This window comes from Equus caballus, chromosome 12 (genome assembly GCF_041296265.1).
Source record: "Equus caballus isolate H_3958 breed thoroughbred chromosome 12, TB-T2T, whole genome shotgun sequence".
Taxonomy (NCBI): Eukaryota; Metazoa; Chordata; class Mammalia; order Perissodactyla; family Equidae; genus Equus; species Equus caballus.
The window spans coordinates 39,047,129-39,114,660 of record NC_091695.1 but is presented as its reverse complement, the minus strand read 5'-3'; the positions used below and the strand labels follow the sequence as shown (position 1 = coordinate 39,114,660).

Genomic DNA, 67,532 nt, shown 5'->3' with positions numbered 1-67,532 from the left:
GGAATATGGCTCCTTAATTTCGGGGCAGTGTCTGGTTTTGGTCATCTTTAATTAGCACAGGGCATGGCACAGGGAGGAACATAAGCAAATATTCCTTAAATAAATGAATGAATGCAAATTAACACACCACTAACTTGGTTAGAGTGCATTTTAGTGTAAAAGGATGCCTGGTATGCCATGTTTCTCTTTGGGTAGTTGTGGGAGGAAGGTCAGGAGCATGGTGACAATTATGGAAGAAATAAGTGGTTTTCAGGATCCTAAGAGAGGAAGAAGTTTGAAGAGACAGAATACCTCTCCAACTAGTAATTTCCTACTCTACTCTAATGTTTCAAAAATATCAGAGATTTCAAATCAAATCAAGATTTTAATTGATAAAAAGAAGCTCTTCTTTCAATTTACCTGCAAATTTGGATAATCCCACTTTCTGAGTCCTCAGGGTCCCAGCAGTAGAGAAGCCCACAGGCGCTTATCCTCTGCTTCTCCCAAACACGAGCAGAGTGCTCTCTGGAAAAGCCCAGAGAGGTGTGGGTCATTCTGACTAAAGCCATTGGGAAGTGAAGCTAGTTGTAGAGAGGAGCATATCTGAGTGGCACTCAAGAATGTATAGAATTTTGACATGGAGAAATGTATGGAGGAGGGATGCTGAGGAAACAGCATGAAGGAGGACAAGACAGCATAAACTACGTGTCTTGTTGAGGGAACACCAGGAATCCAGGTTACCTTGAAACATACAGTAGTACACGGTGGAATAGGAAAGGCTTTGTGACTGGAGAGATAGGACGGGCCAAATCAGGGAGATTTTCCATTTTAGTCTGTGGATAATGGTAGCAGAACGGATGGGTGAGGTGAGAAACATCTAGATTTTTTGCCCCTGTGCATTCTTGCTGTGTTTCAGATCTCAATTCAACATCACATTAGTTTTCCAAACCCATTATGATGGCTACTATCTAAAAAAAGGAAGAAGAAAAGAAAAGAACCAGTGTTGGCAAGGATGTGGAGAAACAGGAACACTTGTGCCTTTTTGTGGGAAAGTAAAAGAGTAAAGCTGCTAAGGAAAGAGTCCAGAGGTCCCTCAAAAAATGAAAAATAAGGGGCTGGCCTGGTGGAATAGTGATTAAGTTTGCCTGCCAGGCTTCTGCGGCCAAAGTTTCACAGGTTCGGAACTACTATATTTCCCATTTTAACAGCTGAGTCAACTAAAGTGCAGAAAGTAAGCAACTCGTACAAACTTGCACAGTTTGGAAGCACGTGACTGAGCTCAGTCATTGACGGTATGTGGATGGTAAAGTAAAGTTGGGATGCCTGGTAGCGGTGACCTGTCAGATAGAACGGAGGTGGATGACAGTTGTAGTCTATCTCAGCTGCTGCATCTCAGTTTCTGACTCAATTGAATTCTTCTAGTTGATGACTCCTCATGCTAGTTCCTTCATCTGTTTCTCATCAATTCTTCTTTTTCTTTTCTTTTTTAAAGAAGCTAATTTATGACAATTCTAAAAGCTGTGAGGACGTGGAGCAAGAGAGAGTCTCATTCATTCCCGGTTGGAATGCAAAACGGTACAGCCACTTTGGGAGACAGTTTGGCAGTTTCTTACAAAATGAAACATACTCTTATCATACAATCTAGCAATGGTACTCCTTGGTATTTGCACGAAGGCTTAGAAGACCTATGTCCACACAAAAACTTTCACATGGTGTTTACAGTAACTTTGTTCATGATTACCAAAATTTGGAAGAAATCAAGACGTTCTTCAGTAGACAAATGGAGAAAGACACTGGTACATTCAGACAATGGAATATAACTCTAAAATTCAGTGGAATTCAGCTCTGAAAATAATGAACTCTCAGCCATGAAAAGACATGGAGGAATCTTACAAGCATATTAATAAATGAAAAAGCCAACCTGAAAGGGTACATACTAATGTGTGCTCAGAGTGTTTGCTACAAGCTCTGAACTGTAAAGGGAGGTCCACAACATGGAAAAGTCCCCTGGGCATCAGAGATTGTTCCCTTCACCTTGTTCACCGACTCTTCCCATGAATTGGTGGTCCTGTGATGTCTACATCTCTTTTCTGTTTCACGACCTAGGAAGCAGAAGGTAGAAAAATATCAGAAATGCTTAGTTTGCCCCTGAATCTTCCACAACGGTTTCTTACCATGCGTACTGCCCTACTTGTGCATTTCATAATGCTGAGAATCCTGTCCAGATGCCTTTTCAGACACAACCTGGAGTTTGAGGACCCTTCATACAACTTCACATTGACTTCATACACATCTCCCATCAATGGGGACTCCCATGACCCACCTGTAGCATACACTCTCCCTGGATGGCCTGACCCTTCCTTCCCACGGAGCAGAAGTTTATTCATCACAATACATTTTGCAACACAATACATTTTGTAACACCGTTTTTAACTTTGTAGTTGAAAACAACTTCAAACTTACAGAAAAGTTGCACTGATATGTACATGAGAAGGGATACATGTACACCGTTACCCAGATACACCAATTATTGACTTATGACTCCATTTGCTCTAGTATAAAGTCTCTTTGAGGAAATTCTATTCAAAAAAAGACTAAGACGAAGGGTCTCAACTTATGAGACAAATTTTCCAATAGGTATGCAAAGTACTAAACAGCAAATTACAACAGTGTATCCCATCCCAATCCCAGGGCTCTGGCAAGGTCATACACAAATCTAGTGGCAAATCAGGGACTAAATAGATTACAAGGAACAAGCCTCAAGTGTCCTAAAGCCCTCTCAATGTCACAATAAACGTACAGGCTGCATTTGAATGACTGTGGAGCACAGCACATACGGAGTTGTCTTGGGTCCAAGAGATTTCCAAGGCACTCTCCAGTGATTTTCCTCCATAGTTAGAAGACACTTGAATGTCAAGGACTTTTCCTTCCTTCCTAACCTCATTCTCAACAGGACTCAAGGCTGCCAGGACTCACTGCCAGAACAGTGAGGCACTGTTCTAATACAACTGTTTGATCTGGGGAACTGATCTTACATAAAGTGATTCCCAAGGGAGAACTGCCCTGAAGCAAGGAAGGGCAGATGCTAACATCTCTTCTTGACCACCCCCACAGTCATAAAGTTGTGCTGGAGCATGCTTGGAGTTCATGTCTCATTGAAAGTTGGCCCCATGTGTGAACAAGACATTTGAGGATAGCAAGTCACAGCCTCATCAAAGGTACCTTCCACTCGGCAGGAATCTGAGTCCTCTGCAAACACGTAGGTAGGTGGCACTCAGTTGCTACTTAAGATGATGAAAATAAACAGATTTCTACAACTAAAGAGAGATTCGGAAGGAAAGCAGTTACCCTGTGGCATCAACGGTAGGTTTTTATGTATGAATTTTGGAAGAACTGTATGGAGGAGGAGGCCAAATAACCTCAGGATTTGTGAGATGGACCAGGAAGCTGATGAAATGATACCCACTGTACGATCCTCAGGACTGTTTACTTTGCTTAACCTTATACTTCACTAACCAGAAAGATCTTTCTTCTTGAGCAATCTTTGCAGTGATGCAGGCAATAAAGCCTCCTGTTCCTTGTGGTTATTGGCGCTCATTAATCCCCACTACCATCTCATATTCATGTACACGTAGCTTTAACTTCTTCCCCCAAATCTCTCTCATTGTAGAGCTGATGTTCTCTGGGAGTAATACATAAGATCTTATAGGACTTTTACTTATCCCGGCATTACCTACTACACAGGTATTGACCAAGAAAGCTTATGTATTGGTTAGTTGATCCATTTATAATGCTATTTAAGTCGTGTTTATCACATTGTAGGCAACAGACTTACCAGCTACTGACTTTTCTACAGGTCAGACAAATGTCCTCCGTCAGGGTGAAAACTAAAATCGAGACTCTGCGGATTAAATCACTGTGTGCTGGATAGGGTCCATATTTCCTTAGTTCCAGAGTTGCTTTGCCCTACTCATCCCTCAGTTGCTAGAACTGAAGGACTATGGGTTAGATATCCCAGACTCTCTTGTCAGCTGCCCACTTGTTGGGTTCTGCAATGGAAGGCACTGAGGAGAGATGGGAAGGTGGGAAGAGGACAGAGTTATGTTTTTTGCACTTTTGATGTCACTTCTTTTTTGTTGTTGTTGAGTTAATGATAGGTTACAATCTTGTGAAATTTCAATTGTACATTAATGTTTGTCACTCATGTTGTAGGTGCACCACTTCACCCTTTGTGCCCACTCCCCACCTCACCTTTCCCCTGGCTTATTTCACTTAACATAATTCCCTCAAGGTCCATCCATGCTGTTGTGAATGGAATGATTTTGTTCTGTTTTACAGCTGAGTAGTATTCCATTGTATATATATATACCACATCTTCTTTATCCATTCATCTGTTGATGGGCACTTAGGTTGCTTCCATGTCTTGGCTATTGTAAATAATGCTGCAATGAACATTGTGGTGCATAGGACTTTTGGAATTGCTGACTACTTTTGATGTCACTTCTTACAGTGGTTGTAGAAGCAGTGTCTATACTACCCACAGCAGCTCAGCAACAGTGTGCTTAATGAATTATGGGAGCATGTAAAATGGTCCCCTAACCAGGGAGCTATCAGGGAGGCTTCTTGAAGGGTATGACATGAAGATGAAGACAGTGTCTATTCTGGAGTAACAGTCAATCTTCAATGACTTTGCAAGGTTCAAAACAGAAGAAGACCTGATCTCATTGTCTGCTGGCAACTGAACAGCATGGACTCCTGAGAAAGGGGGCAAAACTGCAGCCAGGTGAACCCAGGCTGGCTGCAGCTGTTTGTGGGGCCTCTGGACCTGTTCATTCCACCAACTCCTGGGTTTCTTGAACCCATGTACAGGAATCCTCTCTGGAAGTGAGCTCAAATTGACTTTGGGGATTTCTTATTCCATTCCTCTTTTGTCTCCATTCCCTGGAAAGGAGGAGCATGGATCAGAGTCCCAGCTTTTATTGAATCTCTAGGAAAAGTGAGCAGTAAGTGAGAGAGATGAACCATCCCCAGTTAGAGAATGCAGCTGCCCAATGTCTCCCAGGATAAGTGATTCTGCAAACTGATTCTATTAATTCACTATTGATTGAGCATGGAATCTGTGCTTACTCAGAGCAACAAAGAAAGGGATGAAAATACCAAGACCTCCTCTCAAGATGTGTAGAGTAGGGATGAGTTACAGAAGTGAAAAGAGAGGAACTTGTTACAATTAGATCTACTTTAGTAACATAAATGAGATTTAAACCAACACTGAGCCATTTGTTTGAAAGGGAGAAATCACAAGGGTCTTTAATAAAATGGTCTCCCTCTCAGCCAGGCAAACCCACTGGGAATAGGGGAGGATGTTCAGCCCAAGCATTGCTGAGGTTCAAATGTGGCAATGATTTGGGGTGGTTTCTTTAGTCCATTCAAATTCTCTAAGCACAACCTTGGAGCATCTTCCATGAACTCTCAAGCCTTAGATTAAAGACTGTGAAAGCAATCAGAACTTTCAAGCCATTTAACTTCCTGCTGCTTCCTTTTTGAGTGTTTTCATACCAAAATTGAGTCTGCCTCCTTCTCTGCCTTCTTCACCTTAGTCATATGGCCTGGTAAATGCCAGAGACAACAAGGAGAGGGCCTTGGAGCAAGTGAAAGTGACTTTTCTAATATAAGTCAAGGAAGGTCAAACTTGGTCCTAAACAAGGTTTCAGTTGATTGAGGCTTGAAGGATGAACAGGAGATATCCAGGTAATCTTGTTGGGCATCTGTGGGACACATGGCATTCCTGGGATAGGACTGGATAATGTCTCCCTTCCAGCAGCAATGACCAAGGCTCCGTGTCCTTTTCCTCTAATACTCTGCATCCACCTTTCTACTTATTTCTTTATTATCTCAGTAGTTTAAAGAGTAATGGTTTATTATTATTACATCTCAGTCCAACGTGGTGAGCCAGAACAGGGGAGATGCTCCACGATATTATGGAGCTCTGAGGGTGGGGCAGTGGGCATGTTCCCACAAGCGTAGGCAATGAAGGAATGCACTAACTGTGGAGCATTTACAAATGATACTAACATGGAATAAACATCAATTGCTTTTAATTATCACCATGAGTTAGTTTTTCAAAACAATATCATTGATAACATACTCCTTTCTGCTCGACTTTCCCAGAAACTGTTACATTGACCTGGAGCAGATGGCTCCCAGTGCCCTGTCCATGATACATCCTGACCACATGTGGTCATTCAGGGACTCAGGCATCTTCTATTGAGTAGCTCCAGCATATCTAAGAACTTTAGGGTCCTACTAGATTTCTGAGGCATCGGCAGATATTCTCGAAAAGGCAACACAATGGAGACGTTAAGAAGATCAGTCGTTGCCAGGGGTTGGGGAGGGAAATGGATGAACAGGAGGAGCTGTGAGTATTTTGAGGCCAGTGAAACCCTTCTGGACTATTATGGTGGGTAGACATCATTATGCAGTCACAAAACGTATAGTAGGTACAACATCAAGAATGAACTCGAATGTAAACTATGGACTTTGAGTGACAATGATGTGTCAATACAGGTCATTGATTGTAACAAATGTACCACTCTGATGGGGGATGCTGATGTTGGGGGAGGCTGTGCACGTGGATGAGGAGGAAGTATATGGGAACTCTCTGTACTTTGTGTTCAATTTTGCTGCGAACCTAAAAATACTCTAAAAACTGAAGTCTATTACAGAAAAAAATGGACAACATGTTGTAAAAAGTATTCTCTTCAAACAAGGATAAATTCCGTGTAAAAATGAATCAATGCATTAGTCAGTATTTATAGAGAGTTGATCAACCATCATGAAAGTCTAAGAGAATTTATTGAAAGAAACTATTAGATCAGATAAGAATTCATAAAGTTAACTGAATATGCAGTAAGTATAGAAGACTCGATTCTTTTCCTAGGAACCAGCTATTACCATTACATGACATCATGGAAAAAAATGATAACATTAGAACAGGAATAATAGAAGCTACATAATATTGAAATATGCAAAATTTAAAGGACGAAATCATGAAACTTTAGTCACAGATATGAAAGGGAATCTAAATAAACAGAGGCACACATCTTGTTCCTGGAGGAAATGTTCAAGTATTTAAAGATGTCAACCTTTCACAAATAATTCTACAAATTCAATGCTACCCCATCAGAAACCTAATAGGATACTTTTGTGCTCTGTTTTGAATTCTAAAGTACTGTTTGAATGACTCAAAATTAAGATGTATTATTTATTGAGTAATAGAGAGGAGCCTGACTTTGGGCCAGACTACCTGGTTTCAAGCGCAGCTCTGGTCTTCAGCAAGGTGCTGACCCTCTCAGCCTCAGTTTCTTCATCTGTAAGATAAGAGTGGTGGTAATAGTGCCTAGCTGATAGAATTTTTGTTAAGATAAATGAACCAATACAGGAAAAATGCTCAGCACAATGTCTGGCAGGAAATGCCAGCTACTACACTCACATAACACAAAGGGGAAAAAATATAAGTAGTAAGTTAAGCAAAATAAGTTACCTCAATCCCAAAGTCAAATATCAAGGGGAGTCTAACTGACTCTGCCAATGAAAAATGTTTATTTATCCCAATTAAACTAACACAGTGTGCTTCAGTATTTGGCTCTGGTTCCACTGCAATTTCTCTCAGTTAAGAAGAGACCATTACTTTCATTCACTTAATTTATTGTTTTATGGTCTCATCTATGTGATTGTTATTATGATTTTAAAATTATTATTGCCAAAATACTTAATATTGGATCTCAGGTTTATAGGAGGGTGGTGGGTGGGGATAGATATTATTTATCCTCAACGCACTCAGGGTCTCTGGACTCATGTCCTCCACAGGATGCACTGATCACACATGTCCTTTTGGCTGAGGCTGAAATCCCAGGGATTCTCTAGGGCTTAAGTCTATCCTTGGTTAACACTTATATGCTGGGTAGAAACACTTAGAAGCATCACTTCTGGATGATAATGTCCACATACACCTTTGCAATATATGTACCATGTGGTACACTAGTTCTCATCCTCCTCATCCCATCTCATACATGTTCTTGTTACAGTTTACGAAGTCAGAAGGCATATTCGTCATCCATCAGACCTTACACAGCCTTGACTTTACATGTGCAAATCTCTAGACTCAAAAAAAATAAATGTAAAGTAATATTATATGGTACATAAAATTTCTTCTATAGACAATGGTTTCTAATCTTTTGCTTTGTAAAATAATATGAGGTCCTAATTTCACTAGAGCTGATGAATCATTAAAAACAATTTTGAGACATAAATTACAATGACATGTTTAGCCTATAGCTCAAAGGAATTCAGAGACCAGAGTGGTATCGATGCTGAAAATTCATTCTTTTCATGTCTGCACATTCATGTAAGCAGCATTTTCAGTATTTACATCTATAAAGATGAAAAACATGAATAAAATTGCCTCATTTTCACAAAAAATTTCATTATCCATGGATAAATAAAATCAAGAAGGACCTCTTTCTGCTCATTAAGAGGTCCATTTATCAATAACGTTTTACATCATGCATTTAAGAATATATGTATATATATATATATATATATATATATATATATACACACACATACACACTCACACATCAAGTCTTTATCCAAAGTTGTAACCATCTCTACAGGTCCAAAAACACTGAGGTACTTCATGTTATAAACTCCTCAAAGCCATTTATTACCTCTTCACTTGCCATTGCACAGAGTTGGGCCTATGAGATTTATGCCCTGAGCTTCATCAAGGAAATATATGAGCTGATGTACACCACTCAGCACTTACTACAGACCACCTGCCAGCAACCCTCATACACCTGATGCATGATCAGACTGTTTGCTACAAGCTCTGAGCTGCAGAGGGAGGCCCGTGACATGGAAAAGGCCATTGGGCATCAGAGATTGTTCTCTTCACTTTGTTCAACAAGTATTGCCATGAAGTGATGGTCCTGTGATGTCTAAATCTCTTTTCTGTGTTAACCTAGGAAAGATAAGGTATAAAAATATCAGAAATGCTAGGTTTACTCCTGAATTTTCCATAACAGTTCCTTGTTGTGTGCACTGTCCTATTTGAGTTGTTTGTAAATCTGGGAATCCAATCCAGATACCAGTTGAGACACAACCCAGAGTTTGAGGAGCCTTCATCTGCATGTAAATTGACTTCATACATCATCTCCTATCAATGGGTACTCTCATGACCCAGCTCTATCATGTACACTCTCTAGATGGCCTAAGGAGGTAGAAGCTTTGCTCATCACAGTACATTTTGCCTCAGGAATACAATTTTTAACTTTATATTTAGAAATAACTTCAAACTTACAGGAACATTGCAATGATGTATACACTAGAGGCAGACCTGTGTACCTTTACTCAGATCCTCTCATTGTTGATGTGTTACTGCATTTTCTTTAGTCTACAGTCTCTTTGGGGAAATTCTACTCAACAATGACTCAGGCCAAAAGTCTTAATTTATGGGACAAATTTTCCAATTTGTATGCAAAGTCTTAATGGGAAAATTACAACCATATATCCCATCCTAACTTCAGAGCTCTGGCAAGGTCTTACACAACTCCAGTTACAAAACAAAGACTAAGAATACTACAGTGAACAAACCTAGCATGACCAAAGCCCTCTCAGTGTCAGAATGAACATCAGGTCGCATTCAAATGTCTGTGGGGCTCTGTCCATACGAAATTTTCATGTGCCCATGAGATATCCCGGTTGCACCCTGGCAATTTTCTTCCACCAGTAGCAGACGCTTGACTATCAAGGACTCTCCTTCCATCTCAAGCTCCTTTTCTGCAGGAGTGAAGGCTGCCAGACAAAGGTGAGGCTCTCCTCAATATGTCTCTTATCCCTGGGGAGCTGATTTTACGTAAAGCAATTCCAGAGGGAGAACTGACTTGCAGAAATCGAGGGCAGGTGCTAACAACTCTTCTTGACCATCCCGCGGTCAGTCAGGGATGCTGGCGCATCCTTGGGGTACATGCTTCTCGTTGGATGTCGGCCCCAGGTGTGAGCAAGACACTTGAGAACAGAAAGCCACTACCTCATCAAAGATACCTTTCACTCAGGGGGGATTTGAATCCTCTGCAAATACTTGTGCAAGTGGCACTCAGGTGCTACTTTGGATGATGAAAATAAACAGATTTCTCCATCTGAAGATGGCCTAGGGAGGAAAGAAGTTACCCTGTGGCATCAAGAGAAGGTTCTTGTTTATGAATTCTGGAAGAACAGCGTGGATGAGAGGGAGGCCAAATAACCTCAGGACTTGTGAGATGGACCACGAAGCCGATGCGCTAATATTCACTGTTTGATTTTCAAGACTATTTATTTATTAAGTTATTTAAGTTTGCTTATCATGTTGTGGGCAAGAAACTACCAGCTATTAACTCTTCTAAGGATCAGACAAATGATCTCCAACTGACTGAAATACAAGACTGTAGGTTACAATCACTGTGCCAGAGAGAGTCTGGTTTTTCTTAGTTTCATGGTTCCTTTGTCCTACTCATCTCTTTATTGCTAGAACTGAAGGCCTGTGATTACATATCCCAGACTCTCTTGCCAGTTGCCTCTTGTTATGTTCTGCAACAGAGTTTGAAGGTGGGAAGAGGGCAGAAGTCATGAATCTCAGCTTTGACATCATCTCATGTAGTGGTTGTGGCATCAGTGTGTATAGTACTCACACCAGTCCAGCAACAGCAGTGTCTGCAGTGGCGACTGTCATCTATGGGCTCCTGGGCTCCTGCTCAGACGTTTGGTTTCAACAAGAGCCTCAGCTTCCCCTGAAGGCATGGGAGCAGGGAAACACCATTTTTCCTTTTCTCCTCCAGTTCTAAGGGAGGTAATGCCTTCCTGCAATTTTCAGCCTATGGACATCCTTTGGCTTTCCTTTATGTTTTTTTGATTCCCCAGCCCTTCAAATCCCCGTATTACCAATTTCTGGATGAAATTCTCCCTGTTTGAAAGTAGGATGGTAGTTGCCAGGAGCTAAGAGGTGGGGGAAATGGGTTATGTTGATCAAAGGCTACAAACTTCTGGCTACAAAATGAATAAGATCTGGGGATCCAATGTACAACATGGTGACTATACTATAGATACTTGAAAGTTGCTAAGATGATAAATCTTAAATGTTCTCATTACAAGAAAACAGGTAATTATGTGAGGTGAGGGAGATTTTAACTAACTCTATTGTAAATTATTTCACAATATATACATATATCAAATATTATGTTGTACACCTAAAGTTACACAATGTTACATGTCAATTATATCTCAATAAAGCTGAAATAAATAATAAAAAGTCAAAAAAAAAAGAATTCTCCCTGTTCAATATACCTAGAATGTTTTCTACTTCCTTAACTGGACACTAACTGATAAACACTGCAAAAGACTATTTATAGATAAAATGATCATATGCATGAATATGCATAACTTGCAGAATTACAAAGAGAAGAGACTAGTCCCCTCATGGACAGGACTATGAGTCACATTGACCGCCAGTTAGAGAAAATGTTCAAGCATCAAAAAAATGTAACGCTCCCATATTGTACATTTTCTGAACAAATACTCTGCCATCTCAAAAGCATGTGATGGGCACCAGTACCAACACTTTGGAAAGTTTGCTAATCTATGGCTCATTTGATAATTGATATCCCATAATATGTTATGATGTTGTATCATTTCAGCCTCATCAGCTGACCTCACACTTAATGTACCTAAAGAAAATCAGTTGTGGAACTTTTTACTTCTGTATTCTATGGGGAAACACCACATGTTGAGCAAAGACAGAGGGAAATAGAGTGAGATAGCTGTCCAGTTCAGGATATGTATTTCTATTCTCACCTTTCCCTATTTTCACCTTTAATAATTATTCAAGTCCTGCCCTAAACCTCGATTCCTCCTTTGTACAAAATGCTCCTCGCTCTAAAGGAGTTTTCTCCAGCACAGGCTTGGACTGCAATTTCCTCTGGATTTATTTCTCAGTAAATTTCCTTCTATCTGCTCCCTATCTACCAGATGACCTTCATCACTTCTAATCAAAGGTTGTCACTTTCTTTCTTTCACCATGCTCTGGAGTTTACTGCTTTGTTCTTCTCTTATTTGAATATCACTTTTGTTACTTGTGTAGATTTCAAAGGAAGGTGGGCAGAGATTAAGCTCATGCTCAGTCTGAGGTCTTGATCCAATCTCAGGTGATGTGTTTGATTTCCGTTGTGTCCAAGTGCTTTAACTGACAGATAACCGGGATGATCATGGACTTGCAGTGGTGAATGGAAGTTTTTTTTTTTTTTAAGCAAATACAACATCCTCTAAAACTCCTTTTGACATTTGTTTCTGCACTGAGAAACCCTAATTTTCTATATTTGATGGTGGTTACAAAGATAAAGATAATTCCTGAAAAGAGAGTGGTAGAAACAGCAGCGAAATAGTTCCAGTATCATTTAAAGGAGAACACGAGCCCACCATTGCATACTCTAGATGTGAATTTGTCGTCTGTATGACACCACTAATTGGGAATCCGGATGCCTTCCCAGGATTGATGGGCAAGAGGCAGGGAGACCGATGAGCACCATCAAGGATTTGAGAGGTGGAGCTCATCTTCCAACTCTGGGCTATATGGACTATGTCAGCTTGGGAGATTAGTTTAATCTTTCTAAGTTTCAGGACAGAGACTACCCTTTCTTTACAACAAAATTATAGGAATTAAATAATAGTATATATGTAAGACAGTCCTGTGCCTGGTTCAGATTATCCCATTAAGAGGAACCATAAATCCAGACAATCTCATTCTTCTCCAAATTAAGCCCTTCTGAGCCATCTTCACTTCCTCTCTAGCTTCATTCTCCAAATCTTCCTTCCTTTTCCTTCCATACGGCACCACCATGATGATTTATCTGCCCTGTCTATTACCTCCACCTTCAATAGTCAGCCCTTAACTCAGACTCTGCTCTGATTGTGTCTCATAATTTCATCAGCCATATTGCCCTCAATTTCTCATCTCCTGCTCCGTGGGTGTGAAATCTGAAGAGATAGTCATTGAATATACTGCACAAGATCATGCAGAGCCTTCTTTTGCCAAGAAGAGAAGAGCTGGTCACTTGTTTTGAACTAAGAAATCCAAGTGAAACTTTCATTTCCTTTCAGTCATTGACCATTGCATCCAGGAATAGAATTTAAAGGCTCCTCCTAGCGGCCAATGGTATATTGCTAGTGTTCAGGGAGATCCCAGATTCTACATGAAATGGTGCCACCTTCGGGTTCAAACCTTGTTGTGCTCAGTTTAAGAAAATCTCACAGGACATTTCCTATTATATGCCAGTCGCACGGGTTGACCTGATTGTGCCACTCTTGACTCTATCATAAATTTGAACATTCTAACATATGAATAATTAGAATCTACAAAGAGAATAAATTAAATAATAGAATAACGAATATTTGAAGTGATAATCCATGAGAAAATTCCAAAATTATGACAAACGTCAAGACCCAGATAAAAGAAGTCCTACAAACTTCCAATTCTGCCTATGATAACATAGCTTGTATGAGACCAACACTTCCTCCAAGAACAAGTAGACAATCTAGGTAAAATCAAAAATTAGAGATGTTTGAAAACAAAAGCAGTATGAACTTGAAGGGTCAAGATGGTAGAAAAAGAGGAGCTTCAGAGAAATGAGCATAACTTTCTGCAGCATTTTCCCCTTCAAGCTTTTGCCAGTTGCCAGGAAGACATGGGACAGGATGTTGCAAAGCCAAGCAACATGGGTTGAGGAAAGCCACTTTGAAGGCAAAGGCGACATTGGCAATTTCCACTCAGCAGATTTACAGGATCAAATTTGTGTGGTGAGTTAAAAAGTTCAGGGAGATCTGTGCTAACACCTTATTGGTAAAATTGTGTTGGCTTCTTCTTGAAGATTCATTGATTCTATGCCCTTTCTGCATTTGCTCATGACCAGGTCTTAAAACAGACCATCTGCTTCCTCTGAAGCTTGGCATAGTCAAGTTTTTTTAGATTTAATATACTGTTAATCCCCCATCTTAATAAAAAAGATGGACTGTTTTTGTTTTCTGGGTTGTTTTTGTTTTGACTGACTTGTCAGTGTGCTGTTCTTCCATTTTTCTCATCTCAAAGGTGAATACCTACCTACCTGTTGAGTGGTCAAAAGACCAATAGGTTAGCATCTAGAAGCATGCATCGTAGTTAGTAAGATAGAAAATGTTGGCTGTAGCTAATTGTAAGAATAATGAATATCTCCAGATACTTTATGGACAATGTGAATGCCTGTTCAGATGATAAATGTAGCTTTAATAAATGGTTAGATTTTAACGGAAGGCTCTGTATTATCCACTGATAAAAACTTCCCAGGGACAACCAACTTTTTTGTGCACCCAAAGTGAAGACTATAATTCTTTTCCAGATTATGGCTGTTATACTCTCAAACACGTGCCAGTTATTTTGTCAAACTTCTAAGCCATTGTTCCCATAATCAAGCTCTGAAGTGCACTGAAATCTTGTTCAGTGCTCCAAAAAAGAACTAACATTTTGGCTATAATCACTAAGACCAAAAGTAACAAATGCTGGAGAGGGTGTGGAGAAAAGGGAACCCTCATACACTGCTGGTGGGAATGCAAACTGGTGCAGCCACTATGGAAAATAGCACGGAGATTCCTCAAAAAACTGAAAATAGAACTAAGATATGACCCAGCTATCCCACTACTGGGTATCTACCCAAACAATTTGAAACCCAACAACACAAAGTAACATATGTACCTCTATGTTCACTGCGGTACTAATCACAATAGCCAAGACATGGAAGCAATCCAAGTGTCCATTGACTGATGATTGGACAAAGAAGTTGTGGTATATATATATACAGTGGAATACTACTTGGCCATAAAAAAGACAAAATCATCCCATTTGAAACAACATGGATGGACCTGGAGGGTATTATGCCAAGCGAAATAAGCCAGACTGAGAAAACAAACAATATATGATTTCATTCATATGTGGAATATAAATAAACACATGGACAAAGAAAACAGCTCCGTGGTTACTAGGGGATGGGGGTTGGGCGTGGGTACAGGGGGTGAAGGGGAGCACGTGTATGGTGACAGACAGAAATAATGTACAACTGAAATTTTACAATGATGTAAACTATTATGAACTCAATTAAAAAAAAGTAACATTTTGTCTAAAACCAAGCAAAATCATCATCTAAAGGACTAAAAACCTACGAGATCTCTTGGCATTCTCACAGTGTTGGTGGATAAAAGTTTGAGTTCAGTTTCCTCAAAGGAGGAAAGAATCTGATAAACCCAACTCTCAGCTTAGACCCACGAATGGCCATGCCATTGGAGTAAGGAGAGAGACCAGCAAGAGCAGACATTGAAGCCCAGGAATAATTGTGGGAAAGCTCAAATAGGCTCCGTCTTTGCAGTAATGAAGGATAGGTGCTTTCCCAAAGGGCAGGGAGATTTCTTCATTGTCCTATTCTTAATTATCATGTACCATCTATGCATCAGGTAAACTAGTTCTCATTTCCACATCCCCACTCATACACATTCCTGTTACAGTTTACAAAGTCAGAAGGCATATACATCATCCATCAGAACGTCCACAGCCTTGACTCTATGTGTGCAAATCTCTAGACTCAAAAAAATAAATGTGAAGTAATATTTATGGCACACAAAATTTTTTCTATAGAATGGTTTCTAATTTTTTGCTTTAATAAAATGAGGCCCTAATATCACTGGAGCTGATAAATCATTACAAATAATTTTGAGGGATAAATTACAGTGACATATAAAAAGTCCTATAGCTTAAAGGACTTCAGAGACTAGAGTGATATTGCTGACACAAACTCATTCTTTTCATGTCTGCGCATTCAAGTGACAAGTATTTTCAGAGTTTACATCTATAAAGATGAGAAAAAGAAATAAAACTGCCTCATTTGAGCAAAAAAATTATATTACCCATGGATATATAAAATAAGAAGGACCTCTTTCTGCTCACTAAGAGATGCATTTATCAATAATATGTGCATCATATATTTAAGAATATCAAAAATTTATACACGTGTATACATATTGAGTCTTTATATGAAGTTGTAACCATCTCTACAGGTACAAAAATAGTGAGGTACTTCACGTTATAAATTCCTTAAAGCCATTTATTACCTCTTTCCTTGCCATTGTGCACAGTTGAGCCTATGAGATTTATGCCCTAAGGTTCATCAAGGAAATATGTGAGCTGATCTACACCACTCAGCACTTACTACAGACCACCTGCCAGAAAGCCTCACACACCTGACGCATGATTAGACTGTTTGTTACAAGCTCTGAGCTGCTAACGGATGCCATTGAGCATCAGAGATTCTTCCTTTTACTTTGTTCACCAAATCTTGCCATGAAGTGATGGTCCTGTGATGTCTAAATCTCTTTTCTGTGTCATAATCTAGGGAGTAGAAGGTAGAAAAATATCAGAAATGCCAAGTTTGCTCCTGAATTTTCCATAACATCTTCTCACTGTGTGCACTGCCCTATTTGTGCTGCTCTTAATGCCGGAAATCCAGTCCACATACCAGATGAGACACAACCTAGCGTTTGAAGATCCTTCATCCACGTGTAAATTGACTTCATCTCCCATCAATGGGTACTCCCATGACCCAGCTCTATCATGTACACTCTCTAGATGGCCTCAGGAGGCAAAAGCTCTGTTCATCACAATACATTTTGCCTCAGGAATACAATTTTTAACTTTGTATTTAGAAATAACTTCAAACTTACAGAAACATTGCAATGATGTATACACTAGAGGCAGACCTGTGTACCTCTACCCAGACTCTCTTATTGTTGATGTGTTACTCTATTTACTTTAGTCTACAGTCTCTTTGGGGAAATTCTACCCAACAATGACTCAGGCTAAAGGTCTTAATTTATGGGACAAATTTTCCAATGGGTATGCAAAGTCTTAAAGAGCAAATTACACCCATATATCCCATCCCAACTCCGAGCTCTGGCAAGGTCAGACACAACTCCAGTGGCAAAAAAAGACTAAGAAAACTACAATACACAAGCCTAGTGTGACCTTAAGCTCTCTCAGTGTCACAATGAACATCAGGCTGCATTCAAATAAACATGTGGCTCTGTCCATATGAAACTGTCATGGGCCCATGAGATGTCCAGGTCGTACGCTGGCAATTTTCTTTCACCAGTAGAAGACACTTGAATGTCAAAGACTTTCCTTCCATCCCAAGCTCCTTTTCAGCAGGAGTGAAGGCTGCCAGACAAAGGTGAGGCTCTCCTCAATACGTCATTATTCCTGGGGAACTGATTTTACATAAAGCAATTCCAGAGGGAGAACTGACTTGCAGAAATGAAGGGCAGGTGCTAACAACTCTTCTTGACCATCCCACAGTCAGTCAGGGATGCTGGAGCATCCTGGGAGTACATGCTCCTCATTGTAAGTTGGCCCCATGTGTGAACAAGACACTTGAGAACAGCAGATTACAACCTCATCAAAAGTACCTTTCACTCATGGGAAGTCTGAGTCCTCTGCAAACAGCTAGGCAACTGGCAGTTCAGGTTCTACTTAGGATGGTGAAAATAAACAGATTTCCCCATCTAAAGATGGCCTAGAAGGAAAGAACTTACCTGGTGGCATCAACAACAGGTTCTTGTTTTTGAATTCTGGAAGAACAGCGTGGAGGAGACCAAATAACCTCAAGACGTGTGAGATGGACCAGGAAGCTGATTAGCAGATTTTCACGCTAGGATTTTCAAAACTGTTTATTTATTTATCTATTTAAGTTTGTTTATCATGTTGTGGGCAACAAACTACCAGCTATTAACTCTTCTAAGGATCAGACAAATGGCCTCCAACTGGCTGAAAATAAGAAGACCCTGTGGATTACAATCTCTGTGCCAGAGAGGGTCTATATTGTCTTAGATCCAGAGTTGCTTTGCCCTACTCATCTCTTTATTGCTAGAACTGAAGGCCTGTGAGTTTATATCCCAGACTCTGTTGCCAGTGGCCTCTTGTTAGGTTCTCCAATGGGAAGAGGGCAGAGGTCATGATTCTCAGCTTTGACGTCACCTCCTGCGGTGGTCGTGGCAGCAGTGTGTATAGTGCCCACGACAGCTCAGCAACAGCGGTGTCTGTAGTGGAGGTTGTCACGTACAGACTCCTGGGTTCTTGCTCAGGCAGCTTGGTTTCAGCAACAGCAGCCTCAGCTTCCCCTACAGTCACGCGTCTGGGAAACACCATTTTTCCTTCTCTCTTCCAGTTCTAGGGGCGGTAATGTCTTCCAGCAATTTTCATCAGTGGGCATCCTTTGTATTTCCCTTATTTATTTATTCATTCATTCATTCATTCATTCATTCATTTATTTATTTTGCTTCTCCAGCTCTTCAAACTCCTTTATTACCAATTTCTGGATGAAATTCTCCCTGTTTGAAAGTAGGATGGTAGCTGCCAGGAGCTAAGACGTGGGGGAATAGGTTGTGTTGGTCAAAGGGTACAAACTTACGGTTATAAAATCAATAAGGTCTGGGGAGCCAATGTGCAACGCGGTGACTACAGTATAGATACTTGAATGTTGCTAAGATGATAAATCTTAAACGTTCTCACTACAAAAAAAAAGCCTAATTATGTGAGGCGATCGAGACTTTAACTCTGTTATAAATCATTTTACAATATATACATATATCAAATATTATGTTGTACATCTTACACAATGCTATACGTCGATTACATCTCAATAAAGCAGAAATAAATAAATAGTAAAAAGGAAAAAACTTCTCCCTGTTCAATATACCTAGAATGTTTTCTATTTCCTTAATTGGATACTAACTGGTAAACACTGAAAAAGACTATTTATAGCTAAAATGATTATATGAATGAAAATGTGTAACTTGCAGAATTACAAAGGGAAGAGAAAGCCCCCTCATGGACAGGACTACTGGTTACATTGACTGCCAGTTAGAGAAAAAGTTCAAGTGTCAAAAAACTGTAAAGCTCCCATATTTTACATTTTCTGCCCAGATACTCTGATGTCTCAAAAGCATGCGATCAGCACCATTACCAACACTTCAGAAAGTTCACTAATCTATAGCTCATTTGATAATTGATACTACATAATATTTTGTGAGGTATCATTTGAGCCCCGTCAACTGACCTTGCACTTAATGTACCTAAAGAAAATGAGTTGTAGAACTTTTTACTTCTGTCTTCTATGGGGAAACACCACATGTTGAGCAAAGACAGGGAATCGGGGTGAGGTAGCTGTGCAGTCTGGTTATGTGTGTCTATTCTCACCTTTTCCTATTTTCAGCTTTAATAATTATTCAAGTCCTGCCCTAAACCTCGATTCCTCGTTTGTACAAAACGCTCCTCGCTCTGAAGGAGTTTTCTCCAGCACAGGCTTGGACTTCAGTTTCCTCTGGATTTATTTCTTAGTCGATTTCATTCTATCTGCCCCCTATCTACCAGATGATCTTCATCACTTCTAATTAAAGGTGGTCACTTTCTTTCTCTCACCATGTTGTTAAGTTTACTGCTTCGTTCTTTTGTTATTATTTGAATATCTTTTTTGTTATTTGTGGAGATTTCAAAAGAAGGTGGGCAGAGATGAAGCTCATGCTCAGACTAAGGTCTTGATCCAATCTCAGGTGACGTGTTCCGTCTCCACTGTGGTCAAGTGCTTTAACTGACAGATAACCGGGATGATCATGGACTTGTGGTGGTGAACGGAAGTGGTTTTTTTTTAATCAAATATAACTCCCTCTAAAACTCCTTTTGACATTTGTTTCTGCACTGAGAAACCCTAATTTCCCATATTTTATGATAGAGACAAAGATAAAGGTAATTCCAGGGAAAGGAGGGGTAGGGACAGCAAGGAAATAGTCCCAGTATCCGTTAAGGGAGAACACGAGCCCCGCATTGCATACTCTAGATTTGAATTTGTCGTCTGTATGACACCACTACTTGGGTATCCGGATGCCTTCCCAGAATTGATGGCGGAGAGGCAGGGAGACCGATCAGCACCATCAAGGATTTCAGAGGTGGAGCTCATCTTCCAACTCTGGGCTATATGGACTGTGTCAGCTTGGGAGATTAATGTAACCTTTCTAAGTTTCAGGAAACAGAGACTACTCTTTCTTTACAAGAAAATTACAGGAACTAAATAATACGTAAGATAGCCCTGCGCCTGGTTCAGATTATCCCTTTAACAGAAACCATAAATCCAGACAGTCTCATTCCTCTCCAGATTAAGCCCTTCTGAGCCATCTTCACTTCCTCTCTAGCTTCACTCTCCAAATCTTCCTTCCTTTTCCTACCACACACCACCAACAGGATCATTTATCTGCCCCCTCCATTACCTCCACCCTCAATAGTCAACCCTTAACTAACTTTCATTTTTCATAATTTCATCTTTTCATAATTTCATAATTTCATCAGCCATGTTGCCCTCAATTTCTCATCTCCTGCTCCATGGGTGTGAAATCTGAAGAGACAGTCATTGAATACACCTCGCATGATCATACAGAGCCCTCTTTTGCCAAGAAGAGAAGAGCTGGTCACTTGCTTTGAACTAAGAAATCCAAGTGAAACTTTCATTTCCTTTTAGTCATTGATCATTGCATCCAGGAATGGAACTTAAAGGCTCCTCCTAGTGGCCAATGGTATATTGCTAGTGTTCAGGGAGATCCCAGATTCTACGTGAAATGGTGTCACCTGGGGGTTCAAACCTTGTTGTGCTCAGTTGAAGAAAATCTCACTGGACATTTCCTATCATATGCCAGTCACATGGGTTGATCTGATTGTGCCACTCCTTGCGGTATGATAAATTTAAAAGATTTAAATATGAATAATTAGAATCCACAAATGAAATAAGTGAAATAATGGGATAATAAATATTCAAAGTGATAATCCATGAGAAAATTCCAAAATTATGACAGACATCTAGCGTCAGATTTAAAAAGTCCTACAAACTTCTGTTTATGATGATATAGCTTGTATGAGACCAACATTTCCTCCAAGGACAAGGAGAAAATCTAGATAAAATTAAAAATCAGATGTTTTAAACCTGTGGCAGTATGAACTTGAAGGGTCAAGATGGTAGAAAAAGAGGAGCTTCAGAGAAATGAGCATAACTTTCTGCAGCATTTTCCCCTTCGAGCTTTTGCCAGTTCCCAGGAAGACATGGGACAGGACGTTGCAAAGCCAAGCAACATGGGTTGAGGAAAGCCACTTTGAAGGCAGAGGCAACACTGGTGATTTCCACTGAGTGGATTGACAGGATCAAACTTGTGTGGTGAGTTAAAAAGTTTAGGGAGATCTACACTGACACCTTATTAATAAAATCGTGTTGACTTTTGCTTGAAGATTCATTGATTCTACACCCTTTCTGCATTTGCTCATGACCAGTCTTGGAACAGATCATCTGCTTCCTCTGCAGCAGAATATAGTCAAGTTTCATTCAATTCCATACACTACTAATCACCAATCCTAATAGAAAAGATGGGTTGGTCTTTTTTTGTTTGTTTGTCTGACTTGTCAGTGTGCTGTTCCTCCATTTTTCTCATCTCTAAAGGTAAACACCTACCCACCTGTTGAGTGGTCAAAAGACCAAAAGGTAAGCATCTGGAAGCAGGCATGGTAGTTAGCAAGACAGCAGATTTTGGCTGTAGCTAATTGCAGAAATAATGAATATCTCTAGATACCTTATGGACAATGTGAATGCCTTCTCACATGATAAACTTAACTTTAATAAATGGTTGGATTCTAACAGAAAGCTCTGAACTATCCACTGATAAAAATGTCCTAGGGACAATCAATGTTTTGGACACCCAAAGTGAAGACCGTAATTTTTTTCCAGGTTGTGGTTGTCATCCTCTCAAACACGTGTCAGTTTTTTTATCTAACCTCTAAGCCATTGTTTCTATAATCAGGCTCTGAAGTGCAGTGAAACCTCGTTCAGTTCTCCAAATAAACATTAACATTTTGTTTAAAGCCAAGAAAATCATCAACTAAACAGCTAAAAACCTAAGCATCCAGCTGTCCATCATGAAGTCAGAAATTTAAAAGATTTGAAAAAGTATAAAGCAATGCCACCCTTCTCACTATTTACTTTTTGGAAAATATATTAGTTTTCATAAAAATATTTCTATGTTAACATATAATAGTTAACTTGCTTTTTAGTGAACTAATAAGTAAACAGTTTAATCTCTAATGTGGTAAATATTGATAACCATAACCCACATAAAAACCCTTGGGGTCCACAATAAATTTTAAGAATATAAACCGAGTCCTGAGACCAAATGTTTGAGAATTAGCGAGTTAGAATCCGACACCTCACCATAAGCTACTTGTCTTTCAGATGGAGAAATTGAAGCCCAGAGGGACACAAGTCCATACGTGCAGCCCACAATCTGTGGAATCCTGACACCAGTCCTGGGACCTTCACGTCAAGGTTGCACAAGATGGTTTGGAGTCATGTGACTAACCAGGTCTGCCAGACTCAAGGACCTCTCCAGAAAGATCCATCTCCAGACACATTGGCTCCTGCCCGTCCATCTTCATTTCGCTGCCTCTGCCATCCCAGTTTTCCATCCAGAACAGCTGATAGCAACTCCCAGCTGACTGCAAGTTCAGTCCGTCTCACACCCTGGGCTGCTCTCTCCCAAGGCGGGAATTTGACCTGCAGCCTCCATCCCCATCGTCGGTTCAGGCTTAACACCTGGCACTGTCATGGATGTTGACCACCTGGAGTTCCTGGTCTCCATTCCTGGTAGACTGGACTTCTGTGCATTCTGGGCCCAGGTTAGTCAATGTTCCCCAGCATCCTCAGGAGGTCTTTTTGCCTTGAGGAGCTCAGACTGATTCACAGCACATTTCCTCTTGTCAGGGCTTACCTGTGTTCCTCTCATTTTGTGCCCCTCACAGGATGGCAGCATTTCAAAGAAGGAGTGCATCCTGATGCCATCCCTCCATACCTGAGCCTCATCTGTTCCCAAGTCCGTGGTCCTGCTGTGGGTGGGCAGAGGCATCCCCCCCCTACATCCGACCCTCAAGTTTTCTCTCTGGTGAGCATGATATGAGACAGTGTTTGGATTCAGTTTCCCCCTAGTCAAAGGGAGAAGGATGAGACTTGCTGGGAAGTGGACATAAATTGTCACCGTCAGCAAGTCTGCAGGCCCGAGATGCTAGGACAGCCAGTGCCCTCGATAGTCAGGGGAGCTTCCACCACCACCAGCTTCAGACAGTAACCAAAGATAAAGGCTCCATTCTAAAGTGTTTCCTGGTCTCACACACTGAACCTGTGATGCCAGGGGAAGCAATATTTTATAGCAAGGAAAGGTGAGGCCAGAATCCTATCCTTGATGCCCTGGCAGCCGAACCAAACCAGACTGCTCTGTGCACAGGAGGTAGGTGTTTGTTGACAGCCAGAAATAACCTTAATATCCCTCAAGGGGATTACGTGATATTTACAGACCTTTCTTCATACCTGATATACTGCTCAGAAGACTTGATTACACAGAAGAGAAATCAACTCTAGCCAATGTAGACCAAAAAGAGAGAAATTGGAAGGATAGGAGAGTGTTCAAGACATCACGATGATGTAAGGAACTGTTCCAACGCAATAATAAAAAGGCAAATATCCCAACTAGAAAATGAGAAAAGGATCTGGACAGACATTTCTCCAAAGTTGACATGCTAATGGAAAAAAAACACGTGAAAAGATGAACAACATCATTAGTCATCAAGGAAATGCAAATCAAAACCACTCACAAAACTTAGGACGGCTCTAATCAAAGAGACAGAAAATATCAAGCGTTGTTCAGGATATGGAGAAACGGGAACCCTCATACATTGCTGGCTGGAATGTAAGATGGTGCAACCACTTTGGGAAAGTCTGGTAGTTCCCCAAAAGGTTAAAAATAGAGTGACCATTACAACCCAGCAATTCCACTCCTGGATTTGAATTGCAGACATATGAATTGAACACAAGAGAATTGAAAACACATGTCCACACAAAAACTTGTACATGAACCTTCATAGCAGCACTATTCATAACAGCCCCAAAGTGGAAACAACCCAACTGTCCATCAACTGATGAACAGATTAAAAATATGATATATCCATACAATGGAATATTATTTGTCCACTAAAAAACTGAAATACTGATACATGCTATGTCATGCATGAACCTTGAAAACATCATGCTAAGTGAAAGAAGTTGGACCCAAGAGGCCACTTATTTATTGTATGACTCCACTCCTATGAAATGTTCAGAATAGGCAAATTCATACAGCCAGAAGGCAAAGTCGTGGTTGCCAGAGCCTGATGAGAGAGAGAAATTGAGAGTGACTGCTTCATGGGTGTGAGATAGCTTTTTGGGGTGATGAAAATGTTCTAAAACTAGATAGTGGTGATGGTTGCACAATATCGTGTATAGACTAAAAGCCACTGAATTGCACAATTTAAACGGGTGAATTGTGTGGTATGTGATTTATATCCCCAAAAATCTGTTTAAATAGAAAGAGGGGCCAGCCGGGTTGCCTGGTGGTTAAGTTCAGTTCAGCAGCCTGGGTTCAGTTCCTGGACACGGACGTGCACCACTCATCAGGGGCCATGCTGTGGCAGCCACCACACATAAAATAGAGGAAGATTGGCACAGATGTTCGCTCAGGGCGTATCTTCCTCAAGCAAAAAAAGGAGGAATATTGGAAACAGATGTTAGCTCCGGGGGAAACTTCCTCAGCAAAAAAAAGAAAGAAAGAGGGAAATCATGAAGAGGAGGGAGCACTCGCTTTACAACACCCAGAACACGCAAGGCTGGGAAAGCTGGGATCCGGGACAGGAGCCGTCTTCTTAGGATGTGCCCCTGGTGCTGGCACCATCAGACGCTCACGGCCACACCACTGGAGTCCACGGGCACTGGATTCCCATGTTCACCACGGCTGCCATGAATACTCATGACTGCTCTGGAATGTTCTTGTCATTCCCTCAAAATTGAAAGTCTTGGACAAGAGCACACCATTGGCAAACCTGGGCCGCGTACCACATGTCCAAGTGCTCTATGCCAGAGAGCTGGAAGGGTGACTCTGGCCCCTCTCAGCTCCACAATGGGAGGTGGGGCCCTGCCTCCCCCCTGTCTTCAGACTCCCACCAAACAGGAAGGGTCCAGATGCTGAGCAGCCAAAATTGACAATTGTCCACTATGTGTGGACAGCCCTCCTGAGAACCTGGAGGTGCCCAAACCCTGGAAAGCCTGAGCCCCTGCTCCTCGGATCATCACAGTTACACACCCACAAGCATTCAATGGGCAGACTCCTTGACGCCGAGCTCTGTACGAAGCATGGTGACTTGGGATCTCACTTATTTCTCACTGGGAGGGCTCAATTCTTATCCCCATTCTACAGATCAAGCCCGCAGGGGTTGCTTCAGGGGCAAAGAACCATTCCTGTATCCTTCACCTAAACAAGTTTCACAGCTGTTTCTCCTCCTCACCATGCAGGCTGGAGCCCCTGTGTACACACATGCTGCTCCCCACCTCGCTCACCTGACAAACTCCCATGCATCCTTTAAGTAGCTCCCCAGAGCCAGCCTTGACCCAGCGTAGGACTGGCCAGCCCCACCTCTGTATCCCCACTGAAACCTGTGGCAGGACGGAGCACCCCCTGGCACCCTGGAACTTGCCTTTGTGCTCCCTGTCCCCAGGGCATGCCCTGGCTCCCAGCAGGACCAGGGAGGGTTGTGTCAGGTGAGATCCCGGCAGGCGGGGCTGCCGGGATACAAGCAGCAGGCACCGGGGACTCCCTGCTCTGGCCTTTAACACTGCCCACCACCAGCTCAGCTGTGAAGGTAACCTCGGCTTTCCTGATCCTTGTGCTGGGACTCTTCACCTCTGCGGAGTGTCCTCCACGGTCAGACATCTGCTGCAGCTGGAACGCGGTCACTTGGACTTTCACAGCTCCATCTGACCTCTCAAACAAATTCTTGAGGCATCCTGATGAGGCCTGTCTCTATTCAATAAAAGAAATCCCCAATATCATTATAGAAGGGGTCAGAAGACCAAATAGTAACCCTGTGTCTGGGCTCTGGGGACAGAGACCGGAACCGGAACATGAATACACCCTCTATTTGCTGTGTGATTTTTGTCCCTAAGCCTCCAGTTCCTGCTCTGTAAAATGAAGAAGACTGCCCTGCATGGCTGGCAGAGGGTGAATGTGAATCATGCAGGTGAAGTGTTTATCATAATTGCCCGGCACATCTTAAATTTTTAGTAAATGGAGCTGTTAATAATATTATTCTTGATGATTTTTGTCATGCTTTATAATTAAAACACGCTTGCTTCTACATACATTGGTGGTTCCCAAACTAGAATCCCCTCGGAAGCTTTTAAAGCTCCTAGGCCCAGGCTGCACCCCCAGGTATTCTGGGGTGCCACTGGGCAGCAGAGTTTGGGAACTACTGGCATATAGCATCTGGCCTGGTTCTCCTATAAGGTTGGCAGGATGAGTGTGCTCACAACAACATAGCAAATGAGGAACCCAGGGGTCAAAGAGGGAAATGCCATCCTGCAGGTTGACAGCCAGGCTGAGGCAGGACAGGCCCTCTGAGCACACCGTGGACACGTTCCTGCATGGATGAGCTCTGCTCTGAGCCTTGGATGTGCATCAGGCTTCCGCACTCGGCCAACGTCCCTCTGAACAGGATCTTCCCTCCCAGAAAGGCTTCCACAGAGGAAAGAGGAGTGACCACCAGCCTCCTGATGTCATAGGTCCAGTGACCAGTGGCCAGTAGGACAATGTCTGTCCAGAAGGCCTGGAGACCACACAAAACTCTTCAGATGCCTCAGTACAGGGATATGGCCCTAGAGAAATAGGCATGTCAGAGCAACTGTATGTAGATACAGAGGTAGAGGCAGGGACAGACACAGATACAGATACAGACGTAGTAGATATAAAAATAGATACATATCTTTATCGTTAAGGTACTATAATTTTTAAGTCTCATTTGGGTACAAGATAATCACGAGCCCTGTGGCATAAAATGAAATTTACAAAAAGACCCCTAAGAACAAGATGGACTGTGTGTGGCTAACCAAGACCTACAAACTAAATGGAGTCAAGCAGCCATGATGGGACCACGATGCAATCACATACTCTGATCTCCAAAAACCCACAGAACGCACTCTTAAGCTTTTGATTCTGCCAAAGCTCCTGATTTTACCAAAGTCCCCACCAGCACCTGGACCTAACCAATAAAACTGTGATGTGCCAACCAATCAGGGCTAAGCAGGCTCGCATCCCTCATTTGCATAAGTGGACCTGAGTGGGAACCTGGGCGGGAACTTTTTCTATAAAGACAGCCCCCTTCCTTTGTTCTCCCCGAGGTAGTTTGGTTTGCTGCCCAGGGCTGCATGTCTCCAGTTTGCAAACTGTATGAGTGCTAAAGCTTTCCCAAATTCCTAAGTTCTTGTATTCCAGAGATTTTTGTTGACAGCCTCAAAAGGACTGCGAAGTTGGTGAAGAAAATTTTGTGGAAATAACAACAAAAATGAGTACAACATGCCTTTATTATAATACCTTTATGTACAAACTGTATTTTTGCTTTCAAACTGTCATGTATTACGTATATAAACTTCTTTTCATTGTTCCATTCACTATTTTTCTATCTGTGAAAATAATTCAGGAATGTTGAATTGTAATGAAATGCATCATAAGTTTTCCCATTAAAAGTAATGGAAATGGTTTTTCATGTAACATTTCACTTAGTGCACAGGGTTTTTAGGGACAAATTAAAGGGGTTAGGCAAGGCACTGTGTCACAGAGATACCATTCTTGAGAAATTTTGAAAAATAAGGAAAAGCCCATGGAAGACAATGGAAGTCGCCCAGACATAGTCAGAGTTGACTTGCAGACTCATAACATTGAGTTTTTTCCCATCCATCCACACACGGCATCCGTACACTGGCATCTTGCTGCACAGGTGGGGTCATGCCATGTGTGCGCTGTTCCCTTAACAAGGTGTGATGGCCCTGTTGCCATCATGATGAATGGGCCTAACTCTTTTCCTCCAGCCTCTGTGTGCAGAGTTGGGTGAGTATATAAAAGCTTTCTTTGAGAGCTCATTTGCTGACTCTTTTGAGTCCTCAATAATTTTGTGGCTCCTGAAGATGTTCAAAGACGAGGTGGATGCCCTCCAGCTGAGCAGAATGTAGAGCTAGCCGACATGGTGGTAAGCCATCTCTCCCTACCCGCCTCCTCTCCTTTCTCACAGCAACATCTTGACTCAGGGCTCAGGGCCGGGCAGGACAACCCCAGAGGGGACTGGTCCAGAGAACCAAAGATGAACACGTCATCTTCACCACACATCATCAACATGCAACTGGTGCTCAGGTGTGAGAATCTGACCATTAGCTTCTTCCCCTGACCAATGGAGATCCCAACCACCAAAGTCACAGGAGCCCCCAGATGTCCTCTGGTGGCATGAGGTCACTTAGAAAAAAAGTTAAAATAATATAAATCTGTATTTGGCCCTGATAGACTCTGCAACTTCTTTTGTCACTCCCTTTCTCTACCAAATCCTAGAGCATCCATGCCATATACACCTGCTTGCCCCAACCTCACCACTAGATCTCCCCTGGCCTGCCAGGAACCATGAAATATGGGAGTGAGCCAAAGATAAGAGGCAAATGTGCAGTGGTAGGTACTGCACTGGCCCCAAATCCACAAGGAACCACGAGGAGACTTAGCAGTTTGCTCGGCAAGTGGAACTTCTCCAGATGGGTCGTGAGGAGAAACTATGCCTCGGAGTCCCCAGCGGGAGAGAGGAAGGTGGCAGAATTCATCTGCCCAGCTCCCTCCTACCTCCAGGTTCCCATTAGTCAAAATTCAGCCCAGGAAGTCTTCCCGCACTTCTAGGATTTGTCATCCATCCAGCTCCATCAGTGATACCAGACACCGTGCCCTGCAGCCAGGGGGAGTCGGAAACTCTGGGTGAGCCACAGCAGCCTGGGGCGAGGGCCCAACATGGCCAAAGCAAGGAGTGGGTGGTCCCCGGTGATGTCAGAAAAGTCTGGGTACCTTCAGCCAACAAGAGGCAATGGACGGAATCCTCTGACATTCCTCATGTCTGGACAGGCGTTGCAGCAGAGTGACTTAGAGCAAGACCTTTGGAGTCAGAGATTCCTACCTGATTATACTCTCTTCATGACCTTGGGCAGTTGACTTTAACTTTTTGAGTCTCACTTTCCATAAGCTTGAAATGAAGATGAAAATAATACCCGTCCCCTCCACTCAGAGAGCAGATGTGATTGAGGAACAAACAGCTTGCACAGTGCCGCACACACAGTAGGTGCTTTGTAATTGACAGTTATTATCCATACTCCCAAACTGTTCCCCAGGAAGCAGTTAGATGGGGCTGGATGACAAACCCCACGTCTTTGGCCCTGACATAGAGTTTTTTTGCTGTGCGGTGTTCTCTGCCTGAGTCGCTCTTCTCAATCTGTTTCAGCAAAACATGACGCAAAACTGTTAAAGGGCCAGCGGCACCTGGTCCTGAGGATGGCAGGGCAACAGGGAATGCTCTTCCCACCAGAGCCCCTCGGGTCCCCCAAGCGGGAACACACTCCTGCTCCCAGGAGCGCCACCATCTTCATCTGGACCCACCTCACCGCTACCTTTTCTTGGCTCCTCTCAGTACAAACACTGCAATTTCCTTCATGGTGAGGCTCCTCCCTGCTGGGGTCTCCTAGAGATGGATGCTGTAGAGGTGGACCCAGCGAGGGCAGGGGGCTGTGGGTGGAAGAGGATGGCATGGTGGTTGAGGATAATAAGAGGCATTGGGTAAGAGGGAGAGGTTTGGGGGCCACACAAGTTGTCCCTCCAAGGAATGTGGTGGTCATCTAGATCAAGCCAGGGCTGCCCAAGAGGCTATTAAGTCGGGTCCTTGCTAGCCCTTAGGGGATCTGTGATAAGACGCTGACCAGATGAAGCTACCATCACTCCCTGAGCTTATAAATTGCCTGCATAATCTCAAATCTCTCAGTCTCAGCCTCTCTCTCTCAGCCACACAGCCTGCTCTCAATTAATTTAGCCCAGTGGGATCGTAAACATGCAAATAACATCAGGACAAGTGAGCTGGGGCAGGAGCTTCTAAGCTGGCGTGTTTCCCTGCCATTCCTATGGTGCCGACGGCACCCTTCCAGTCCTTTCTGCCCCTCCCAGCACCTCCGTGAGGTTTCTGAGTTCAAGCAGTTACAGGAGCCCCACAGGAGATAAGCTCGTACTCGTTTTGTTGCAGAATCCAGGGGCAAGCATGACAGGAGCCCTCAGAGGGCCCTGCCTCTGTTAGTCTCAAATCACAATTCAGACACAAATACGCTCAAGTTCCCCTGCTCTGATGTTCTGGGACAGGCTCCCCAGCCCCTCTGGTCCCTCCAGGCCAGAGGCAGAGCTGCAGGGACAGCACGCAGATGCAAAGAACTGTCATCACACCCCTGGGCTATCGCCTTCTCCTCCTTGACATGTGATCCTAGAATTGTTATCCTGAAATCATTATGATATAATAACTTTCCTGTATCTTAAGAGCAGAGGAATGGGGTATATTTAAAGAGCAAAGCAATGTAGGCAGGTGTGTGTGTGTCTGTGGGCAAATGAGATTAAAGGCTGATGGACTTAGGCAAGTAAATCTGAATGAAAGTGTCAGCCTTCATGTCTGCTTTTTCAGGCTTAGTAAATTGCAATCAAGGCAAGCACAAAATCAAGGAAGGTGAGTATTTTAAAAACTCCACATTACAAGAAAATGACTTCCCGTCCTCCTTTTTGCATGCAGGGCAGATTGCCTTGATTGAGAAAGTTGGGATTTGGTTGGGAGTGGCCACGTTAAGTTATTTTCTACTTTGCTGGTTGGAGGCAACTAAGGTTGTATTCCTCAGTAGGGAATACAAAGCAGGTGCCTCAGGCCTCGGAGAACTCAGCTTCTATGTTCTAGGTGCTGCTGCCTGGTGCTACAGATGTCTAAGGGAACCTCAGAGTTGAGCTCCAAGTGGCTCAGACAGGACAGTAACCTGAGATCTGGGTAGAATTTACAAACTTTTGAAATATAGGTTACAGCCGGCTTCCCTTCTCACAACTGCTCCCCCTTCTTTCCTAAACCTTCTGGAGGAAAGTGCATCATGGAAGCCCAGAAGGAGCAGAGGCGGCATGGGTCTTGCCCAAGCTGAGCTTACCCAGCATGCACTGTTGCTCAGCAGACTAAGTTGAAGGCAATGCCCTTGGCCCCCGGCTCACTGCAGCACTAGCCCAGATGGCACCTGAAAGAAGCCATGCCTTAGTCTCCCTGAGGGAGACAGGGAAGCCTTGTGGGGCAGGTAACTAGCTGAGGCCTGAAAAGAGGAAGAGTGTCAGGTAGGCAAGGAGGTGCGGTTGGCATTCATGGATGGGTCCCACCAAAGAGAGAGACAGCCTAGACGAGCCTGTTTCCTTCATCTTCACGCCAACCAGGTGGTGCAGGTCATTCCCAGTTCTCTTCCCGGGAATAGGGGAGGATAGGTTATCTGTACCACCCCACTCTCGGCCGGGAGAAAAGGCAGAAGATGCTGAGTAACAGTGACTTTAAAGAGCAAAACATTTTAAATTTTGATTGACTTTTTCTTTCATAATTCCTACTTTTTGTGTCGTGTGTGAGAAATCTGTGCCAAACACAGAGACTCTAAGATTTTGTCCTGTTTTCTTCTAAGCGTTTTATATTTTCAGCTTTTTTTTTTAGGATTATGATCCACCGTGAATGAATCTGATGTATGGTGTGAGGAAGGATCAGAGAGTTTTTAATATATCCACTTGTTCCAAGACGATTTATCAAAAAAATTACCCTTCCTGCACTGAATTGCCTTTCCACCTGTGTCAAAAACCAAGTGGCCGTGTAGACGTAGCTCCGTTTCTGGACTCTATATGGTTCCATGGGTCTGTCTGTTTGTCTCAACTCCAATACCAGACTGTCCTCACTGCTGTAGCTCTGTAATAAGTCTTGGAGTTACGTAGAGTAGCCGCTCCAAATTTATTCTTATTTTTCAAAGTTGTTTTAGCTACTGTAGATCCTTTGCAGTTAAACTTTGAAACCAGATTTTTCACACACTTCTACCCAAAAAAGTCTATTTGGACATTGGTTGCAATTGCATTGCATATAGATCCATTGGGAGGAAATAGACATCTTAAGAAAATTAAGTTTCCACTCCAGGAACACTGCACATATCCCATCCGCGTCTTCATTAACTTCATTTCTCTCAGCAATGTTTTACAGATTTTGCTGTACAGCGCCTTCACGTCTTTTGTCAAATTTATTCCTAGGACTGTGATAATTTTGGACATTATTATAAATTGCATTGTTTCTTAATTTCAATTTCTGACTGTGAAAATGGTCCTGGAACAACTGGACATCCATCCATATTGCCCCCAAAAACAAGTAAACAAGTAAACAAAAAATATAAACCTCACACTTTAAACAAAATTAACTCAAAATAGATCATAAATCTAACTGTAATTTGTAAAACTGTAAAATATTTAGAAGAAAATATAGGAAAAACATCTTCAAGACCCAAGGCTAGACAAAGATTTCTTAGACATGACACCAAAAAGCATGATCCATAAAAGAAAAGAATTGATAAATTGGACTTCACCAAAATTAAAATTTTTGCTCTAAGAAAAACACTGTTAAGTGAATGAAGAGGCAAGCTGCAAACTAGAAGAAAATACTGCAAAGTACATGTCTGACAAGGGATTTGTATCCATCAAACAGTAGGAAAACAAACAAGCCAATTTAAAAATAAACAAAAGACTTGAGCAGACACTTCACCAAAGACACAGAGATGGCAAATGAGTACACGAACAGATGTTCACCGTCCTCCACAATTAGGGAAACGTAAATTAAAATCACAATGAGATTGGGGCTGGCCCCGTGGCCGAGTGGTGAAGTTCGTGCTCTGCTGCAGGCGGCCCAGTGTTTTGTTGGTTCGAATCCTGGGCGCGGACATGGTGCTGCTCATCAAACCATGCTGAGGCAGCGTCCCACATGCCACAACTAGGACCCACAACGAAGAATATACAACTATGTACTGGGGGGCTTTGGGGAGAAAAAAGGAAAAATTAAAATCTTCAAAAAAAAAAATCACAATGAGATTTCACGACACATCAATTAGAATGGCTAAAATTAGAAATGCTGACAATACCAAGTGCTGACGAAGATGCAGAACAACTCTGACTACCTGTTGCTGAATAACAACTTCTTCTCCAACACACTACATAAATATGCTTACAGGTAATATCTTGACATTGTGGCTTTAGGCAAAGACACTCACCAGTTGACTCAACACAATAGTTTCCAGTCAGAGAATGTATGGGATAAATTTGAATTGTGCTCCACAGTTGAATGAACCGTAAAACACTTTTCTTTGCATGGGTGGAATCCTCTAGATTTCAGCCTGTTGTGTGTGTCACTGTTTCCCCATTTTTTAAAATACTGTTGTATTTAGCCTTTATTCAGTCCTAAAGCAGGGGTCACCAAACTTTCTGTAAAGGGTCATAGTAAGTATTTTCAGCTTGGTGGGCCATGAGGCCTCTGTTGCAACTACTTAGCTTTGCCCTCAGCAGAGCAGCCAGAGACAACAGGCATTTGTTTCTATTGGGTGGGTTCCAATAAAACTTGACAAAAACTGACTGTGGCTTGATTTGGTCCACAGGCCACAGTTTGCCAACCCCTGTTCCAGGGGCTGGAGCAGCAAATGAGAAGGAGGGGGCCGTCAGAGATTTACAACACAGCTGGCAGCTATCGGGCAGGACCAGGGCCAGGGCCAGCTTCCACTAAGCATTTAATTAGCAGCTGCCTGGTTTTGTTGGAGAAATAACTCGACTGCTTGTAAGCACTGGTCCCAAGGTAGTTTCTAGAGACATCTCCTTTCTAATCAGACCTCCCCCTTCAGCAGCACATACTCGTTCCCAAGTCCTTTCACGATCCGTGCAGCAAAGGCGGAGCCTGAGGCTCGGAGGGACTGAGGGACTGTCTTAAGTGGCAGAGCTGTGCCAAGAGCCCAGTTCTCCTGACCTCAACCCCAGGTCTTTCCCACTGAACAAGCCCCCTTTACAAACAGGGAGCTCCCGGAGGAAAGGAAGTATCTTCACCTGCCCCATCGGGAAAGGAACTGACGTGTTTCTCAGGGCTGTCCAGGGATGGCATCAGAATCACCACGACATCATCTCTGGCGGTGGAACCCAGGTGACCTTGAAGCACATCCAAGAGACGGAACAGTGCCTTGGCCCTCCAGCCCACGCAGGGGCCGGAGACACACGGCTGCAGGGCCAGGATCCACGGCATTCTGCTGAGGCCCCAGTCTTCACGATACCCACAGCAGGCTTGAAGGAATAGACTTTATTAACCTAGCTCTCAAACACTAGAGGCTAAAATTCAGCTGAATTATAACAATCTATTTACAGAGTGCCGCCTGTGGGCCAGACGGGGCTGGGCCTGGTTCTTCCCCAAAACCCCACCAAACGCAGCCTCCAAACAGGCCTGGGCCACTACCCACCGCAGCACATAGAGGATATTTATATACACATGACCAAACCCTTGGAGACAGAAGACCAGGCAGGAGGACACCAGACCAACAGAGAGACGGACATACAGACAGACAGGGGCTGAGACTGCCAAGAAGGCTCGTGGGCCCGCCTCAGTGCCTCTTCAGGCTGTAGGTCAGGCTGCTGGGGACCCTGCTGCCATGCAGGGGCGGCGAGTTCCAGACGGCGGAGCTGGTGCGCTTGTGGTAGCGGGGCTTGCTCTTCTTGAAGATGTCTTCCAAGTCCAGCGGGAGAATGGTTCCAAAGAGCTCCAGAAGGTTCGGGGGGTTGTAGTACTGGTGGATGATGGCCTGGCTGAGCTGGGTGCCTGGAGGGGAACAGAGGGCCCGGTCATGGCCTTGGGGCTCTCCATGAGCCTCCCCATCCGCCAGCACCACCCACAGAGCCCTTGCCACCCTCTCTACCCCAGCATACTCCACCTCCTGCCATATCAGCCCGTCTCAGAGCCCTCCACCTCCCAGCCCAGCACCAAACACTGACAGTGCTCTTACTGCACGTTCCTACTGCCATCCTCTGGCAGCTTAGCCTGAACACAGGTCGTCAGGAGCTCACATGGGCCAGGCACTCGGCTGAGCCCTCGCCACAGGACCTTATCATCACAACCACCTGGGAGGCACGTCCTTTATTCTCCCCACTTTATAAAGCTAGTAACTGGCAGAGCTGGGGTGTGAAGACAGGTCTAGCTCCAGAACTGAAGCCTCAACTGCTTGGTGAGCTATTTACCTCATCAGCCCACAGACCCCACGGGGCAGGGAGCAGGCTGAGGGGGATTCTGGGCTGTGGGGGCGGGGGGGGGGAGGGAAGCTCTGCCAGTGAGGCTGAGGAGGACCCTGGGGGATCAGGAGGCAGAAGGAGTACCTAGCACTCACTCTGCACCAGGCCTTCCTACACTAACTCACTTCCTCCTCAATAACCCTTCTCAGCTGGGTCCTATTATCACCCCATTTCACAGATGAGAAAACAGAGTTTAAGCAGGCTGGCGAAGGTCGACTATGATTAGGTGGCTTTGCCGGCCACGGGGCTCCCTGGCCATGCTGACCCCTGCCAGCTGCCACCTCCCGACTGACTTGATGACTGCAGTTAAGGAGACTAAGTCAGATTCCAGTTACTGCGGGGTTCGAATGAAGAGAATCTTACGAAAGCAAGTTGTCTTCTGTGGAGAGCTGAGCCCCTGTGGGGTTGTGGGCCCTTCCCTCTGGGGAGTGAGCTTGCACCCCACCCTGGCCCCCAGCTCAGCAAACTCTGTGAAGCACCCACTGTATGCACTGGCCCCCACTCCACTCCGGCAGGCCTTGCACCCAGGCCTGAGGCAGCTCGGTCATGCCTACCCAACACTCCTGTTAGAATGGTAAACTCCAGGGACAAATCCTGCTCAAGTGCCCCCACCCAGGCCCCAGACTTTCCTGCCTCCCCACTGGCTGGAACCCCCAGCTCCAGCTCTTAATGGTTGCCTGAACCCTGTTACCACTCTTGGCTCTGTTCCCACCCCAGGCTGCTTATTTGGGTCCTGCTGGGCAGGACTCCAAGGAGGGGCCCAGAGCCCCAGCCGTGACACCCAACACCATGCCTGCCCATGGCCAGCTGAAAATTAATACATTTGTTGTATTGAACAAAGGTGCCCAACCTTATAGATCTGGTCTTCAGATGAGCTCCCTGGCCACAGGGTGCCCATCCTTCCCTGGGCGCATCCCGAGGCACGATGCTGCTTTCTTGAGCCAGCACATCAAGCTGCCAGCCCACAGGCACGACAGCCCCTGACACCTGCAGCAGCTGGGCCACTCCCTCCAAGGCCCAAGAAGTCACAAGTGAGGACCCAGGTGTCCTGGGGAGCTCTGGGCCCTGCTTACCTCTGGCCCAGGTGGGGATAGGCTTCCGGGGATGAGCCTCGTCATCAGTGGAGTCATCGCTATTCAGATCCATCCCGTAGTTATCCGGGTTGATCTTGGGGGGAGCCCTGTGCCCTTGTGGAGTCATCTGATATGAGGTGCAAGCTGGAGACTGGAAAAGATGACATGGCTGTCAGCTCCCCCTCCCCTGCACTCCCCATCTCTTACCACTGAAGACGCTGGGGCTCTGGTCGCCTCCCTCATTTCAAAGGAAAAATAAAACAGCCCGTGGGTCACTTTTTAATTTAAAAAAGTCACACCACATACACAACTCTGTATCTTCCTTTTCATCTTAAAGTAAGTTGCAAACCTTCTTCTAGGTCAGTGTGTCACCCTTGAACAGCTCCCGGGTTCCCCTGTGGGTACTCCACGATTGTAATTGTAAACATCCATTATAGAGGACCATCCAGCTCACCCCGACGCTTTCAACATCTTAAACTATGCAGCAAAGAAAACCTTTCTCACACAGCCATGCACGGCATAACACTTCGGTCAATGACAGATGGTGGTGCCATAAGACTAGCACCACACAACCGAGGTGTGTAGTAGGCTACACCACCTAGGTTTGTGTCAGTGCACTGTAGGATGTTCGCACAATGACACAATCGCCTGACCACCAATTCTCAGAACGTGCCCCGTCGTTGAGCAGCACGTGCCTGTGCTACACTCTGTAACAGCATTAAAATGGAAATAGTCTAAATGCTCACCGACAGGGGCTGGCTAAAGGAATTCTGGTGCAACTAGCTGGTACACAGCCATCAAAAATAAGAGATTTACAAGTGCTGAAGTAGACAGATGTCTACAAAATACTAAATGAAAGAAAAAAAGGGAAGAAAAAAACCAAGCTGCCAAATCGTATGTATTATGCACTAAATGTTTGAATCCCACCAAAACGTGGAGGTGAGGCCTTTGGGAGGTGGTTAGGTCATGGGGGTGGAGCCCTCGTGAACAGAATTAGTGCCCTCAGAAAAAGAGACCCCAGGAGCTCCCTCTCCTGTTCCGACATGTGGGGACACATGGACATCTATGTCCAGGAGGAGGGCTCTCAACAGACACTGAATGTGCCAGCGCCTTGACCTTGACTTCCAGCCTCCAGAAATGTGATTGACAAACGTTGTATAAGCCACCCAGCCCGGGGTAGTTTGTTACAGCAGCCCAAACAGACCAAGACTGTATGTGTAGTCTGTGCCCATTTAAAACTAGGTGTGTGTGTATAAAATGTTTACATGTGTAAAAATATAGAAAGATATACACCAGATTTAGAGTTTTCCTCTGAGAGTAACTTTCTATTACTCTATACTCTTATAAAGTTTAGGTTTGTTTTTTAAACAAATTCTCCTTTTAGGATAAGAAAGAATATATGTATCAAAAATAGCAAAAACAACTGGGCCAATGAATCCTTTCTTTTCTTATAACATATATAGTCAACGTGTATACACAAACACACACCCTGTGCCTCCAGCTACTGGGAAGAGAACAATCGGTACTGGGCGGCCTCTCGGCTCCAGTGCCCACGTCTCACCTGCACGTCCACGGTCACGTTCAGGCTTTTGCTGGCCGCCGCAGCCTCCCTCGCTTTCTTCTGCTGCTCTTCCTGCAGCCGCTGCTCAGCCAGGCGCTGCTGCTCCTCCTGGGACACAGAGGCCAGCGGGGGTGTTAGCCAGCCTGTGTGTGCTCTCCCTTCCCCCACGCCAACCCCACGCATCAAGGCAGCTCCTGCACCAGGTCAGGGCTCCCCAGCTCGAAGCTCAGCGCAGACCCCGTGCGAGCCCCCGGCCCGGCTCCCTTTACCTTTTTCTTCTTCTCCTCCAGTTCCCTCTGCAGCCGCTCCTTCTGGAGTCGCAGGGCCTTCTCCCTCTCCTGCAGCTCCCTGAGGACGGAGCAAGGGCCTGTCAGGGCAGGGAGCCGAGCCCTGGCCCTGTTCCCATCCCTGCCAGGGAAGCCAGGCCCACCGGCACACGCTGTAGAAGACGGGACGGCAGAAATGGGCAGACCAGCTAAGAGCCAGCTGCTGCACTTGTGCCCGAAGGGCTGGGAGAGGGCACACCCGAGGGTGTAAGGAGCACTCAGCTGTGGAGTCCACCAAATTTGGCCTCCACTCTTCCACACAACTGAGGTCTCTGAGCCTCAGTCTGATCTGTGCAATGGAGATCACGATGCCTTCCCCCAGAGTCACCGTGAGAATTACATGAGTTCACGGAGTCACCGCCAATCATCCCAACCCGCAGGGCAGACGCTCAGCTCCAAGCCTGGCGTGAAGCAGGGGAGGGCTGTTCATGGGCTCTGGAGCCACCTCCACTGACTAGCTCGTGACTTTAAACAGGTCATTCAACTTCTCTGAACCTATTGCCCCCTTTGGGAAGTGGAGCTGCTGGTTCCTATACCACAGGAGCCGTCAAGCGAGGATTAAACAAGGAAATGTGTGCAAAGCGTGTAGCTCGGTACCCTCCAAAGCTGCCAACTATTATGACCATCACATCGTCACCCCTTGAGGCCTCTGGCACTGCCCAGCACACATCCAATTCTAAAACCACATCAGCTGCCACCTACCCACACTCTGTCCAGCTCCCAGGCTCCTCTCTCCGACCCTGCCCACAGGCCCAAGGACCCCTTTGCGTCAATCAATGAGCACCAGGAGACAGCCCTGACGCAGCCCAGCCCTCTGGCTGTGACTCCCCACTTCTCCATTGGGCCCGCAACCACCACAAAGACGGACACGGGGAAAAGTGCTGCCTAGTGCTTTCCAGGAGGTGGAGGCAGGAGAGAGGCAGCCGCTGGGCGGGGGTTTGGGTACATCCACATGTCAACACAGGCGCATCATCCCACGTGTCTCCGGGCCAACAGCGACTGTGGCTCAGCCTCGATGGCATCCCCAGACGCCAGCACAACCAGTCACACAGGAGCCCCCGGAGAAACGCATGTGGAACTAGATGGGGAATTCTTGCCTATTGCGCAGAGACCACTGCGTCCAAGAGCTGGAAGCCTCAGGGCTCATCTGCCGTGGTTCCCAACGGGGGACAGTCAGGAAATGTTGGTGGGGGGCAACCCGAGTCGTCACCACCAGAGGAGGCACGTTTAGTGGGCGGGGCCATAGATGCTGGAGGCCCTGAACTGCACCACAGCGTATGGCCACGAAGAACTCCCTGCCAGATGCCCACAGGGATCACGGAGAGAAATATGGAGCCTAGGAGCCCCCTTGTGTCAGCTGAGGAAAAGTGAACCAAAGGGGTCACACACCTGGCTGGAGGCAGAACCAACAAAGCCCCGAGAGACCCCATGGACCACTCCATGCATCTCCAGTAGCCTACGAGCCTTATTTGGATGGTCTGCCTGCTGCGGGCCTCTGGGCTTGGAGCCAAGAAAAAAGTCTGTTCTTCTTTTACAAACCCCCAAGCGAAGGTGACAGCCACACCTGTCTCTCATCTAGGCGCAGGAGGACAGGTGGGATGATAGCGGGTTGGCCCACCAGCCTGGCCAGCCAGGGCTCCCTCACCTCTCGGCCTGGAGCCGCTCCTGCTCCTTCTGCCGCTCCTGCTCCTTCTGCCGCTCCTGCTCCTTCTGCCGCTCCAGCTCCTTCTGCCGCTCCAGCTCCCTCTGCCGCTCCTGCTCCCTCTGCCGCTCCTGCTCGCGCTGCTCCGCCAGCCTCTTGGCCTCGGCCGCCTTCCGCAGCCGCTCCTGCTCCTCCTCCTTCTTCTTCTGCAGTAGCTCCTGGTGCCGCCGCTCTTCCTCCTCCTGCAAACCAAGAGCAAAGGGCAGGGCCCTCAGGCCAGGCGTGGGTGAGAGAAGCAGGAGGGAGGTCGGGGAGGGAGGGAGGCGAGGCTGGCCGGAGGGCCTGCTTCCACCCGGCAGCCCAGACTCCTCTGGCATCCGAGAACGGCAGGGGCTAAGCTGAGGGACTCCCCCCAGTGAGGCTCCAAACAGAATCACCACCACCGGCCCAAGAAGGCATCTTCTGACAACTTCTTTTGCTGCACCATATTTAGTGTTTATGGGTATAGACTCTCAAGCCAGACTCACAAGCTGTGTGACACTGGGCAAGCTGCTTAAGGTCTCTGGCCCCAGTTTCCCCATCGATAAAACGAGAACAAGAGTAATACCCACCCTTCACGAAGTTGTTGAGTTTATACAAATAACACTTAGAACAGTGCCTGGCATGTAGTAAAAACTCAATAAATCTTAGCCATTAGTATGATAACCCCTAACGCCAGATTTGTGTCCCCTACGGTCCTAAGACTGACAATTCCCAGGAAGAGGTAGGTCCCGACTCTCATAGGCAGAACATTCAACCCTCACAACAACCCTATCAAGTATATACCAGGGCTACCTGGAGGAACCAAAGCACGGAGAGGTCAAGTAACCTGCCCAGAGTCACACAGCTAATAAATGGTAGAATGAGACTGGAAGTCTGGCTCCAGAGACCATGCACTTAACCCTCAAACTGCCACCTCTACAGAAAACAGGGGGCGGGTTACTGTCACCAACCCCATCTCCAAGGCGTGCACTGAACCTCCCCTGGGCCTGAAGCAACAAGATCCACCAGGATCAACCCCACAGAGTGGGCGTGCCCAGCGGTCCTCAGGGGGCCGAGGGAGTGTCTGTCCTTCTCCTGCTCTTCCGTGATGCCCAAGCCCCTCTGCCCACCTGCACTCATACCTGTTGCAGCCACCTCAGCCTCCGCGCCTCCTCCTCCTGCTTCCTGCGTGCCTCCACCTCCTCCATCTTTTTGGCTGCTGCCTTTTTCTTGGCCTTCTCCTCGGCCAGCCGCTCCTCCTTGGCCTGCAGAGCCCACCCATATGTGCCCGCTGGAGCAGCCTCCTTACTCAACTCTACAGAGTGAGGCCCAGGACTCTGCCCCTGCGAACCAGGCTTGCTCCCCACACCCCAGGGGAGGGCGTACCCGAAACCAGTCCTGCCCGGAGCAACAGACTACCCAGGAGCGTCAGACCACCCACTCGCATAGGGCTGCCACTCAGCCCACAGCAGAGGCCGTCCACCCTCCGCCTGGCTCAGAACAGACTCCAGGGCCCATGGGACAGACAGGAGAGGGGTTCAGGACAGCAAACCCAGGACTTCCAGAGAGGTCCAGTCCTAACCCTGGGGCCACCAAGTCTGACACGCTTGGGCCCAGCGTGTATAGCCCACTCCGAAGCTTGGCCACCCGCCAGCCCAAGGCTCGCACCTTCTCAGACTTCTCGTCGAACTGAGCAAACTTCTGTTCGATCTGCTTCTTCTTCTCCTCCTGCATCTGCTCCACCCGCTCCCGAGCTTGCAGCACCTTGCGCAGGCGCTCCTCACGCTTCCTGTGGGCACAGGGTGGTCGTGAGGAGCCCAGCCGAGGCCGGGGCAGGCCGGGGACTGGGAGCCAGACCACTTACAGCTTCACCTCCTCCAGCCGCCGCCGCTTGTCCTCCTCCACCTTCTGCCGGCGAAGCTGCTCTGCCTCCTCCTTCCGCCGCAGGTTCTCCAGGCGCTGCCGCTCCTTCTCCTGGGCGGGGCGGGAGCGTGAGCGAGGACAGCCCGGCGCTGGCCCAGGAAGGTGGCTGGCCCAGGACAACCTCCCAGCCCCAGAGGCTACCCAGCGGCCCCCATCGCCCCCAGACAGACAGGCAGCAGCATCAGACAGCTTCTGGGAGGCAGAGCTGGCCCCAAAGACGGCTCCATCCTCACTCAGATTGAGGCCTGGGGCTTCAGTCCCTCCCAAAGGCCTCCCAAGGGCCTGAGTCCCAAGTGCACTTGACTGAGCCCTGCCAAGTCATAGGCAGCACAAAAACCAGGTTCAAAATTGGATGTATGCTCTGACTATAACAACATAAAAGTTCATGTGAAAAGAAAATGAAGAATGAGATTGGGAAGGGACAGAAAGACAGCGCTGACAATTATGGTTAATGTTCTATTTAAGGAGGCAGTGGGTATACAGTGTTTATTATTATTATGCTTTATAACTTTCATACTGTGTGTATACACACACACACACTCTTGTATATATCAACTATTTCACAAGAGTGGGAAAAAAATAAAAGAAGATATTGCCAAATGCTAACAGAGGTTACCACAGGCTGGCGAGACAGACTAGGGATGGTATTTTTTCCTTTATTTTCCAAACTTCCCGTGATAGGGCTACATATTTATTTTAAAAACAATCTTTTTCAGTTGGTTGTGCAGATCAATGCTGGGACCCCCTCCTCCGCAGGCCCAGAAAGCCCCAGGAGCACGGCAATAGCAGGGGGCAAGCAGCGAAACAGACAGGGGATCCAGGCCCCCTGGCCAAGGATGAGACCACTGCTTTACCCCGGAATGGTCAGGGGATGAGGGTGGAAGCTGGGACCCGGCCTAGAGGCTCCTCACCCACCACCCCAACCTGGCTCCCATGAGACTCCCATCTCTGGGCTCAGCCACCCATGGGCCCCCCTGTCTCTGCACTAGTTACTGTCCATTTCCCCTTGACCTCTGACCTTTTTATTCCCACCGGGAAATCCAGCCCCAAGGTATTACAATCCTAACGATGGAGAGAAGAGAGCTGGTTATGGGTAGGATGGCGTAGACTCACCCCACTCCGTCTCGCCCACTGAATGTGGCTATGAGACCCAGCAGAAGGCATGGAGCAGTGGGTTGAGGCCTCTGCCAAGTCAACGACAGAAGGCAGATCAGGGAAGAAGATCAGACCTTGAAGCAGCAGTCAGTTTACCATTTTTTTCCCTCCAGCCTGAACTCAATGGAAACCCTACAGGGATCGCTGGGGTGCAGACAGGCAGGAGTCTGAGAACAGCCCTCTAGTTCTGACTCAAGGAGTGGAAACGGAAGATCCAATGCTCAGAGAACGCAGAAACTCCATTTCTGGTTTTTCCTTTGTTCCTTTCTCCCGTGCCCAAGTCTACAAGCAATCCTGTGACAACGGGATGGCAGCAGTTACAGGAACCTGCAGAGTCAAAATTCTGAGGAAGGAGAAGCTTCTTCTCCACACTGTGGAGCTGTGATTGCAAAAGGCTGGGAAAACACTGTCGCTCTTTGCTTTCTCTGTCTCCCCACACGGTGGCCCTGGACGCGGTCATGGAAGCATGCAGCAGAACAGGGTAACCAGAGCCCCAGCTTCCCGGCTGGAGGACAGAAAGGGGGGATCCCCAGAGAAGCGGAAAGTACTGGAAAGATCGAGAAAATGATACACAGGGCTATTTATGAACTCCTGGGCTCAGCCCCAAGCTGGAGATGCAAGGCTCTGACCCTGTCACACTGAAAACTTAGAGAACTAAACTCACAGACCAGCTGCCAGATCCCACAACCGACCATTGGCTGGCACACCTGGGACAGATCTAACAGCACTGCAAAAAAACAGGCTTTGAGATCTGAACTAACCTTGGAACCACACGCCACAGAAGGTGGGGTGGAACCTGCAGTCTGAACCAAACCAGGTCGGGGGGGGGGGGTGGTGAAGGAAAATATGAACGTTCTCCATCAGATTTAAACTCAGAACCTCATAATGTAATATCCGAAACGCCTAGGATGTAACGCAAAAGTCTTAGCATACGGAGAACCAGGAAAATCTCAACTCTCGTGGGAAAAGACAGTCAACAGACACCAATGCCAAGATGACAGATGCTGGAATTAGCTGGCAAAGACTTGAAAGCACGTGTTATAAAAATGCTTCAACAAGTAATCACAAACATTCTTAAGACAATTGGAAAAACAGAAAATCTCAGCAAGCAGATGATCTAAAGAAGAATACAATGGAAATTTTGGAACTAAAAATACAATAATTGAACTTAAAAATTCAGTGGGTGGACATTAACAAAATGAGGAAGAAGAGCCATATGATCATCTCAATAGATGCAGAAAAAGCACTTGAGAAGACGCAACATCTATTTATGATAAAAACTCTCAATAAAATGGGTACAGAAGGAAAATACCTCACCATAAAGGCCATATATGACACACCCACAGCCAACATCACATTCAATGGGCAAAAACTGAAAGCCACCCCACAGAGAACAGGAACAAGACAAGGGTGCCCACTCTCACCACTCCTATTCAACATAGTACTGGAGGTTTTGGACAGAGCAAGTAGGCAAGAAAAAGAAAGAAAAGGAATCCAAATAGGCAATGAAGAAGTGAAACTCGCTGTTTATTGACAACATGACTCTCTATATAGAAAATCCTAAAGAATCCATCAGAAAACTATTCGAAATAATCAACAACTACAGCAAAGTTGCAGAGTACAAAGTCAACTTACAAAAATCAGTTGCATTTCTATACTCTAATAACAAACTAAAAGAAAGAGAAGTCAAGGCTACAATCCCATTTTTAATAGCAACAAAAAAATAAAATATTTAGGAATAAATTTAACCAAGGAGGTAAAAGACTTATACAATGAAAACTATAAGGCATCACTGAAAGAAATAGATGAAGGCAGAAAGAAATGGAGACATTCCATGCACATGGATTGGAAGAATAAACATAGTTAAAATGTCCGTAACTACCTAAAGCAATCTACAGATTAAATGTAATCCCTATCAGAATCCCAATGACATTCTTTACAGAAATAGAACAAAGAATCCTAAAATTCATATGGGGCAACAAAAGACTCCGAATAGCCAAAGCAATCCTGAGAACAAAAAACAAAGCTGGAGGCATCACAACCCCTGAATTCAAAATATACTACAAAGCTATAATAATCAAAACAGCATGGTACTGGTACAAAAACAGACACACAGGGCAAAGGAAGAGAATTGAAAGCCCAGAAATAAAACCACACATCTATAGACAGCTAATCTTCAACAAAGGTGCTAAGAATGTACAATGGTGAAAGGAAAGTCTCTTCAATAAACGGTGCCAGGAAAACTGAACGGCCACAAGCAAAAGAATGAAAGTAGACCATTGTCTTTCACCATACACAAAAATAAACTCAAAATAGATCAAAGACTTGAAGGTAAGACCCGAAACCATAAAACTTCTAGAAGAAAATATAGGCAGTACACTCTTTGACATCAGTCTTAAAAGGATCTTTTTGAACACCATATCTACTCAGACAAGGGAAACAAAAGAAAAACAAGTGGGACTTCATCAGACTGAAGAGCTTCTGCAAGGCAAAGGAAACCAGGACCAAACGAAAAGACAACCCAGAAATTAGGAGAAAATTTTGAAAATCATATAGCCAACAAAGGGTTAATCTCCAAAATATATAAAGAACTCGCATAACTCAACAACAAAAAAGCAAACAACCCAATCAAAAAGTGGGCAGAGGATATGAACAGACATTTCTCCAAAGAAGATATACAGATGGCCAACAGTCACATGAAAAGATATTCCACATCACTAATCATCAGGGAAACGCAAATCAAAAGTACACTAAGATATCACCTTATACCTGTGAGAACGGGTATAAACACCAAGACAAAAATAACAAATGTTGGAGAAAAAGGAACCTTCATATACTGCTGGTGGGAATGCAAACTGGTGCAGCCACTATGGAAAACAGTATGGAGATTCCTCAAAAAACTAAAAATAGAAATACCATACGACCCAGCTATCCCACTACTGGGTATTTATCCAAAGAACTTGAAATCAATGCAAAGTGACTTATGCACCCCTTTGTTCACTGCAGCATGATTCATAATAACCAAGACGTGGAATCAACTCAAGTGCCCATCAACTGATGATTGATTGGATAAAGAAGATATGATATATATATATATATATATATATATATATACATAATGGAATACTACTCAGGCATAAAAAAAGATAAAATCATCCCATTTTCGAAAACATGGATGGACATTGAAGGTATTATGTTAATTGAAATTAGCCAGACAGAGAAAGACAAACACCATACGATTTCACTCATATGTGGAAGACAAACAAATACACGGAGAAAGAGAGCAGTTCAGTGGTTACCAGGGGAAAGGGGGTTGAGGGGTGGGCACAAAGAGTGAAGTGGAGTACTTATATGGTGACAGACAAATAATAACGTACAACCGAAATTTCACAGTTTTGTAAACTATCATGACCTCAATTAAAAAAACAATTCAGTGACTGGGTCCAAGAGAAGAATGGAGAAGACACATGTCAGGAAACATGAAAATAAATCAATAAAATTATCTAATCTAAACATAGAGAAAAAGATATTGGAGAAAAATTAACAGCCTGAGGGAAGAGCGAGACGACACCAAAAAGTCTATCATTCGTGTCCCTGTCATCCCACAATGGAGAGGAATGAGATACTGAAAAAAAAATTGAAGAAATAATGGCTGAAAACACCCCAAGTTTGGTAAAAGACATAAATCTACAGATTCAAGAAGGTCATCAAAACCCAAACAGGATAAACCCAAGGAAACTCATATTCAGTCACATCATAATCACACTGCTAAAACCTTAATACAAAGGGGAAAAAAATCTCAAAAGCAGCCACAGAAAAAGACACATTATCTACTGGGAGCAATGATTTGAGTGACTGGAGATCCCTCATCAGAAACTGGAGCTGGAAGGAAGTGGCCCAACATCTTTAAAGTGCGGAGGGGAGAGAACTGCTAATCCAGAACTCCATCTATATCAGTGAAAATATCCTTCAGAAATGGAGAGGGCCAGCCCCATGGTGGAGCAGTTAAGTTCACATGCTCTGCTTCGGCGGCCTAGGGTTTCGCCAGTTCGGATCCCGGGCACAGACTTGGCACTGCTCAACAAGCCACGCTGAGGCAGCATCCCATAAAGCAGAACTATAAGGACCACAACTAGAATACACAACTACGTAATAGGGGACTTTGGGAAGAAGAAAAGAAAAAGAAGATTGGTAACAGATGTTAGCTCAGGGCCAATCTTTAAAAAAAAAGAAAAAAAGAAAGAAATGAAGGGAAATAGCCTTTCTCAAATGAAGGAAAGTAGAGGATGTGTTGCCAGCAGACTTGTTCTCAAAGAATTGCCGAAGGAAGTTCTCCAGATAGAAGAGCAATGGTACCAGCAGGAAATGTGAGACCTCAGGAATGAAGGAAGGACAAGAGGAATGGTAAATATCCAGGTAAATATCAACATTATTCTTCTCCTCTTGAGTTCTTTAAAATGTTTGACAGTTGAAGGCAAAAATTGTAACACTATCTGACAGGGTGATCAATGTATGGAGATGTAATACATGTGACAATGACAGCATACGGTGGGGAGGGTAGGCTGCCTACATTCCAACTGAACTGGTAAGAGACTGATTCTAAAAGTGATTGTCGGGGCTGGCCCCTGGCCAAGTAGTTAAGTTGCTTCCACGGCCCAGGGTTTCACCAGTTCGGATCCTGGGCGTGGACATGGCACCACTCATCAAGCCATGCTGAGGCAGCGTCCCACATGCCACAATTAGATGGACCCACAACTAAAATATACAACTACGTACCGGGGGCTTTGGGGAGAAAAAGGAAAAATAAAATCTTTAAAAAGATGAAAAAATAAAAAAACAAAAGTGATTGTGAAAGTTAAGTGATGCCTAGAGCAATTACTAATTGAAATCCAAACCTATCACCAAAAATGATAGAAGACAATGTCAGAATAGATTTAAAAAACAAAACAAAACCCAGCTCAACTATACGCTGGCTACAAGACACTCAATTCAAATGTAACGATTTAGGCGGGTTCAAAAGCATTATGCTGAGTGAAAGGAGCTCATCTCAAAAGGTCACACGTTGTTTGATTCCATTTATATGACATTCTCGAAAGACAAAACTATGGTGATGGAGAACAGGGGTTACAGGTGGGGGCAGGGATCTTTGTGGGTGATGGAACTGTTCAGGATCCCAATTGTGTAGTGGTTACTTAGTCCACACTTGTACAAAGCATAGATTTTACTGGATGATAATTTTTAGCGTAAGTTTTACTGTATAATTTTTTTAGTGAAAGTTTTTTTTTAAAGATGGAGAGAGGAACGGAAGGAAGGAGAGATGACCATGAGCCATAGAAGCGAAGCTGGGTGCGGGAAGGGCCTGGAGGAAGACGCTGGCCTTTGGGAGACCCCCATGGGGAGGGAGTGGGGGGCCTTTGGCAGGCCCCCGACTCTCCCACCGCCCAGACCAGGGAAGACCAGCAGGAGGCCGGACCTCCACCCCGCTTCCCCCACCAGGTCCCATCCCTTACTTTGCCCATAAGGAAAACACCTCGGAAGCGAAGGCCACGTGGCACCTGGAGTGGCCACCACCCCCTCTTCCTGCCCCAAGAGCCAACCAGACCCCTGCTTTCAACACGACTCAGCAAAACAGGTTTTGTCCTGAAGCTTGAGTGCTAAAATTGCCCAGCACAAGTCAGAGAACTTACCCTGCTGCATTGTAAATTCTATAGAACGCAAGAGTTGTTCATGTCACAGGATCTGTGTTTCCTCTCTGCCCCCACCCTCAAAGGTGGGCTGGGTTGCCCCTGCTCCCCAGAGGCCACTGTCAAGGCCAGCGCAAAGGGTGGGAGGAAACCAAAAGCTTGTGCAGCCCCTTCTGCCTCCAGGGGTCTCAACTGAGCAGTCGTCCTGCCATTTATCAAACAACCACTTCATACCCAGCCCTGCGCTGGGGGCCTGACACGCATTACTCTCTGGTCCATCCAGGCTTCAGGAAGAGAACTCGGTCTCCTCATTTTGTAGCTGAAGAAACTCAGGCCCAAAGGTTAGGCAACAAGTAGAGGCCCCAAGGCCCCTGCGACCTACCTAGGCCCTAACAGAGGACTTTCCCACACCCGCTAGGTGCTCTGTACAAGGGCCTGGACTCCCCAAGCAGGAAAGGGCAGCTTGATGGCCTCTCGGTCATCCCCATGAGCCCTGCAAGGCTCTGATCAGTCTGGGTGGGGCACGGGAGTTCCGTGCAGGAGGAACAAGCCTCAGTCTGGTTCTCTGCTGTGGGCCCAGGTGCCCAGCAGGCGCCTGTCACAAAAACAGGTGCCTAAGGCCACACAGCCTGCTTGCTGGCCTATTGGAAGGCACACCGTCACCTCATCCACCCAGAGGGGACCAGCCTCCTTGCACAAGAGGCAAGTTCAGAGGCCAGCGTCCAGCTGCTGGGAAGCCCCTGGACCTGCCAAGCCCCAGGTAGCGCTGCTCAGGCCCTCAGGCCCTTGGCTGGATGCAGAAGCCCTCCTAGTAGGAGCCCCTTCAAAGCGCCAACGGGAACTAAAGGAATGAAGGGGCTGCAGCCTTGCAGCTCGGGAGAGCCCAGGGAGCCAGGACTGCGGGCTCAGCAGGTCCCAGCTCTCCGTGGCTCCTTGCTCATGGCCGGTGGCCCAGCTCAGTTCTGAGGTATCTGAGAAGAGAACAGCTTCTGTGGCCTTCTTTCCAGACGCCGCCACTGACAGTCCCACTGTCACCCGGCCTTCAACCTCGGTTTCCCCCACTGCTCTGTCCCCACAAGGCAGTAATCAGGTGTGTGACACAATAAATCTCAGTGGCTTTGGGGACCGGAGACGACTCATCTGTTCTCTTCGCAGCCCCAGACCCTGAGGGGGAGCCCAGTGCTGGGGAGCAGGGAGGGAGGTGGCTGTGGGGAACACCTCAAGCTGTGGCCCTGGGGAGCAGCCGTAGGTCACAGCCTCTCTGCTTTGCTCCCTCCTGCCTCAGGGAGGCTCTGAGACTCATTCTCATAGGAGCAGAGTCAAGGGCAGAGAGGGCAGGCTGTGCAGAGGGAGGAGGCCAGCTCCAGAACTGCTGGATGCCTCCAGCCAGCCACCCAGCGCCTCTGGTTCACCTCCACCTCCCATCTCCCTTAACACTCCTGCTGCCGAGGTTAGTGCTTCTACAGGTGTCAGTTCCACAAGGACAGGGCGACAGCGGGTAAGTGCTGGGTGGAGCTAGGTTACAAGCACAGGAAAGGCTTTACTTACAACGAAGCTGCACTGTGGAGGAGAGGAGACAAGGAAAAGCCGAGAGTTAATGCCAGGCCGGGGGCCGTCCAGGGAAGCAGGCCAGGCTCCTGGCTGTGCCAGTCTGCTCGGGGCCTGCACCCTCTCGCCAGCAGCACCACCACCTCCTCGCAGCTCACCCAGCCCTCTACCCCAACGAGTGAACGCGTCCACGTCTCCCTCACCTTAACCACTCAAACCACTGGGGCTACGGGGCTGGACGGGCACGGCGGTGGCCAGCTAGACCAACCTCCTGGGTGTGCCCAAGGTCCACGACCTAGGGGTCACACTGCGCCAGTCAAGCCTCTAGGCTGCAGCGTAGAGGCCAAGAGGTCCGGACAGTCCCCAAAAACCAAGGCAGCCCCTGGCCACAAAGGCTTGAGCTGGCCTTTAACCAGTGCCAAGCCACACCTGCCTTGGCCCAGACCCACACTGCTCTCAGTAGCCTAGGGGACAGACTGGAGCCTTCAGTGATGCTGCCCCAGCTCTAGCAAAGCTTGGCACGGGCTCCCTCACCTTAGGGTCCACGCGCAGGGGAGTGTTGCGCTTAATGAAGGATTTCATGACGCTGCTGCGGGAGGCTGAGGTGGGCGTCATGAGCATCTGGTTCCTCTGCACGGTGTGCAGGAAGGTCCGGAGGGGCCGCACCACCTGCAGACGAGGACCAGGGTCAGGACTCAAGGATGGGGCAGGAGCACGGAAGGAGGGCGGATGTCTGCTCACCTTGTTAGCTGGACAGGGCGGGGAAGGGGTCTTGCTCCTGGGGGGCTGCAGCTCCTCATCCTCCAGCTGCTGGTCCTCATCCAGCTCGCTCACCGCCTGCTTGTAGCTGCGCTTCCTCCTGCCGAGGTGCAGGTGGCAGCAGTGTCACAAGGCTGACCCTGGTACCCTCCCCAGAGCCCCAGCCACGCCCCATAAAAGATCACCCCTGTGAGCAAAACTGGGCCCAGTTCACAGGACACCAGACTGAAAGAGGTGGGGTCTCCCTGACCGACCCTCTGCTGCCCAGTCAGAGTTAGGGACGTTACCAGTCCAAGGTCGCAAAGCCAGGAGGACACAGAAGGATGGGGTCTATAACCAGATCGCCCACTCCCAGGGCAGGCTCATCGCACGGTATCAAGCCACCTCGCTCCTTAAGTCAGAGCACCAGGCCCCACCCGAGAGGCAACAGATGCCCCTGACCACACACCCACTGCCCACACGAGGACTCGAGGTTCACGCATGCTCCCCTGGGCCCCTCACAACACCCCTTCCCAGATGCAAACCTGACACTCTGGGGTGGCTCCTTGGGGCCGTCTGCTTGGTCAGTCTTAACCTCTGTGAATAGAACAGTTTCAGGGAGGCTGCAGGGACGGCTTGGAGGGGTCAGGGGAAGGTGGCCACTGGTAGCAGCCATGGCCAGGGCAGGGCTCTCTTCCTGGCAGTCCCAAAGGCAGCCAGTGGCGGAAGCATCAGCCTTAGCACTGACTGGCCTTGACAAACCTGTGGACACTGAGAGCTTAGCATGCTATCCCCAGTGCCTCACCCCTATATGTAGACCCCTCACCCCCATGCCTGGCCTCTGTGACAAGAACAGCAGGACGATCCCATCAAGGGGGTTTTGGAATCCCACTCCTCCTGGCCCTTCTAGCTGGGGCCGCCGGGACAAGACGAGGGCCAGGTTCCTGTGCAGGGTCCACATGGGGTGGTGAATATTTTGTTTCCCTGGTAGGAGAAAGCGCCAAGCTCTCCCAGGCCCTTTAACACTCCACTCCAAAGGGTCCTTGCAGTCCCCCTGGGGGACTGTGGCTGGCCTGGCCATTGTCCCTAACCCCGTCATAAAGCTGGGGAAGCAGTGTTCAAGATCTCACAGCCACGGTGCTCTTCCCAGCGGGAGATGTGAGCCAGACTCTGGGATACCCCAGCAGTCTGGGGGTGCCAGAGCCCACAGATCTCCCACCCTCTTTAGACAGGGGACCCACAAAGGTGAGAAGTGAGCAGCGGCAGAGACAAAACAAGAGGCCAGGTGTTCACACCCCAGCGCAAGGTTCCTCCCACCGCCCCCTGGAGCGGGGCCAAGGCCTGGACCTGGCAGGTTCACAGCTAATGCCCCAATTCAGGCCGTTCCCCCGCTTCCTGCACCAACCAGCTATGGCCACGCACATGGCACTCGGCAGCAGCTGCAGCCAAAAGGTGAGAGATGAACTCTGCAGACTCAAAGGAGATCTGCGCACCCCTGGGTCTTGGTTACCTTCAGCCGATCAGTCCAGAAGATGGGGCTTTCCTCCCCGCCAGAGACAGTCAGGCCAAGGCCGCCAAGGTTCCCACAGCCCGAGGTATCTGTACATGGCAGGTCGGGAAGACTCACCTTGCAGGCCTTCAGAGGGCGTTTCGTGGCCACCAGCCACAGGCCGTGAGACAGGCGTGCTAATGGCGATCTTGGTGGCACTGTGGGACTGCGAGGTATTCCTGTTGTTCTTGGGCACCTGGGGCAAGAACCGAGGCTCTGGGGTCTGAACCTGGGACTCGCAGCACAGAGCACGAGCCCGCCCCGCCCCGCCCCCGGCCTGCCCACCTTACCTCCTGCTCAGCCGCCTCCACGGGCTCAGCCTTCTTGCTGGGCTCCTTCTGCTCAGGGCTGAAAGCAGAGCACGAGGCACTGTGGGACCCACTCAGCCAGCCCGAGTCCTCCCCACAGGAGCCTCTCCCAGACCCATGGGACACTCCGGCCTGGGCCACAAACCCACAGCCCCAGGCAGGATGGGAGGACAACAGCCAGAGCCAGTGGTTGCCCGGAGCCTCTGCTGCCTGTGCAGATGAGGGATGTCAGCATCTGAATTTGGCTTCACTCAGCCCCATCAGGGCCTTGACTTGGGAGGTGAACCCTTTCCCAGCTCCGCCTCAACCCCTTGGGCCCCAGTGAGTCACGTCTCTCTCGAGGCCCACCCTTCATTCACCGTAGGGCCAGCAAAGCCAGCAGGTCTGCCCTGTCACCCCATCACGCCATCCCAGGCACTGACCCTCTGCTCCAAAGCAGGGGTGGGGGAGCCGAGTTCTACTGATGGCAGGACGTAGCCTCCAGGAAAAGGAGTGCTAGTCCAAAGCAGTGCGGGGGTGTAACCCTGAAGCAGGGGATACCCTCAGACCCCACCCCACATAGAATGTGGCTCCTCACACTGCACTAGCTCCTCCACAGGCCTCGGGATTTGATGACCTAGGGAGCCCATGCCCCAGGGTGAGGCTTGGAGGGTCTAGGGCAGGCCAGGACTGGCGAGTGAAGCTGAGGAGCGACATGGAACACATGACATTTGTGTCACTCACTGCCTGGTTAGACTGGGGCAGGGGCAGGGGCAGAGCCGCAGCAGGGGGCAGCCCGTGGGCATCCCCATGAGGAGGGAAGGCTCGGGCACAGGATGCGCTTCCACCCCCGGGACTCACCGGACACGGCCCCCAGCGTGCCCTGCCCAGCCCAGGGACGGGGCCAAGCCCTGGGACTGAACTCACCTGACGTTCTGGGGCACCTCAACATTCAGGAGCCTCTCCAGGTAACTGTGACCTGAGGAGAAAACAGGAACAAAAGACGCCCTCAGAACCCGGCCAGATGGCCCTCGAAGATCCAGGGAACCAGGTTCTGGTGGAGGCTTGGCCACTCGGCCTTCACAACCAGAACATATCCACCTCAGAGACCCCTCTCTTCCTCAGACACAGATACTCTCCACCTCAGAGACCCCTCTTCCTCAGACACAGACACTCACCACCTCAGAGACCCCTCCCCTCACTGGGGGCAGAGGCTCTGCTGTGCCCCAAGCACTCACCCTCAGCACTCCCTGAACTCCTAGCATCTTCAATGGAGCCCTGGCTTTATGTTTCCTGCTACTCCCTAGACGGCACCATGCCCATCTGTGGGCACATCTTGGCTCCTTCACTGAGCTGGGAGTCTCTTGGGAAAATAAGACAGTATCTGATGCAGCTCCAGGCCCCCAACTTCCAGCATGGGCCCCAACACAAAGCCACTAATTCATTCAACAAATATCCATTGACAGTCTACTATGTACTGGGCCTGGGAACCCAATGGTGAGTACAATAGACAGAGCCCCTCTCTGGTCTAGATAATCATCAAATAATTCTGCAAACGTCATGTGATATGTATGATGACAGAGAAAAGAGGGGATTTTAAAAGCCTATAATGAGGGACCCGAGCTGTCTGGATGCTCTGACGTGAAGGATAAGAAGTTGACATCAGGGCTGGCCCCGTGGCCGAGTGGTTAAGTTTGCGCGCTCCGCTGCAGGCGGCCCAGTGTTTCGTTGGTTCGAATCCTGCGCGCGGACATGGCACTGCTCATCAGACCACGCTGAGGCGGCGTCCCACATGCCACAACTAGAAGGACCCACAACGAAATATGCAACTATGTGCCGGGGAGCTTTGGGGAGAAAAAGGAGAAAAATAAAATCTTTAAAAAAAAAAAAAGAAGTTGACATCAAAGGAGGAGGGGTGGGAGGGAGAAGGATGTTCAGGCCAGTAGTTCTCAAAGCATATTCTGGGGCTCCCCAACGCTTTCGGGGGAATCTGTGAAGTTGTAACTATTTTCACCAGGATACCAAAACGTTATTTTCCCTTTTCAATGTGTTGAGATTTTCCAAACAGCACAGAAGCAATGGGAGGTGGAACTGCGGAAGCCTGTGCACCAAATGAGGTCGCAAACCAGATTGGACCCCACACTCAGTACAGAAATGAGCACTTTCACTTAAGAATGTCCTTGATGAAGGAGTAAAACTACTAATTGTATTAAATCTAAATGAGTACGTGTCCTAATATTCTGTGTGACAAGGTGGGAAGCATGCAGGATACTGTGCTGCACACCCACGTCTCTGTGAAGGGCACTCAGGTTTGAGCCCCCCACTGAAGAGGTGCTTTTCTCAGGGAACACTATTTTTAATTGAAAGAACTGACAAACTATGGTTATTCGATCTTGGGTATTTGGCAGACATTTTCTTAAAAAGGAACAAAGTGAGTCTGTCACTTAAAATAAAGTCATGAATAGTATTTGTTGCCAATAATAAAAGATTGAGCTAAGAAAAAAAGAGCCAAAAACAGAATTTTGAAAAACGTGTACCCACCCACCACCATCACTTCATTGCGTCCCAGTACCTAAAGGCTTTTCTGATGAGATCAGAAAACAAATGTACTCCTTTTAAAAAATATGTAATGAAGTGTGTCAACATTTGGAAGATGAGCCTAACTCAGTGAAATACTGTTTTCCAAATGACCAGTGCACGAGGTTACAAAATCACGCATGGCTAAAAGATCCATTCAAAGTGCAGGATAGACCAATCAATGTGGGATCAACAATATGGTTTCAGAGTCCACACTGCAACGAGCCTTTAAGAAACTACACTTGTGAGCCAGCCCTGAAGGCCTAGCAGTTAAAGTTTGACGCACACCGCTTTGGCAACCTGGGTTTGGTTCCCGGTCGTGGAACCACAGCACTCATCTGTCAGTAGCCATGCTGTGGCAGCGGCTCTCACAGAAGAACCAGAAGAACTTAAAACCATACACAACTATGTACTGGGGCTTTGTCGGGGGAAGGGGGTGAGGAAGAAAAAAGGAGGAAGATTGGCAACAGATGTTAGCTTAGGGCAAATCTTCCCCTGCAAAGAAAACAGAAAGAAAGAAAGAAACGACAACATGTTGCATTGAGTATGCACAAATTATCTGAAAAAAATGAATATGCACGATTATCTGAAAAGGGCTTTAGAGTACACCTCCGTTTTCCAACTATAATCTGTGTGAGGCCAGATTTTCTTCATATATTTTCACCGAAACAACACAATGCAACACACTGAATGCAGAATCCAGTTATCTTCTTTGAAGCCACACATAAAGAGATCTGCAAAATGTAGAAAAATGCCAATCGCCTCACTAAATTTTTGTTCTGGAAAACAGTTATTTATTCACACACAAAAAAAATCTAACAGTAACAGGCAACAGGCTTATTTTTTATATTAAAGTATTAAATAATATTTTTAATTTTTAATATTAAAATATTAACTAATGTTAATATAAAAAACAAAATACTAAATAATATTAAATTTTTTTTAATTTCAGTTTTAAATTCTAATACATTAACTATCAATGGATAGAACCCCCATAATCAAAAGCTCTTTGATTGTGTCTTCAAGAATTTTTAAGACTGGAAGCAGGTGCTGAGGCCAAAAGCCGCTGGTCGAGCAGGTGCAAAGGCCGTGAGGTAGGAGAGAGCAGGCTTTTGGGGGAACAGAAAGAAGGCTGGCTGGGCCGCAGCATCCTGAGTCACGGGAATGTGGCCAGAGGTGAGGCTGAGAGGCAGCCAGTGCGAGACCAGGCGGTGCCCATGGGACTAAGAGAAGGAGGGAAGATGAATGAGGAGCCAGAGCAGCAAACTGTGGGACAAAGAGAGAACCAGAAGCAGCGACCTTTCTGGGGTGCAGTAGCCAAGCCTGGGGGAGTGGGAGGGAGCACTGCAGGGCCAGGCTAGAGGTTACGGGTAGTGCCTGCTCCCACCTGAGGGGGTCTGTGGCCAGAAAACACAGTTTCCCTCATTTCCCGTGCCTTCCATCCCAGCTCAGTGCTCACTGGTGAGGGGGCAGAAGAGTGAGAAGACACCCACGTGACCGCACAACTATTCCACCAGTGCAAGGACTCCTCTGGAACCTTAAGTGCCATCCGCATGCCATTCGGGCCTCAGAACCGGTCTGGTGGCCTAAGGCCTGGCAGAAGGACGGCTGTTCCTCTGTTCCCAGAGGTGGCTGGGGAAGCCTGAGGAGGAGCCTGGCCTCTACAGAAGAACCCTCCAGAAACCCTAAAGCGGCCCCTGCCTAACCACTCCTAAGCCCAACTGCCCATCAGCTGCTGCACCCACATTTCTCTGCCCAGGGGCTCTCTGGCCAACTGTGTACCAGGCCAGGAGTGCAAGGGATTGATGCCTCCACCCAGCAGCCCTCGTCCAGGGCACCACGGGCATGCAGAGGTTCCCCTAGCACCAGGCCCCCTTCCCAGCAGCCTTCTTTTCCCTGACTCACTTCCCCATTCCCTGCTGCAGGTGTTTCCTTCCCCTCCAAAATTAACAAGTTGCATCAAACCCTTACATCAAGGATGCTTCTGGGGGAGCCCAAACTAAGACCCTATCTCTGAGTTGCCCGCCCAGCCAAGCCCCAGAGCCTGGCGTCAAGAAGGCCTCCAGGAAGCTCCTCACTGCTCGGCATGCCCGCAGCATCCTTCAGGTCAGCATGGCCACACCCACACTGAGCTTCAGGGACACAGACGCTCTTGGCCTTTATTGTTTTCTTTTGACGAAGACTGACTGAGCCTGCACCATATCCAAGTGCTAAGATGAGTTCTCTACCCACATTCAAGGCAGGTGTTGCCACCATTTAACAGACAGAGAAACCGAGGTACAGAGAAGGGTGTGCCCAAGGTCACCCTGGCTCTGTGTGACTCCGGGGTGACTCTTAACTGCCATGTTTTACTGTCCCCCTCCTTTCCCTCTTCTTTCTACCTCAAGAAAGAGGATGAGTCCTGGGCCTGGAGTCAGACAGGCTTGGGTCGAGTGCGCAGGTCAAATCAGAAACCACCATGCACAGGGAGGGGGCCGAGGGGGAGGAGCAAGGGGAATGGCTGAAGGCTTCAGATCTGGATCTCTGACCCAGAAGCACAAGAGGGCCTCAGGAGTCTCTCCCCAGCCCTCTCTCTAGGCTCCAGGCTCACCTGCCCTCTTGGGCTCCTTTCCAGGACTTCAGGACTGAGGAAATCTCCAAGGCAGGTCAGAATCATCTTGGCCCTCCCGAGAATCCAGAAATGGACAGTGTGCCAGGATGCAAGTCTGCACATGCCCCAGGCTGCGTGACCCCGAGCCCCACCGCCTGGAGCAAACCCTTCCCAGGTGGGAAAGAAACTTGGCAAGGTGAGCGGCTTTCCACAAGGCCTCCTCAGCAAGGGGCCTGCCATCCTAGAAAGGAGGAAACAAGTGGGGCACAAGCCCCAGCCTCCCAACTGACAGACTCAGTGGCCTCCGTAAGCTTCAGTTTGCCCCTCTATAAAGTATGGAAATCCTAACAGGCTAACAGTGTGGCTGCAGGGACCAACGAGACAACCTTGTGTTTTATAAATCTAGAAGGGCCAGGCAGATGGTGGCTGCTATTTTAACACACATTAATACAAAACCTGGCCTCTCCTCTCCATCAATCCCACCACTGCACCATCCTCTGGCTGGACTCTTGCCTCAGCCTCCTACTTGGTCTCGCTGCCTCCCTCTCTTCCTTCCTCTTGGCCCTTTTTCACAAAGCGCCAGGAAGCTTCCAGCAATGCTTGAGGGGCCACAAGTCTAAGCCCCTTGTGTGGGACATGAGCCCCAGATAACCCACCACTTTCTGTTTCATGCCTCAGGGTCTTTGCACAAGCTGGTCCCTCTGCCAGGGACAACTTTCCCCACATTTTTCCACCTGGCAGAAGCCCAAGCATCCTTTGGAACCCTCCCAGCTCAGATCTACCTCCTCCACGCAGCCAGCCTGGACGCTTAGAGCTGCCTGTTGCTCCTCGGTGGCTTGAAACACCTGCTCCCACTGGGACAATGGTCCCCTGGGCAGGGATCAGATGATGATAAGAAGAGCTAAGATTACAGAGCCCTTCCTTCCTGGCAGGCACTGTTCTAAGCACCCCATGCGGGCTAACAAGGAAAACCTCACAACAATGCTTTGAGGTGACGCCATTATTACCCCAGCCGACCAAGGAGAAACTGAGGCCCATGAAGGAGCTCCCGTCATCTGCCCAAGGTCACAGGTGGGTAAACGGCTGAGCTGGCACTCAAACCCACTTATCTGTCCCTCCTAGAATGAGCCTGCTATGAGGACAATTCACAACTCTTCGTCTCAGTATCTCCAGACTAAAGAGTTTTGCTAATTGGAGGCAGCCCCCAAATGTGGTGCATCTCAGCCAACCTCTGCAGGAGAAAAGGGGAAGACAGTGGCCCTGGGCCAAAGGCCCAGGTTTGAGCCTCAGTATGGCCTTTAACCACAGGGACACTGTGGCCACCGTCCCCGGACCTCAGTTTACTCATTGGTAAAACAAGAGGGTTGGACTAGATCAGCGCTGTCCAATGTGGTAGCCACTAGCCACGCCTGGCTCTTTAAATCTAAAGTGAGTAAAATGCAATAAGACCAAAAATTCAGTTCCTAAATCACACCAGCCACACTGTGAGGGCTCAACTGTCATGTGTGACTAGCTAGTGGCTACCATACAGGACGGCACAGATGGGGAACATTTACATCATCTCAGAAAGTTCAAAGGACAGCTCCTTGCAAGATGGTTCCCCAGAGCTCCTCCTGCTGAGCAAGGACCAAGGATCACGCACCGCACCCCGTCCCACTGCCGACACCCAGACTCACAGATGATGCGGGCAGAGGCGGCCGGCTCTTCGGTGGCCTTCTTGGCAATCCTTCTGCTTGATCTGCGGACAGTGGTCTCCTTTTTGGCCACCAGGGAGTACTTCTGGACCAGTGAGACCTGGGCCCCTGGGGAGGACGGGGCAATCAGGCTGCGCCGCACTGACCTCGAGTCCACACGGGCGCCCGTGGGCGTGGAGAAGTTACCCGGCAAGATGGGATCCAGCACCCGCTCCTGCCACGGGGAGGCCGGAGAGCCGGGTGAGTCATGCGGGCCTGGGGAGGCCCGTGCAATCCTGAGCTTGGAGGCAGACCGCCCTGCTCCGACCCCTCGGCCCTTGGGGTCCTGCGGTGTAGCCATCAGGGAGCTCACAGTGACAGACTCCAGTCTCCCGGCCTCTGACTTCTCGGGTGTTGATTTTTCATCCGTTATCACGGTGACGTGGGAGGCCGGAGCTGTGGCTGGAGCCGGGGTTGGGGACGGAGCCCGCGACTGAGCCTGGGCAGACTTGAGCTGGTTGAGATGCTGCTCGGCACTCTGGTGCTCGCAGACGCCTATCTCCACCACTGGCACCAGCTGGCACTGCTCGAGGCTACTTTTGGGCTTCTTGGTCAGTGCTGTGGGAGACTCAGGGGTGGGCGAAGGAGCAGCCGCGGTGGCCGCCATTGCCGCAGCTGCAGCACGCGTCACCCGCCGCAGGACGGAGCCGTTCTCCCCCACCACCGTGGCCAGCTTCTCCACCTTGTCCTTGCTGCGCAGGTGCCGGGAACCCAGCTGGCTGCTCCGCGTCCTTCTGCGGGACAACCTGCTGGAGAACGCAGAGCAGAAGCAGGGACTATGAACGGACGACAAAGCCAAGAGCTTAGAGGCAGAAGACTGCGGTTCTAGTCCAGACTGGGCATCCCTAAGCCATGAGACCCCAGGCCGTTCCTCTCTAAGCCTCGGCCTCCCTACCTGTAAATTGGGGATAATGCCAGTCCTCACAGAACTGCTGAGCTTAAATTCATACAGACCTCCTGCTGACTGAGGTCACACTGTGCCAAGCACCTGGCCCGAGGCTTTACTCACGCTGTCGCTTAATCCACAAGACGGCCCTGAGAGGCAGGGACCATTCTCCCCACCTTGGAGATGAGGAACCTGAAGCTCAGAGGTGGAAAATTCACCCAAGGACATACGCTGCTACGGGGCGGAGCTGGGCTGTGCAGCCGGGACCACCTGACCCAACAGCCAGCCTCTTCCCCCGTCCTCTGCACCCCACAGTCATTTCCACGGGCACAAGCACAGCAACAGGGGCTCAGGAACAGCCCCCTGGGCCACACCTCTGGTCGCTCTCTCCCAAGAAGGTACTTGCTTCTGGAAATCCCACCTCTGGAAAGCCTTCCCATCTTCCAAGGCCCAGATCTCTCTCTCTCACTCTCTCTCTCTCTCTCTCTCTCTCTCTCACACACACACAAACATGCATGAGTACACGCTCTGGACTCCATGGTCTTGGGTCATGCTTCGTTTCCCCACAACATTTCGCCCCTTAGCATGGCCCACTGGTACCCACCACCACTCCTGCAGCCTCTGTTCCCAGTTACCACCTGCAAATCAAACCCTCTCAGTGGGCACCATGCCTCCAGGCCCCGCCTGCCCAGCCGACCCTCCCCTGGCTGGGGGCAGCCTCCGGCCCCTCCTACCTTTTCCGAGTGGGGTCTCTGTTTTCATCCTGGACATAAGAAATCCGTCTCTTCTTCCGTCTGTTCTTCTGAGAAGGCGTTTTGGGCATCAGTTCGGGCTCTTTGCTGAATTCTCTGTTTGGCACAAGGAGGGGTATGTTCATGGCTGCGTGGGAACCACTGCGCCCCCCACCCCCACCCAGTCCAGCCCCCGTCTGTTTCCTGGTAGTGACAGAACAAGCTGGGGTGATAAGCATCAAGCGAGCTCTCCAAGGCCTGTGCAGGTCTGCTGCCAGGCACTTGGAGCTTCCTCACAGAGACACGGCAGGAGGACAACGTTGCCAGGCAAGCCTCCATAGCCCATCCCCGGGCCCAGCCCACCATCTCTCCTTCCTCTTCCCACTATACTAAGCTGGGCCCCAAGCACACTGCACTCAGGAAGGACCCCTGGCAGCCTGTCTATCTTCCCTGTCAGGTGGGGAAGTGGGCTGCTGTGTCCCCAAGGCCATAGCAGCCACACAGCCCCTGACACCGCCTGCTGGCACACCCCTGCCCTCACCTGGTGAACATGCGCTCGGCCTCCTCCTCAATCTCCTGGAGCCACACCAAGTCCTTGTTGTCCACATTGCAGACAAACTCCAGGAGCTTCTGGTCACACAGCTCTAGCAGGTGAATGGGCCCTGGAGCTGTCGTCCCCATGGTGGATCTGTCTGGCGAAAGCAAGGAGAAGAGGCCTAAGGGCTCAGGGCTGGGGCCTGAAACCTTCTCCAGGGGAAGAGCCTGCCCAGCCACAGTGCCTGCCGCTGATCACCACAAAACACCCAGTGCCTAAATCAGGGCCCCTCCCTGCTCAGAGCCACTCCCCAGAGATGCCAATCCACAGCTTTTTTTTTTGCAGAAGAAGAGCTTGCCCTTTTCCTTCCACTCATCAAACTCATCCCCCAATCCATCCACCCACCCAGAGCACGCCGTCCCCCTAAGTCCATACTTCCCAGCCAATTCTGGTATCAATGATCTTTCTTATAAATGGCCTTTTCTGCAGCTCAAAATGACAAGGCATGGCCAGCTGCCTTCCTGGATGAGGGAGAAACTGGGGCCACCACAGGACCCCGTCTCTGCCTGACAAACACAAGGCTGCTCTTCCTCTCTTGCGGACTCTCCTCTTACTACCTGTGGGTGAGCAAGAACTAAGACACAGCCACCCTGAGCTACACACGTGCTGACCCCACACATCAGGCCAAAGAATATGGAATCCAACCGCCTCTTGAAGAGCCCAGTGAACAGAGGGGGTTTTGCGGTGCAAAAGAGTGGGTAAGAAAGTAGGGCTCCGGAGGCATGCTCCTCTCCAAGGGGTTCCTACACTCTCTCCCTTGAGCTGAAAAGCCCTAGAAACGATGAGAGAGCATGAGGGGAGCAGATAAGCAATGTCTTGTGTTTTTTTGGGGAGGGAGGGTTGTTTTTCTTTTTTTTTTGCTGAGGAAGATCTGCCCTGAGCTAACATCTGTTGCCAATCTTCCTCTTTACATGAGGAAGATTCGCCCTGAGCTAACACCCATGCCAATCTTCCTCTGTTTGTGTGTGGGTCACCGCTACAACATGGCTGATGAGTGGCACAGGTCTGGGCTGGGATCTGAACCCATGAACCCTGGCCGTCGAAGTCCAGCTTACCGAACTTAACCACGAGGCCATGGGGCCAGCCCTGACAATGTCTTGTTTTTAAGAAAACTTGTCTGGAAATAGCGCACCAAACTTAACCAGGAGGCCACGGGGCCAGGCCCCACAATGTCTTGTTTTTAAGAAAACCTGTCTAGAAATATCAGGCATGGGAAAACACAAAACCAGTTTTCTCTTAATTTCTTAAAAAACCAACAGCTCAGGTATCCTCCTTAAGACTTGGTTATAATATCATCACCAAAGCCCCAGGCAAGGAAGAAGTGTTCCATTAGTCATAGCGGGGACTAGGTAAATATCCCGACTACTCAGTGAATGATTGAAAGAACAAATGAATGGGTGATGGTCGTAAGCCATAATGACAGAATGCGTGTCTCATGCCATGGCAGTGACCCACCATCCGGATCTTCAAAACCAAGAACCACGCAAAGGTCAGCCTCCCACCTAAGATGGAAGCTACTGCAGGAGGAGCTAAGTCACTGACCCCTTGACAGCTTACAGAGCTTAACACCAGGTCATGCTGCAGCCTCACGGGACTTGCTGGGGCCTGATTTCCAGGGCAAACTAGCCTTTGTTCCTCGAACAATCTCTGCCCTCTGTCTGGAACCTTCTGTCTCCTATTTTGTACAGGTCACTCCTTATCGCTTGGATCTCAGCGACTCAGGGAGGCCCTGACCACCAGCCATGATCCCATCCATTGATTTCAGTTCTCTGCACCGCACTTGCTTACTACTTGTCTCTACTCACTAAACATTTGCCCCCCGAGGGCAAGCCCTTATCTGTCTTGTTCGCAGCTGAAAGCCCAGAATCCGGCTCAGTGCCTGGCGCAAAAGAAACACTTGTTGGATGAATTAATCCATCTATTAGCAACTGTACACCTAGAAATAAACATCCTACAGGTTTCCCCTCCCCCCACACCCCGAACACACACACACAAAAGGGCACCCAATGAGCTCACTCTACACAGGTTAGAGCACGCCATACTCATCCAAAGCCCCTGGCCCTAGATGCCAAGGCAGCACTAAACAGGGCAGGGCCAAAGGGGCAGGACGGACGGCAGAAGCTCTTGGCTGAGACAGGTCTGCAGCCAGCCAGTCACGGGCTCCGACTCTCCCGTGCCCACCGGCTGCTCCTCCCAGCCCCTCTGCCCCAGAGTTCCGCCCTGGCAAAGTGCAGAACCCCAGTTCGAGGCCAGTTATGAGAAAATCGTTTAAGGAAGCCAAAACCACAACAAAGGTTCAGAGAAGCTACAGAAAGCAACAACCTGCCATCTTTTTTTTTTTAAGTATTTGTTCAAAATAGCAAAGTGGGTGAGAGCTTCTTTCACGAAGTGCACAGAAGTGTTTGGGGCTTCTTCCATGGGGAAGTTTGTTTTTAGCAGATCTCAGCTTGGCTATTTAAAAGAGTCAGTGCACGTTAGAACGGAGACGACTCTGAGAAAGGAGGAATCAGTGCACCAAGAAGGAGGCTCCCGGGAAGAGCAGCAAAAATCTCATCTTCAGCCAGTGTAAGAACCTGTGCGCAAACCCAGAGCACCCAACGTGCCACCGAGGAGAAGGGAGCTCATCCTTCTCTCCCAAAACTTCCCTCACCCCACACACCAGACTAAAGGCCCCACCGCCGGCCTTTGCAATGCCTGTTCCTTTGAGGGTGCAGGAAGGTGGCATCCAACCACCCCTCGGTGAAGGACGGTCATAACAGCTGCTTCCATTTACTGAGTCCTACTCCGTGCCCAGGTCGGCCATCATCTCATTTAATTCTCCCCACAACCTCAAGGATACCCGTGTGCAGATGAGGAAACAGAGGCAAAGAGAAGTTAAGTCAAAGTCACCCAGTAAATCAAGGGTGACGCCTGGCTTTAAACTGTGCCCTTAACCACCACTAAGCCGCCTATTCGATTTCAGCCTCCAAAAGGCAGGTGCCAAGTTTTGGCTCTGGGCAAGCCCAGAGAAGGCTACGGTGGCTGAATGAAACTAAGCTGACAGCGAACGTGGTTGGGGCATGACAAGATTAGGGGCAGCATTGGCCTCCGGAAACGGTCCGTTTAAAATGCTGCTCACTTGGAGGGGCAGGTGTTGAGAGAGGGTTAACTGTACAGATATGCCATCTGGCATAATTCGGTCACACAACCCGGTCGGTGTGCGTTCCTGCGCGTCAAGGTCAACAAAAGGCTTCCTTGGCACAGAAGGTGCTAGGCACTGGGGAGGGGGAAGCGACCGTGCTATTCTCTTGGATCCTGGTGACCTAGGTAGAGGGTGGGGGTCATCTCAGGCTCCAGGACCAAGAGGTGACCGGCCCACTTCCAGGCCGCAAGGGGCAGCGGGGGGGGGGGGGGGGGGAACGGGGCACACCCCCGGTCCGGAGTTGGCGGGAGGGGTAACAAATCGCTACCCATCCCCCACCCCCGCCCGCTGCCCGCGCGCACTCACCCGACTGCACCGCGTCTCCTAAGTGCTACTCCGATCCAAGTCCAGCGGCCACCCTAAGCACAGCCCCCGGCCGGCCCAGACCCTCCGCTCCCGGTGTCCAGGTCTCAGGCTCCGGGGAAACAATGGGCGGCGCAGCGCGGGCGAAACCTACGATTTTCAAAACTGAAGGCTCGGCCAATCCCCGGCAACTTTGTCTGGGAGGATGCAAAACTCTAAAACCAATCAGGTAAAAGGAGGCGCCAGTCAGGCCACCTATTGGCTACTTGGGTTGGCAGTCTGCGGGACTAAGAGGCGGGGAAAGGAAGCGTTGAAACTTTAACCTGCTCAGCTTCCGGGAGCCGTGGTCCCGCGGCCAGGAGAGGAAGTCGCCCGCGGTGGGGGGGATGCGCGCGCAGGGTCTCGCACGCTGGAACTACAAGCCCCAGCATGCACTGCGAAGGCTCCGCGGGGAGTGGGTGGTGGTTTGGGGGCCTTCGTGGGGCCGGGGTCTTGGCCGAGAGCTGGTGTTCATCCTGGGCACCTTCCGTTTTGTAGTTTCTCCAACCAGCCTTTCCTCCAGGCAGGATAACATCTTTCCGACCTCTGCCATCTTTGAAAAGTAAAAAGAAAACGCTTTGTAAATCGCGCCGGAGTTTGTATTTAGGTAGATCCCTCTGTCATTTTTTGGGCGTCAGCGACTTGGGTCCCGCCTATACTGGCCCCGAATGTATTCTTTGGAGCAGTGGTTCTCAATCGGGGGTGATTTTGCCCCATCCTCCCCAACTTGGCAATGTATGAATGCGTTTTAGTTTTTTTTGGGGGGGGGCTTGGGGGGGCATGGTGCTACTGGCATCTGCGGGTAGAGACTAGCCATGCTGCTAAGCTCCTGCAGTGCACAGGCCAGCCCCCCACGGCAAAGAATTGTCCAGCCCCAGATGCCAGTATTGCCACTGTTGAGAAATTCTGCTTTATTCTGTGAGTCAGTGCTACTATCTGTAAAATAAGGCAGTTGAATCTCCAAGAGCTATTTCTACACCTATGCTCATTGCAGCATTATTCACAATAGCCCAGAGGTGGAAACAACCTGAATGTCCATCAGTAGATAAATGGATAAAGAAAATGTGGTATATATGTACAATGGACTATTATTCAGCCTTTAGAAAAGAAATAAATCCTATCTGCTACAATATGTATGAACCTTGAGAATGTCATGCTAAGTGAAGTGAACCAGACACAAAAAGAGGGATGCTGCATAGTTCTGCTTATACGAGGTATCTAACAGCAGTCAACCTGTTAGAGACAGGTAGTAGAGTGGTGGTTGCCAGGGGATGGGGAGAGGAGGTAAAAGGAGAGTTGTTCAACAGGTAGAGTGTCAGTTTTGCAAGATGAAAAAGTTCTAGAGATCCATTGCACAAGAGCGTGCTTACTGGTTACATACTGCAATGTACTTAAAAATGGTTAAGATGGTAAATTGTATGTTACGTGTTATGTTTTAACCCTGCTTCGCAGGTTCTGATCCTGGGCAAGGCCCAGCACAGCTCACAGGCCACACTGGCGGCATCCCAGATAAAATAGAGGAGGATTGGCAGAGATATTAGCTCAGTGACAGTCTTCCTCAAGCAAAAAGAGGAAGACTGGCAACAGATGTTAGCTCAGGGCCAATCTTCCTCACACACACACACAAAAAAAACTACTTAAGCTGGATCATCTTTGTAGTTCCTACATTTCTCTGACATTGCTTTATTCTGAACCTTCTCCTACCCCTCTTGATGAAATGTACTCAGTTCTGGTCTAGTTCCACTGTCTCCTTTCTCAAGAGAACAATAGCTTACTCTCCCCACCCAGATGGTTTTTCTGCCTTCACGTCTGTCTTACTTTAGTCTCCTTCAGAGATGTCCCGCACTGCCACAGTTTCAGCCCCCAAATCATGTTAAAGCAAAGTTAGCAGCTCAAACACAGAAGGAAAGCACATGAACTGAGGAAAGAAATCTTTCTCTACGCTGCCCAGCTCTGGGCC

The 67,532-nt window shown here is 47.7% G+C and overlaps 1 protein-coding gene across 8 annotated transcripts; it reads right to left on the bottom strand.

Moving 5' to 3' along the window:
* Positions 1-34,435: 34,435 nt before the first annotated feature.
* Positions 34,436-65,909, bottom strand: INCENP (inner centromere protein). 8 transcript variants are annotated; one of them, XM_023654198.2, is made up of 19 exons: positions 65,537-65,712; positions 61,996-62,142; positions 61,458-61,571; positions 59,781-60,586; positions 53,865-53,916; positions 52,941-52,998; positions 52,729-52,846; positions 51,647-51,698; positions 51,105-51,222; positions 50,898-51,032; positions 50,364-50,375; positions 41,918-42,027; positions 41,722-41,842; positions 41,196-41,318; positions 40,036-40,274; positions 38,334-38,412; positions 38,065-38,172; positions 36,504-36,654; positions 34,436-34,963 (listed from the first exon to the last, which is right to left on the bottom strand). In XM_023654198.2, exons 2-19 carry the CDS (start codon positions 62,133-62,135, stop codon positions 34,749-34,751), a joined length of 2,751 nt encoding a protein of 916 aa, XP_023509966.1. In that variant the 5' UTR covers positions 62,136-62,142; positions 65,537-65,712; the 3' UTR covers positions 34,436-34,748. The 8 variants fall into 8 exon arrangements, with proteins under 8 accessions (XP_023509966.1, XP_070084911.1, XP_023509967.1 ...); XM_070228810.1 differs by having other exon boundaries at positions 59,781-60,583; positions 61,996-62,146; positions 65,537-65,700; XM_023654199.2 differs by having other exon boundaries at positions 59,781-60,583; positions 65,537-65,700.
* Between the last annotated feature and the right edge of the window lie 1,623 nt (positions 65,910-67,532).

Excerpts from the sequence above, each read along its gene's own strand:
- INCENP (XM_023654198.2), bottom strand. The coding sequence starts at position 62,135 with ATGGGGACGACAGCTCCAGGGCCCATTCACCTGCTAGAGCTGTGTGAC. Across the intron at positions 51,033-51,104 it reads CGCCCTGTCCAGCTAACAAG|GTGGTGCGGCCCCTCCGGAC; the intron begins GTGAGCAGACAT and ends CCTCGTCTGCAG. Across the intron at positions 41,843-41,917 it reads CGGCTGGAGGAGGTGAAGCT|GAAGCGTGAGGAGCGCCTGC; the intron begins GTAAGTGGTCTG and ends CTGTGCCCACAG.